Here is a 72,089-nt window from a genome sequence, read left to right on the forward strand (position 1 = left end):
CATAACCCTAGGAAGAGGTTGGCATACGACGGGGCACAGGCCGCTCCCATGGCAGTACCTTGTGTCTGTAAAAAAAACCTATCTTTAAAAATAAAAAAATTATGTGTAAGGATGAACCTTAAGAGCTCCAACACCAGACCCACCAAATCCGCATCCAAATTACTCATTCTCAAAAAGTATTGAGAAGCCTCCAAACCATCATCATGTCTGATGTTAGTGTAGAGACTTTCCACATCAGCCACCACTAAATACATGTCCGATTCCAAAATCATACCATCGAGACACTGAAGGACGTCCATAGTGTCTCTGACATAGGAGGGCAGCGTCTCCACTAAAGGATGTAGATAGTGTTCTATAAATTTACAAATTGGGTCGGATAGCCCTCCTATGCCAGAAACCAATTGCGGGGCATGAGCCAACCCGCAATTGGAGTGATCCGGATCACCTTATACTACTAAACCCTACCAGCCCTTGGAAGGGAAAGGGAACAACCCCCTCCATATTGATAGGTGACACACGGACGGTTTGTGAGCACTATGTATACCTGGCACTTGGATCTAATTATGATACTACAGTGGGTGCTCTCAACTATCTGTGTGTCATGACCTTGGTGCTGGTGGGTATTTACTTGCATATTTACGGGGTTGTCCTCCTCTGCCCGCGGTTCAATAAAGCTACGGTGGTGTACCTTTTTGTAGTTGCTTAAACGCTGTTGTCATATGTACATGCTGCCGTCCACACAAATATTCATATAGTGCTTGCCAGTGACCCTACTCCGTGGTGATTGCTGCCCTACTACTTGCACTTCGCCTTTCCCCCATCCCTTTTCCCCCCCCCCCCTCCCTTGACTGATTTTAATGTGTGAATTATTCAATATATCTAATAAAATTTATAAATTTTGGAATATGACTCAGTTTTTCTGGAATTTGTATATATACACTGTGTACACAACTATTAGGAAACTTGTTTTGATGTTTATTTTTATTTAATTTTATTATTTTCTTGTTTATTTTATGTATTATTATTTTATTATTGAACAACTACAGTGCAAACGATTAATTAACCTGAGTATTTAAGAACGTAAAAGTGAGGGTCATCTTTCTTAAAGGGAACCAATCACCAGGATTTTCGTATATAAGCTAAAGCCAGTGCTATACTGGTACTATCAGGCTAATTCTATACATACTTGTAGTGGTCAACTCGGATGTATAGGTTTTGAAATCCAAAAAAGTAAAGTTTATAAAATGAGCTGCTTGTTGAGTGACAGCAGCTGAGGATCAGATAATATATTCATAGTTATCCCCTCCCCCTGTTAGAATTAACATAAGCATTATACAAATGAATCACTTTGTCTGTCGAAGGACCTGTGTTTTGGATTATTCCTTCCCTTTTTCCAAGAGCCATATGATGGCTTGTTTTTTTCCGAGTTGTACTTTTGAATGACAACATTCATTCTATCATGCATTGTACTAGAGAGTGAGAAAAAAAACTGAAGTGTGGCAAAAATTTTCAAAAAAACCTTCAACTCCTCAATTGTTTTTTGGGTTTTTTAGTCATAACGTTCATTTTACAGTAATGATGCATCAATATGATTCTCTAGGTCAGTACGATTACAGCAATACCAAACATGCAGATTTTTTTTCACTGACAAAAAAAATCAGAAATTTGTGATTTTTTTTTTGTTTCTGTAGTTCTGTAATTTTCCAAGAGCCGTAAAAAAATTAAGATTTTCAGTCAACGCAGCTGCTGAGGGCCTCTGTTTTGTGCCCTGAGCCGGTTTTTAAGTATACAATTTTGGGATACATACTGATGTCTTCATCTCCTCTTGTATTTTTTGTGCTGTTCCTGAGGTGAAAAACGCAATTCTGGAGTTTTGATTTTTTTTCCCTCTTGTTACGCCGTTATCTGACCTTTACAAATGTGGAGATATTACATAAGTGTGATTGTTTTCATTTTTTTTTATTATTATTATTATTATTATTATATCTTTTAATATGTAAAGTGTTTGTAAACTACTTGAACAGCCCGCTCTAATTCCCTATGTGCACCCCCATAAAAATAAAATAACATACTTAACTTACACTGTTCCCGTGCCACATGACATTATGATGTACAAGTCGTATATATATATATATATATATATATATATATAAAATTATATATATAATTATATACTGTATAAACACACCTATATATGTACACATGCCATAGTGTGTTAACTTACACTGTTCCCGTGCCACATGACATGATGACGTACAAGTCATGTGTGTGTGAATACATACAGTATATATATATATATGTATATATATATATATATATACTGTATAAACACACCTATATATGTATACATGCCATATATACTATATATGTGTGTATACTGTGTATATATATATGTATATATATATATATAATTATACAGTATACCTATACCTAATATATATATATATATATATATATATATACATATATATATATATATATATATATATTAGGTATACTGTATAATTATATATATATATATTTATATACTTTATACGGTATGTATACATATATATATACACATATATACTGTATGTACTGTATATATACATACAGTGTGACAGTGTGTGTGTGTGTGTATATATATATATACTTATATACTTTATACGGTATGTATACATATATATACGCATATATACTGTATGTACTGTATATATACATACAGTGTGACAGTGTGTGTGTGTGTGTGTATATATATATACTTATATACTTTATACGGTATGTATACATATATATACGCATATATACTGTATGTACTGTATATATACATACAGTGTGACAGTGTGTGTGTGTATATATATATATATATATATATATATATATATATAGATATATATATATAGATATATACAGTATATAAATATATATTATTATTTTGGGGTTTTTTTTAACTTTTTTAGCTTTCTACTGTATTTATCAGACTGCTCGTGCTACATACAGGAATATAGCAAAAACCACGTCTCCTACGAGCTCCAGTCACGCAGCTTTCACAGGAGTGTGTTATGATGACACATATGGGGGTCCTCAGAGGACCCCCTCCCCCCCCCTTCCCCCTGCTGTTATGTAACCCCTTGGCGTATAACAATGAGCCTCTTTCATAGGCTGACCCAGTGCAGAGCTGCCGGCCACCACTAGAAACAACTGCCACGTGGTTTATGCCCACAGGTTGTCAGGCAACCAGGGACGCCACGTCGAAGGTCTGTCCGCGCACCGGAAGCGGAGTTGTTGCAGTGATGACGTTTCCCCGTGCGACTGACCCTGGCGGCCATCTTGCTTGTGGGTATCTGCTATAGGCAGCAGTGCTGGGCGCCAGTGCTGAGTTATGTGGCGGCGGAGGCGCACTGCAGGGGAGCTCCGGGAGCACGGCTGCCGATAACTCGCTGTGCCGGAGACATGGCGGCCAGTGCCAGGGTGCTGAAGCTGGGGCGGCGGTACAAATACCTGGCAGCGGCCGCCCTGGCTCTGCTCCTGTTACAAGGCCTGGTGGTGTGGAGCTTCAGCGGGCTGGACGAGGACGGAGAGATTGTAAGCGCTGCTGCCCGAGGATGGGGTGATGGTGGGCAGCGCTGGGGGCTGCATTCCCTGCGGCACAGGGCAGGGGTCGGGGTATATTGGGGCATGCAGTGAAATGTATGTTGATCATGGTGCACATGTTGGGCAGTGAGACCCATGGTTGGCACACTATCACCCATTGTAACCTGGCAGTATTGACACACGAGTGCCCGCTGACTTTTCTTCCTTTGAGCCGTTGTCGCCCGCCTTCCTGCTTTGCTGTGATGACTTTTTGTATTCCAGAATGCCCCCCAGAAGAGGAGTAGGAGCCCCGATAAGGCGGAACACTCCAAGGACCCTGACAGTTCCGCAGGGCGCAGATCTTGGAGATCGAAAATAAAGGGAGGGAGAGCGGGCAGTGAGGTAGCCAGAGTGGCAAAAGAGGCTAATACAAAGTCCAAGCTGAGCACCCGTATCCATGTCCCACAGGAAACATGGGCCAACCTGACCAGAGACGGGGACACGGGAAGCGTAGAAGGACCTCACCACAACGACCACGGCTTCACCCGCAAATGTGAAATCAAAGGAAAGGATGCCTTGTCGGCATTGGCAAGAGCGCCTACCCAAAAGTGCCAGCAGGAGATTGCCAACTTGGTGTGTTTACACCAGCAGGGACGGCTCATGCCAAAAAGCTTGCCACGTTACTGCCACATAACAGGTAACCTATCTATATGTGTATGAATCGTGTGATGTACCAACCTGCCATAGGTGCCCGTGGGTACTCCGAGAACGTCACGTCTCTGCTTCTCCAGACTCCCTTTTATTTATTACGGATGTGTATGGTGGTTGGTTCCGGGTAGGTGGCACCATGCTTTATCTTTGGTAGAGGTGTTGGCAGGACTTGAATAGTCATCAGGATGGAGGGTGATGAAGGATTTCATGGGTGGCTTTCTGAGTGAAGATGAATGTGTGCTGGTTTCCCTTCTTATGGCCTGTATGCTTCATACTCTAAAGGCCCCGTCACACACAGAGATGAATCTTTGGCAGATCTGTGGTTGCAGTGAAATCATGGACATATTGTTCCATTTGTACACAGCCACAAACCTGGCACTGATTGTCCACAATTTCACTGCAACCACAGATCTGCCTCAAAATCCTTAAGGCTATGTGCCCACGCTGCGGATTTTGCCGCGGATTTTCCGAAAATCTGCAGCAGCGGCACTTCCAAGCCATTTCAATGGCATTTTGGAAATGCTGTGTCCATGCTGCGGATTTTTCCGCGGCGGATTTGCCGCGGATTTTGATCCGGAAAAATCTGCAGCATGTCCATTATTGTTGCGGATTATGGTGCGAATTTTGGCTATAGAATTGGGAAAAAAAAAAATCCGCATCAAAATCCGCTGCAAATCCGCGGCAAAAATATGGTGCGGATTTGCCGCGAAAGTCGCGGATTTCATGCAGAAAAATGCGCAGGTACATTCTACCGTGGACACATAGCCTAAAGGGGTTGTCCACTGAGGAAACAAGTTGTGAAGGGCTTAAGTGGTTGAAATAAAAAAAAAAAAAATTAGGCCATACGTGGCCTCACCCAGCCAACCTCTCCAGATTCTGGTCCTGTCTCAACACAGAAGAAATGCCAGCTCAGACCATCCCCGGCTATGGCAGGTCACCGCTGGTTCTAGTGATGGGCTGAGTGGGCAAGGCACAAATCAGGACGTAGAGACATGGGCGATCAGCAAGGTGAATTTTGCTGCTTTATTTTTTTAAAACTCGGAGCCCCCCAAAACACCCTCCCTGGATCGAACATAAGAAAAAAAAGTATGGAGTCCGCTATTGTAAGATGTGCCGATTGTTATGGGAATGGCATCCTATGGGAAGGGGCAGGCAGGGTGAGATGACTCCTTTTTCTTTAAATATTCCTTGGGTTCTGGGTGATCTTAGATTTCTCTTTGCAGTGTCTTGGGGTATCCAGGTAAATGTTGTCCCTATGGTTGATATGATGGTGTTAGTTCTCTCTGTCCATATGTAATAAGCGTTATTCCCTGCTTGCTTCATATCGCAGGTAAACTGACATCCGGTTTGCAGTGGGAAGAGAATGATATTGAAGCTCCAGTCCAAAAGAAACCTCTGCGTCTGGTCTTCATGCTTGTTGTACATGGGAGAGCTGTACGGCAGCTAAAACGCCTTATTAAAGCTATATACCACAAAGACCACTTTTACTACATCCACGTGGATCAGGTAAGGGACAATTAATACTGCTGTTATAGGCACTGACATGACTGTCTTTATTTTTGGATGCCAAAATCATATCAGTTAAACATGGATGGCTTCTGTACAGTATCCATTTTTAATGGAGCTTCGTATACTAACTCATTTATGACCTATGACGTTCCAATACGTCGTGATTGGGAAGGGGTTCCCAACCTATGATGTATAGGTACAGCATGACAATCGTGCAAGGCACAGGAGCTGTGTCCGCGTGATGGCTGCCAGGAGCTTGGCTTACGTGACAGCCAAGACCCGGCTCTCAGAGCCAGGAGCAGAGCCTGCACTGCCCCAGCTATTAAATTCCCCCAAATGATATGATCGATGTTGGTTTCAATGTTTTGGAGGGAGGGAGCTCCCTCTTCTGTCTGATCTTCATAGGAGGGGCCCGATCGTTGTCATTACGACCTCCAGGTGAACCAACAATGGAAAGCCTGTTAGGCCATGCCAGGAGCATGGTCTAAAAGGCTTCTGAAGTCAGTGTCTCACTGCCAACTATAACATATTGAGATGCTTTTGAAAGCCCGCAAGGGCAGGGCCCTCTTCCCTCTGTACCAGTTTGTCTATTGTAACTTGTGTATGTATTCTGTATGTAACCCCCTTCTCATGTACAGCACCATGGAATCAATGGTGCTCTATAAATAATAATAATAATTGCAATACATTAAAGCGATCAGGCTAATAAAAGTTAATGTCCCATATAATAACTAAGTAAAAAAAGTAATTGTAAAAATATTTTTAATAATCATAAAATGAAGAACAAATAATTGAACATAATTTGCCAATAAATAGATATATTTATGTAAAAATAAAAAAAGTGCACATATTTGGTATTGCCGCGTCCAGAACGACCCGATCGATAAAACTGTCAGACTAGTTAACCCCTTCACTGAACACCGTAAAATAATAAAAAAACATAGCAAACAACTTTTCATCGTACAGCTGACAAAAAAGTGGAATAAAACGTAATCAAAAAGTCATATGTAAATAAAAATGGTACTGCTGAAAACATCGTCTTGAACTGCAAAATAACAGCTGCCATACAGCTCCATCAGGAAAAGATAAAAAAAAAAGCTGCCAACCTGCCATAGGTGCCCTCTAAGAATGCAGCAATGCAAAAACTGTTTTGTGTTTTTTTTTTTTTTTTGTTTTGTTTTTTTTTGGTGGAAAAGTGGCAAAAAATGTAAATGTGGTATCGTAATCGTATTGGCGCAAAGAATAAAGCTGTTTTAATTTTATGATGGTGAATGGTAACAAAAAAAAATCCTGAATTGCTGTTTTTTTTTTATTCTGCCTTAAAAAAGTGGAATAGAAGGCGATCAAAAAATATATTGTGGTCCAAAATGGTACCAATAAAAACTCCAACTCATCCCACAACTAAAAAGTCCTTGAAAAATAAACTGTAGACTTCAAAATTCGATGATGCGCAAACCCTTTATTTTGGGAAAAAAAGTTTTGTTTTTTTTAGCTTGATAATAGCCATACGCTCTCACATCGGATGTCATACGCTAGTGTGACTTTAGCGTAAGGCAAGGCTCAGTTATCCTGTGCTCTACGCTGAGCTCTTACATCAGCGATTACGCCTAATTTACGGGCTATATGTCTACAGAAGCACAAACTGGGCCTAATGTTCAAGCACTACATTGTACTGAGCACTACAAGGGCTTAGTTGCAATTTTTAAATGATTGCTTTTGACACAATGGATGTTTTCCAGAGACACAATTGACACTACACCCGCAGATAATTCCCAGAGGGGTGTAATTTCTATATTGTGGTCACTTGAGGGGGTTTCTGTTGTTCCTGCACTTAGGGGCTCTGCAAATGGGGTCCACAATATATTATAGGAAAATCTGTGCTCCAATAGTCACTGTTTTCCTCCCGAGGCCTGCCATGTGGCCAAACAGTATTGTACAGTCACGTGGGGTATTGCCACGTTCAGGAGAAAGTATGGGTCCTTTTTTACAAGTTTTCCATGTGAAAATTGGAAATCTTGTGTTAAAACAATATTTTAGTGGTGAAAATGTAATTATTTTTTCTTCACCGCGTCATAATAAATTCTGTGACACACCTATAGTGACAATATGCTCACTGCACCCTTAGATGAATTCATTGAGGGACACAGTTTGTAAAATGGGGTCACTTATGGAGGGTTTTGCTTTACTGGCACCTCAGGGGGTCTGCCAATGTGACATGGCACCTGAACACCATTCCAACTAAATCTGAACTTCAATATGGTGCTTCTTCCCTTCACTTTGACCACATATATGGGGTCTTGACGAACTCTGGAGAAATTGTGTAACAAATTGTAGTCAATTATCTCCTGTGACCCTTTTTGAAAATGAAATTTTTTGTGCCAAAGCAACATTTTAGTGGACAAATATGGTAATTCTTCTTTTCTTCGGCGCTCCATTGGGAGACCCAGACGATTGGGTGTATAGCACTGCCCTCCGGAGGCCACACAAAGCAATTACACTAAAAAGTGTAAGGCCCCTCCCCTTCTGGCTATACACCCCCAGTGGGATCACTGGCTCACCAGTTTTCTGCTTTGTGCGAAGGAGGTCAGACATCCACGCATAGCTCCACTGTTTAGTCAGCAGTAGCTGCTGACTCTATCGGATGGAAGAAAAGAGAGCCCATATAGGGCCCCCAGCATGCTCCCTTCTCACCCCACTTGCGGTTTGTAAGGTTGAGGTACCCATTGCGGGTACGGAGGCTGGAGCCCACATGCTGCTTTCCTTCCCCATCCCCCTGAGGGGCTCTGTGGAAGTGGGATCTTACCGGCCCCCGAACCCTGAGGCCGAGCTCCATCCACAGACCCAGAGACCCTGCTGGAGGAGCTGAGTACAGTCAGGGACAAGGCCCTGCAACGTTCAGGTACTCTGTGTCCCCGCACAGACAGGCTACGCACACTCCAGGCTTGCTGGGTGTGCTAGTGCGCCGGGGACACTAGCGCTGCGCGCTCGGGTTAGAGTCACTGCAGCTTAGCTGAGTGATTTTTGTCTTGGGAACTACCGCGCCGGCCGCTCCGGGAGCGGCGGCGCCGCTGGGACTTGTAGTGCGCCGGGGACTCGCGCTGCCCGCGCTTTTACGGCGGCAGCGCTCATAAATCTAGTCCCCGGCTTTTGCGGCCTAGTTACGGTTCGTTCCCGCCCCCACCCTGTCAATCAGGGAAAGGGAGAGACGCTGTGCAATAGGCAGCGCCGAGGGCTGGAGCCTTATTTACATGCTCCAGCCCTCTCACTGGGCACAGTGGGGACGCAAGTTTCCCGCTCTTGGTCTCAACACGCCCAGGGCCCGCCCCTCTCCACAGGACGCCGGCAGCCATTCCTGCATGCAGTCTGGCTGGAGAACGGACACAGGCTCTGGGGGACTCAGACAAGGGACTCTGGCGACCACACACCCGCGTTTATGCGGGCGGTAAGCTGCACATAAGTGCTGGCCCCACTAGTGCCACAGTGTTATTTGGTGCTTTTTTTCTCTGTACCATATATATTTATATTGCACTGTACAGTCGCTTCTTGGCTTATACCCTCATTGCTCTGAGGAGACAACAACATGTCATCCGCAAAACGCAAGGGTGCCAAGGCACAGGCGGTACGCACTGCTTGTGCCGCATGTGGGGCTAATCTACCGGCAGGTTCCAATGACCCCCATTGTGTGCAATGTTCAATCCCTGTGCCACTTCGTCAGCCAGAGTCTATGGTAGTAGTGGCCCAGGCAGAGACGCCTGTGAACCCTGCCCCGGTGACGGGGACAGAATTTGCAGTTTTTGCTGATAAGATGTCTGTGACTATGACAAAAATCCTGGAAACCTTGCAGTCCAGGCCAGTTTCTCAGACCATGGACACTGCTGTGTCTATGCTCCCCGGTCCCCCTCAGTTGGAACTAATCCGTACTTCAAGGGGGTCCCAGGCATCACAGGCTGAAGACTCTGACTCGGATGACAGTCCCAGGCAGCCTAAGCGGGCTCGCTGGGAAAGACCCTCGCCGTCATCACACTGGTCAGGGTCTCAGCGAGACGAGGCTCTGTATGAAGAGACAGAGGTGGGTGATCAGGAATCTACTCCTGACACCGCTCTCAATCTAGATACCCCTGATGGTGACGCTATGGTAAATGATCTTATAGCGGCCATCAATAGACTGTTGGATATTTCTCCCCCCAGCCCCTTCTGCTGAGGAGGCAGCTGCACAGCAGGAGAAGTTCCAGTTCCGGTATCCTAAGCGTAAATTGAGTACTTTTCTGGACCACTCTGACTTCAGAGAATCAGTCCAGAAACATCATGCTTATCCAGATAAGCGTTTCTCCAAACGTCTTAAGGATACACGTTATCCCTTTCCCCCTGACGTGGTCAAACGCTGGACCCAGTGTCCAAAGGTGGACCCCCCAATCTCCAGGCTTGCGGCTAGGTCCTTAGTTGCAGTGGAAGATGGGGCTTCACTTAAAGATGCCAATGACAGACAGATGGACCTTTGGTTAAAGTCTGTCTATGAAGCTATCGGCGCGTCGTTTGCTCCAGCATTCGCGGCCGTGTGGGCACTCCAAGCTATTTCAGCTGGCCTGGCACAAGTGGACTCTATCATACGTCCAGCAGTGCCGCGAGTAGCGTCCCTAACTTCGCAAATGTCTGCGTTTGCGACTTACGCTATCAACGCTGTCCTGGACTCTACGAGCCGTACCTCAATGGCGTCTGCCAACTCTGTGGTTTTGCGCAGAGCCTTGTGGTTAAAGGAATGGAAAGCAGATTCTGCTTCCAAGAAATGTTTAACCAGCTTGCCACTATCTGGAGACAGACTGTTTGGTGAGCAATTGACTGAGATCATTAAACAGTCCAAGGGTAAGGACTCCTCCTTACCCCAGCCCAGATCGAGCAAACCTCAACAGAGGAAGTGGCAGTCGAGGTTTCGGTCCTTTCGAGGCTCCAGCAAGACCCAATTCTCCTCGTCCAAAGGGACTCAGAAGGAGCAAAGGAGCTCAGATTCCTGGCGGGCTCATTCACGCCCCAAGAAAACAACCGGAGGAACCGCTTCCAAGGCGGCTGCCTCATGACTTTCGGCCTCATCCCTCCGCATCCTCGGTCGGTGGCAGGCTCTCCCGCTTTTGCGACATTTGGCTGCCACAGGTCAAAGACCGGTGGGTAGCAGACATTTTGTCTCACGGGTACAGGATAGAATTCAGTTCTCATCCTCCGCCTCGGTTCTTCAGAACCTCCCCACATCCCGACCGAGCAAATGCCCTTCTGCAGGCGGTGTGCTCACTAAGAGCAGAAGGAGTGGTGATCCCTGTTCCTCTGCAGGAACAAGGGCAAGGTTTTTACTCCAATCTCTTCGTGGTTCCAAAAAAGGACGGCTCGTTCCGTCCTGTTCTGGACCTAAAGCTGCTCAACAAGCATGTGAACGCCAGGCGGTTCCGGATGGAATCCCTCCGCTCTGTCATTGCCTCAATGTCTCAAGGAGATTTCCTTGCATCAATAGACATCAAAGATGCTTATCTCCACGTGCCGATTGCTACAGAGCACCAACGTTTCCTACGTTTCGTGATAGGAGACGACCATCTCCAGTTCGTAGCTCTGCCATTTGGTCTGGCGACAGCCCCACGGGTTTTCACCAAGGTCATGGCGGCAGTGGTAGCAGTCTTGCATTCTCAGGGACACTCGGTGATCCCTTACTTGGACGATCTACTTGTCAAAGCACCCTCTCAAGAGGCATGCCAACACAGCCTGAATGTTGCGCTGGAGACTCTCCAGACTTTCGGGTGGATCATCAACTTTTCAAAGTCAAACCTGGCACCGACTCAATCACTAACGTATCTTGGCATGGAGTTTCATACTCTCTCAGCGATAGTGAAGCTTCCGCTGGACAAGCAGCGGTCACTACAGACAGGGGTGCAGTCTCTCCTTCAGGGTCGGTCGCACCCCTTAAGGCGCCTCATGCACTTCCTAGGGAAGATGGTGGCAGCAATGGAGGCAGTCCCGTTCGCGCAGTTTCATCTGCGTCCACTTCAATGGGACATTCTCCGCCAATGGGACGGGAAGACAACTTCCCTAGACAGGAAAGTCTCCCTTTCTCAGACGGCCAAGGATTCTCTGCTATGGTGGCTTCTTCCCACCTCATTATCGCAGGGAAGATCATTCCTGCCCCCATCCTGGGCAGTGGTCACGACAGACGCGAGTCTGTCAGGGTGGGGAGCAGTTTTTCTCCACCACAGGGCTCAAGGGACGTGGACTCAGCAGGAATCCACCCTTCAGATCAATGTTCTGGAGATCAGGGCAGTGTATCTTGCCCTATTAGCCTTCCAGCAGTGGCTGGAAGGAAAACAGATCAGAATTCAGTCGGACAACTCCACAGCGGTGGCATACATCAACCACCAAGGTGGGACACGCAGTCGGCAAGCCTTCCAGGAAGTCAGACGGATTCTGATGTGGGTAGAGGAAAGAGCATCCACCATATCAGCAATTCACATCCCGGGCGTAGAAAACTGGGAAGCAGACTTCCTCAGTCGCCAGGGCATGGACGCAGGGGAATGGTCCCTTCACCCGGACGTGTTTCAGGAAATCTGCCGCCGCTGGGGTGTGCCGGACGTCGACCTAATGGCGTCTCGGCACAACAACAAGGTCCCGACCTTCATAGCGCGGTCTCGCGATCAAAGAGCTCTGGCGGCAGACGCCTGAGTGCAAGATTGGTCGCAGTTCCGGCTCCCTTATGTGTTTCCACCTCTGGCACTCTTGCCCAGAGTGTTACGCAAGATCAGATCCGATTGCGGCCGCGTCATACTCGTCGCCCCAGACTGGCCGAGGAGGTCGTGGTACCCGGATCTGTGGCATCTCACGGTCGGCCAACCGTGGGCACTACCAGACCGTCCAGACTTACTGTCCCAAGGGCCGTTTTTCCATCGGAATTCTGCGGCCCTGAACCTGACTGTGTGGCCATTGAGTCCTGGATCCTAGCGTCTTCAGGATTATCCCAAGGGGTCGTGGCCACCATGAGACAGGCTAGGAAGTCCACTTCTGCTAAGATCTACCACAGAACCTGGAAGATTTTCTTATCCTGGTGCTCTGCACAAGGAGTATCTCCCTGGCCATTCGCGTTACCTGTTTTTCTTTCCTTCCTGCAATCTGGGTTGGAAAAGGGCTTGTCGCTCGGCTCCCTTAAAGGGCAAGTCTCGGCACTATCCGTGTTTTTTCAGAAGCGTCTAGCACGACTTTCTCAGGTGCGCACGTTCCTGCAGGGGGTTTGTCATATCGTACCTCCGTACAGGCGGCCGTTAGATCCGTGGGATCTAAACAAGGTCCTTGTTGCTCTCCAGAAGCCGCCCTTCGAGCCTCTGAGGGATGTGTCACTTTCTCGACTCTCACAGAAAGTGGCCTTTCTGGTAGCGGTCACGTCTCTTCGGAGAGTGTCCGAACTAGCAGCGCTGTCATCCAAGGCTCCTTTCCTGGTGTTCCACCAGGACAAGGTAGTGCTGCGCCCCATTCAGGAGTTTCTCCCTAAGGTGGTATCCTCTTTTCATCTTAATCAGGATATCTCCTTGCCTTCCTTTTATCCGCATGCAGTTCATCGGTATGAAAAGGATTTACATTTGTTGGATCTGGTGAGAGCACTCAGAATCTACATTTCCCGCACGGCGCCACTGCGCCGCTCGGATGCACTCTTTGTCCTTGTCGCTGGTAAGCGCAAAGGGTCGCAGGCTTCCAAAGCCACCCTGGCTCGATGGATCAAAGAACCAATTCTTGAAGCCTACCGTTCTGCTGGGCTTCCGGTTCCATCAGGGCTGAAGGCCCATTCTACCAGAGCCGTGGGTGCGTCCTGGGCATTACGACACCAGGCTACGGCTCAACAGGTGTGCCAGGCAGCCACCTGGTCGAGTCTGCACACTTTCACCAAACATTATCAGGTGCATACCTATGCTTCGGCGGACGCCAGCCTAGGTAGAAGAGTCCTGCAGGCGGCAGTTGCCTCCCCGTAGGGGAGGGCTGTCTTTGCAGCTCTAACATGAGGTATTTCTTTACCCACCCAGGGACAGCTTTTGGACGTCCCAATCGTCTGGGTCTCCCAATGGAGCGCCGAAGAAGGGAATTTTGTTACTTACCGTAAATTCCTTTTCTTCTAGCTCCTATTGGGAGACCCAGCACCCGCCCTGTTGTCCTTCGGGATTTTTGGTTGTTTTTCGGGTACACATGTTGTTCATGTTGAATGGTTTTCAGTTCTCCGACGTATCTTCGGAGTGAATTTGTTTAAACCAGTTATTGGCTTTCCTCCTTCTTGCTTTTGCACTAAAACTGGTGAGCCAGTGATCCCACTGGGGGTGTATAGCCAGAAGGGGAGGGGCCTTACACTTTTTAGTGTAATTGCTTTGTGTGGCCTCCGGAGGGCAGTGCTATACACCCAATCGTCTGGGTCTCCCAATAGGAGCTAGAAGAAAAGGAATTTACGGTAAGTAACAAAATTCCCTTCTTTCACACCCAATGTTATACCATTCCGTGAATCACCAGAGGGTTAAAATTGCTCGCTACACCCAAAATGAAATCCTTGAGAGGTGTATTTTTCAGAATCAGCTGACTAGTTGGGGGAAGGGGGTTCTGCTGTTTTGTAATGGGATTATCAAGTGTGACATGGCGTCCGCAATCTATTCCAGCCAAAATGGCAGCCCTTCTGAGCCCTGCCATGTGCCCAAACGGTAGTTTTCATTACACATGGGGTATCGGTTTACTCAGGAGAAATACAGTGTATTTTCTCTTGTTTTTCCTCGTGAAAGGATTTGACGACAAAACATTTTTCCCACAAAAATGGGACTTTTTTTTTTCATTTTCATGACTCAATAGTTTAATCTTTTAAGCACCTGGGGGGTTCAAGGTGCTCACCAAACATCTACATAAATTCCTTGAGAGGTTAAGGGTACCTTCACACTTAGCGATGCAGCAGCGATCCGACCAGCGATCTGACCTGGTCAGGATCGCTGCTGCATCGCTACATGGTCGCTGGTGAGCTGTCAAACAGGCAGATCTCACCAGCGACCAGTGACCAGCCCCCAGCCAGCAGCGACGTGCAAGCGACCCTGCGCTTGCACGGAGCCGCCGTCTGGAAGCTGCGGAGACTGGTAACTAAGGTAAACATCGGGTATGGTTACCCGATGTTTACATTAGTTACCAGCGCACACCGCTTAGCTGTGTGTGCAGGGAGCCGCGCACACTCAGCGCTGGCTCCTTGCTCTCCTAGCTACAGTACACATCGGGTTAATTAACCCGATGTGTACAGCAGCTACATGTGCAGAGAGCCGGAGCCGGCAGCACAGGCAGCGTGAGAGCTGCAGAGGCTGGTAACTAAGGTAAATATCGGGTAACCACCTTGGTTACCCGATGTTTATCTTGGTTACAAGCTTACCTCAGCTGTCAGACGCCGGCTCCTGCTCCCTGCTCGCTTCATTTGTCGCTCTCTCGCTGTCACACACAGCGATCTGTGTGTCACAGTGGGAGAGCGCCTTTGAAGAAAACGAACCAGGGCTGTGTGTAACGAGCAGCGATCTCGCAGCAGGGGCCAGATCGCTGCTCAGTGTCACACACAGCGAGATCGCTAATGAGGTCACTGCTGCGTCACAAAAAGCGTGACTCAGCAGCGATCTCGGCAGCAATCTCGCTGTGTGTGAAGCACCCCTTAGTTTCCAAGTTGGGGATATTTATTGGGGAGCTCCACTGTTTAGGCACAAGGGGCCCTCCATGGCGTCTACTATCGATACCAGCCAATTTTGCGTTCCAAAAGTCAAATGGTGCTCCTTCCCTTCTGTGCCCTGTTGTGCGCCCAAACAGTAGCTTTCCACCACATACTGGGTACCGGTGTACTTAAGAGGAAAAATGGTACAAGTTGTATGGTGCATTTTCCTCTGTTACCCTTGTGAAAATGCCGATTCTGATCAGAAAAGGAGGCACAGACACATAAATATTTTGCACGTACTTGTATGACTGTAATTTGGATTTTACCATGAGCAGTCCAGGAGTCCTGCTAGAGTTGGAGGGAAAAGTTGTAAGAAAAGATTATACATCGATTCTGACATGGATTTCTTAAACATGTACACCAACATCATCAGGTCTAAGGGGTACTTCTTACATAGCGAGTTCGCTAGCGAGATCGCTGCTGAGTCACGGTTTTTGTGACGCACCAGTGACCTCATTAGCGATCTCGCTGTGTGGGACACTGAGCAGGTATCTGGCCCCTGCTGTGAAATCGCTGCTCATTACACAGTGCTGGTTCATTTTTTTTTTTTGGACGTTGCTCTCCCTCTGTGAAGCACACATCGCTTTGTTTGAGCAACGATCTGAATGAGCAGGGAGCCGGCGTCTGGCAGCCTGCGGTAAGCTGTAACCAAGCGAAGCCCTTTGCTTCGTTACCTGATATTTACCTTGGTTACTAGCGTACGCTGCCCTCAGGCTGCCAGTGCTGGCTCCCTGCACACGTAGCCGGAGTACACATCAGGTAAATAAGGAAAGTGGTTTGCTTAGTAACCCGATGTGTACTCTGGCTAGGAGTGTAGGGAGCCAGTGCTAAGCGGTGTGCGCTGGTAACCAAGGTAAATATCGGGTAACCAAGGGAAGTGCTTTGCTTGGTTACCCGATAATTACCTTAGTTACCAAGCGCAGCATCGCTTCCACGCATCGCTGGGGACTGGTCGCTGGTGAGATCTGCCTGATTGACAGCTCACCAGCGACCATGTAGCGACGCACCAGCGATCCTGACCAGGTCAGATCGCTGGAGCGTCGCTAAAGTGTGACGGTACATTAAGATCAGTTTTATGTAGTGTAAAATCTGATGATGAGAAACGAGCCCTTTTTATCATAACCGATCACCTTTCATGTTGTATGTCCTTCTTCTTGCCTTCGCAGCGTTCTAATTACTTGCATAATGAAATGGTTCAGATAGCACAACATTACAGCAATATTCGTGTCACTCCATGGCGCATGATCACAATCTGGGGTGGTGCCAGCCTGCTCACCATGTATTTACGTAGCATGCAGGATCTGCTTGAGATGAAGGACTGGCCATGGGACTTCTTTATCAACCTGAGTGCCGCTGACTACCCCACCAGGTGAATGGAGTATATTTGCTCTTGTTTTAGCAATCACCTTAGCAATCAAAGAATACAATGTATCTTTTTTGTCTTCTGTGTAGGACCAATCAGGAGCTGGTTTACTTTTTATCAAAATACAAAGATAAGAACTTTCTTAAATCTCATGGCCGTGATAACGCTAGGTAAGTATATGTGTACAGATGACGTTGTGCTGTAGCTGACATTTTGACTTTTCCCCCATTTTGTGCACCATAACATCTATAAACTCAGTTAATAGAGGAATGATTGTACATCCAATTCCCCGGCGAAGAGACCACCATATTTGGGGGCAGTTTTTTTTTGTGTCCATCAGAGATATGTGACATGTCCTGTGGATAGTGGCTAGTTTCCTGCCAGCGTTGAGAAACACGTGATGGTGTCTCCACGGTGTTGGATGTTGATCTCCCTAAGGTCAACCATCCTTGCTTATGATGTCCTGTGGATATGCCACAATTGTCCAACCCCTTTAAGCAGAATACATTGATTCCTATGATGAGTGTCCTCGTCTTGTACACATTTTTCTTTCTTATTGTAGGTTCATTAAGAAGCAAGGAATAGATCGTCTTTTCCATGAATGTGATTCCCACATGTGGCGTCTTGGCGAGCGGGAGATTCCAGAGGGTATTGTGGTTGATGGTGGCTCGGACTGGTTTGTCCTAACTCGACCATTTGTGAATTATGTGATTTACACTGAGGATGTCCTCGTGTCTGAGCTCAGGCGCTTCTACAAATACACTTTGCTCCCTGCTGAGGTAAGGGACTGTATACACACGCACCTCTGGGGCTGGGGACCTACTGTGTAATCGATGTGCACTCACTGTTGGATGTCTTCACTTTTCAGTCATTCTTTCACACTGTCTTGGAGAATAGTAAAGACTGCAATACATTCGTGGATAATAACTTGCGAGTGACAAACTGGAACCGGAAACTAGGCTGCCGTTGCCAGTATAAGCACATTGTGGACTGGTGCGGCTGCTCCCCTAATGACTTCAAACCACCAGATATTGCTCGATTAAAGGTAGTGTTCGCCTTATATTCTGTAATAATCCTAAACTGTCCAGGCATAAGAGATCCTCTAGATTAGGATCCCCAACCTGTGGTTCAGGAGCCACATATGGCTTGCAAACCTTTGATGTGTGGCTCACAGCAGTCATCTAGCTTAATGCATTAGCAACAGGTCTCTAGATGGTGACTTTTGTGAGTAGACCAACATAAAGTAAATCTAAACGGGAGTAAGGTAGGAACCCCTGGGTTTTGGTACTGTCTTGGTGTGATTTCTGTGGAAAAGCTTTTGCTGTCATTAAACCGATAATGGGGAGCTGGATGTGGCTCGCAACCCTCTCAAGGTCAGAAAGGTTGGAGACCTCTGCTCTAGATTAAAGGGAACCTGTCACCAGATTTGGTAACTAAGATGTGGCCACCACCACTAGGCTCTTATATACAGGATGTTAGAATGCTGTATATAAGAGCCCAGGCCTCTGTGTAAAACGTAAAAATCACTTTATAATACTTACCTAAACGGTTGGTTCGGTGCAGACAGGTCAAATGGGTGTCACCGTTCTCTGGGTACAACGCGTCCTCTTTCAGCCATTTTTGTACTTCTGATACCTGGGTGCATGACTCGTCCTACGTCATGCACACAGGCGGGCATTGAGGTCCTGCGCAGACGCACTTTGATCTGCCCTGAGCAGGGCAGATCAAAGTATTGTAGTGCGCCTGCGCAGGATCTCAATGCCAGCGCGTGTGCATGACGTAGGACGAGTCATGCACCCAGGCTTCAGAAGGAGGACAAAGATGACCGAAAGAGGAGGCGCCGGCACCGGAGAATGGAGCACCCATTCGACCAGTCTGCACCGCACCGACCATTTAGGTAAGTATTATAAACTTATTTTTACATTCTACACAGCGGCCTGGGCTCTTATATACAGCGTTCTAACATGCTGTATATAAGAGCCCGGAGGTGGTGGCCGCAGCTTATAGGCCCTAAATCTGGTGATAGATTCCCTTTTAAGGGCTTTTTCAAAGGACTAATACTTTTGACTGTATTTTCAACAAAGGCACTTGGGCGGGTATTTATTTATTTTTAGTCATTCTTATGCCTGCATTGTAATGTGCTGGTTTTTAGAGTCCCCATCCACCCTTTCCAATGCTGATGTTCGGCCTGATGTTATCTATTGCATTGACTTCAATAGGAATTGGGCAGTTTTGGACACTTTCGTGTGTGTCCCCAGACTAAAACTGGGGGTGCAGTTACTTTTTTCTTGAATATTTATTTATTTTTATTTGGTCTTCATGCTTTACTTGGCCCCACAGTACTAACAGACATGCTCATAATCTCCTTTCTTTTACTTAGCAAGTTTCCAGGCCAACATTCTTTGCTAGAAAGTTTGAGTCTTCTGTGAACCAAGAGGCAATGGACATTCTGGATGCTCATGTATTTGGAGAACCAGATCCGTCGACCCAAAGTCTGAAAGCATACTGGGAGAATGTCTACCACAACACGGAAGGAAAAGAGGGGGTCACTGATGTCACCCTGACTGCGTACACGTCATTTACACGGTTATCATTGCATAAACTTCAGAAACCTGAGAAAGAGAACAAAAAGTCTGTCTGCAGGTAACCAAAGACCGAACCTTTGAGTTCTACTTGCCAATTATCTCCATGTTTGGTTGTAGTTGGCATAAAGACAGATGCATCAAGACCGAGAGCGCAGAGTTCTGCATTTTGTTAATTTTATAGACCTAGGCCAGTGAGGGCTAAATCTAGAAGTGTAGGTTCCGACTTAAGAGGTCACTGGCAGATGGGTTACACAATTTGATCAGAGTATGCACTAAGAACGAGCTAACAAATCAAATAGTATTGGGATAGTAACAGAAAAGTTTAACAAGTGAAAAAACAGAATCCCTATAAATTAATTTTTAATTATAATTATTAAAATCACCCAAGTGAAAAACTGCAAACAAAGGTATATAAGGGTTAACAATGCTGGGTGAGGGGTAGATAAATATCAATATCAGTGGGCAGAGGTCCAGAAATTGGTCACATTCACCACAATAGACTATAGATAATAATGACCCTAGTAAGTCTCAAAATCTGACCCCTGCCTACCAACGGAGGGTATTTTGAATATATGATTTCTCTGAAACACCACAGCTTTTCGTAGTCAATCATATACCCAGCTGCCATTGTGTAGCCGCTGTTCAATTTGTGCTGCCTGTGTTTTACATGAGTACCAATGAGGATAGTGATGATAATAGCTGTTAGGCTATGTGCACACGTTGCTTTTTTTTCAGCGCGAAAAAAAACGCACCCTCTGGCAGAGGGGAGAATTGTAAACAATGCTTTTTGAGAAAAACGCATCAAACGCATGCGGTTTTCATGCATTTTTTTTAGGTGCGTTTTTTTTAAGACTTGTCAGTGTTAATAAAGTTGGTTGAACGCAGACCTTTGGAAAAAAAAAACCTGTGATGTCATTTCCTTCTTCTCCACATTCTGTTTGGATAAATGGGAGGGCTTGCAATGGAAGGAGCACCATTTGAATTTTGGAAAAGTTGAAATAAACCTCGCGCACCATGTCACATTAGCAGGGCCCCTTGGGTACCTATACGTCAGAAAACCCCCACAAGTGACCCCATTTTGGAATCTGCACCCCTCAAGGATTTTATTCAGGAGTATATTAAGCATTTTGAATCCACAGCTACTTCACCCAAAATGTTGCTGTAGCAACAATATTCTCACGTTTAGGCCCGTTTCACACGTCAGTGAAAAACACTGACTTTTTTCACTGGCGTGTAAAACACGCACATGTCCCTCCGTGTGCCGTGAATCACGGCACACGTGGGTTGTCTAAGTGCAATTCGGGCTCCGTTCTCCGTGGCCCGTGATTGCACTCAGTAATCATCTCACCTGCGCCCGCTCCCGCTCTCCATGGTGCTGATCGCTCCCGCGGTGCAGCATCCGGCTGGTGCTGACCCCCGCAGTAGCTGCTTCCGGGTCGGCTGTGTCGCGCATCATGAATATGCGCGACAATAATGAGCCGGCTCAGAAGCAGCAAGCTGCACGGGCTGCAGAGAGCGCCGCTGAAGCCGGGTGAGTTAAAATGATTTTTATTTTAAAAGCACGTTTTTTTTTCTGGCACGTGTTTCACGGACCACACCACTGCGTGGTCCGTGGAACATCAGTGATGCCAGAAAAAAATGGACATGTCTCCGTGCGGCAATCACGCACACGCGGGTACGCCGCACGGAGACACGTGCAGTGAAAAATCACTGACGTGTGAGCAGACCCATTCATTATATTGGGTCTGCGTATGTCAGTGATTCTGGTACGTTTAAAAAAAAGCACAAACATACCAGAATCACTGACGTGTGAAAGAGGCCTAAGGCTATGTGGCCATGATCCAGCGACACGGCGTCTAGTACACAGTGCCAGCCTTCCTGCAGCTGCCCATGCCCACGATTTGGGTTCAGGCTGCTGTGGACTTTAGCTCTATTCTACCTGCAGAGAACACTCTCGTCTCCGCAGCATAAATTGACATGCTGAGGCTCGGGAAGCCACGCCACCGGTCAGTTTATGCTGCGGAGAAAAGAAGCACAGTGGGCATGGGATCTCCAAAAATCCTTCCACTGTGCTTCTACTGCACAACGCAGTGTTATGGACGCAGGGAAAACGCTCAGCGCCCATAACGCTGCAAACCCTGATTGTGGACACACAGCCTAAAAAGCGTCAATGGATGAATGGATGTCAAATATATATAACGTCCCACCCCCGCATGCATATTCTAAGCTGGCACCTTTAGTACCTTTCATGTGGCACTAAAGGGTGCCTAGCTTAGTATTTATCCCAAAAAAAAAAACAAACAATGAAAAAAATGGCGTGGGGTCCCTCCTATTTTTGATAGCCAGTCAGGGTAAAGCAGACGGCTGTAGCCTGCAAACCACAGCTGGCAGCTTCATCTTGGCTGGTGATCAATTTGGAGGGCTCCCCAGGTTTTTTTTTTTTATTTATAAATAAAGAATTAAAAAAAAAATAACGTGGGGTCCCCCCAAATTAGATCACCAGCCAAGGTGAAGCTGACAGCTGGGGTCTGGTATTCTCAGGGTGGGAAGAACCATGGTTATTGGACTCTTCCCAGCCTAAAAATAACAGGCCGCAGCCGCCCCAGAAGTGGCGCATCCATTAGATGCGCCAATCCTGGCGCTTCGCCCCAACTCATCCCGCGCCCTGGTGCGTTGGCAAACAGGGTAATAAATGGGGTTGATACCAGATGTGTAATTTCACCTGGCATCAAGCCCAGCAATTAGTGATGTCACGGCGTCTATCAGATACCAGACATAACTAATTGACAGTAAACAAAAGCAAAAAAGAAATGACAAAAAACTTTTTATTAGAAAAAACACTCCCCAAATCATTCCCTTGTTCTCCAATTTAATCAAAAAATTTGAAAAAAAAATGGGTCCGCAGAAATCCATTTGGACGTCCCACGTCGCGTCGACCTTCTAGAATATGGGGACACGTTAAGGGAACGTATCCCCCATTTTCTAGGAGGGCAGACCCTCCATTTGAGAGTGGGTGCCAAAAATCTGTACCCACTCTCCCCGGGTCACAGCTGCAGAGTGCCGAGCAGCCAGCACAGCCAGCACTGTGTTCAGTGTGAGCTATCAGCTGCTCTGCTCATGTGACCGGCCAGCGTGCACTGTGAAGGAGGAGGGGGCCGCGGGGGATCAGCGCTGCGACCGGACAGGTAAGGGGGAATACCGGGGGAATAGGGGGTGACCTGGCAGGGCCTGGGGGGCATTTTTCTGTCGCATGTCTCAAGGCACATGCGACAGAAATCATAGGAGCAGGGCGGCCGGTGCGCTACTGTGCGCGCGGCCATGTTGGATTTTCGGGAGGGGGGTCGGGGCGGGCACTTTGGCGACACCGGGGGCTTTCCAGGACTTTGCCAGGAAGTGAGGTCAACAGGAAACCTCTTGACCTCACTTCCAGGTAAATGCCTGCGTTCTGTGTGCCAACAAAGCCCGCGGACCGCAAAAAAAAAGCAGCTCACTGCGGTGTAGCTGCGTTCTGACCCCACATCATTGATTCAATGGGAAGAGAACGCAGCCACAACGCACAAAAGAAGTGACATGCTGCTTTTCTTTCCGCACCGATTTTTCTAGCGCAGAAAGCTAAACTTTTATTTATTTCTCCCCTTAGCTTCTCTGCAGATGAGTTCCCATCAAGTGTCGAACTCTATTTTCATGATGATCGCTTCCAAGGCTATTTGGTGACCCAGAAAGTCCTTCCAAGTGAGACTCTGGAGTTCTGGATGATGCCCCGAGGCAGCCTGAGAATAATTGACAAGATTGGAGCTTTTAGTCGTGTCCAGAGTTTGGAGGTAAGTTCTGGAGCTTGGGATTATAAGGGGCAATTTCACCTCTACAGGTGTCTGCGCCGAATAAGTGTGAGCTTCAATACTGAACACAGACCACAGACAAGTCTTACACTCATTTCATAAGAAAAAGAATAAAAAGTCACTTTTCCGTTGACAAACACATTTTCATTCTTGGAATGCAAGTATGGAAAAAAGACTTACACTAAACGCCCTCCATGTGATATCTCTTTGATTTTTCTAGGTGGGCACAGAATGGGATGCCAAGGAGCGAATTTTCCGTAATTTCGGTGGTCTTATTGGGCCCATGGATGAACCTGTTGCTGTACAGAGGTGGACACATGGAGTCAATGTCTCCATTACGGTGGTCTGGATTGATCCTACCTACATAATAGCAGCTTCATATGACATTTCAGTTGATTCTGAGGCCGATTTCACGCAATACAAGCCCCCTTTAACGCATCCTCTCCGTCCTGGAGTGTGGCACGTTCGCCTGTTACACTTGTGGGAGCTGTTGGCTGAAGTAAAATTTTTAGTGATGCCACTAACCCATAGGAACAAGGAGCTACTGCAAAAAGGTAAATTCTGTGGGGTACACATGGGGCAGGTACTGAATTTCCATAACGCTAATGTTAAAGGGAACCTATCACCAGATTTGGAGCCTATAAGCTGTGGCCACCACCAGTGGGATCTTATATACAGTATTCTAACATGCTGTATATAAGAGCCCAGGCCGCTGTGTAGAACGTAAAAATCACTTTAGAATACTTAACTAACGGTCGCTGCGATGGAGTTGGGTCATATGGGCGTCTTCATCCTCCGGTGCCGGTGCCTCCTCTTTCGGCCATCTCCGTCCTACTTCTGAACCCTGTGTGTATGATGCGTCCTACGCTCGCCGGTCCCACGTAGGCGCACTACAATACTTTGATCTGCCCTGCTCAGGGCAGATCAAAGTGCGCCTGCACAGGACCTGAATGCCGGCGAGTGTGTATGCGTCATGCACCTCGGCATAAGAAGGACGACAAAGATTGCCAAAACGGAACGGAGATGCCCATATGACCCAACTCCACCGCAGCGACCGTTTAGGTGAGTATTATAAAGTGATTTTTACGTTCTACACAGCGGTCTGGGCTCTTATATACAGCATGTTAGAATGCTATATATAAGAGCCCACTGGTGGTGGCCGCAGCTTATAGGCCCCAAATCTGGTGACCGGTTCCCTTTAATGTATTGTTCCCTGTCGTCTGATATGATAGGAGTCGCACACACCGTGGTATATTTACTACAAAGAAATTGTAACATTAATTTCCTCCTTTCGGTTTTCCATTTAATGGGGGTCATTGTGTAGAAGAGTTCTGAATGTACGTAAATGTCTAATGGTCCCTGTACCCTCTTAGGTGACAGATGGTTACATGCTGGCCCATCTCATGGACAGTACATGGAGCAGGATTTTCAGGCTTTGAGTGGAATCCTAGGTCTTCCTTCACGTGTTGAGATTGAACAGGAGGCTGACAAGAAATCTGACCTGATGGGTGAGGATCTGGAAAGATGGACAGATAACAGTTTAAGTGATTTCTGGTCTGTCGGAGGAATTTGCACCAAGACTGCCTCTACGTTTTGCCCGTCACTTCAAATCTGCTCTGATACGCATTGGAGCTCGTTATCGCCTGACCCGAAATCTGAATTGGGTGTTATCAGACCTGACGGCCGCCTGAGGTAGCAGGAAATAATGGCAACTGGACTCATACCTACAACAAAAGACAGTGCCATTCTGTAGGTGGCACAGCTCTCAACCTGTGCTGTAGAGATCTGATCATCACACCTCGGAGCGAGCAGATAACTGTGTCGCTTCACATACAAGAGCGGGGCACCTTATTGAATGAGGACCCAATGATCATGACTACAATACCACTTCAACTCTGATGTAACCTATATGATCTGCAAGGTGTGCCAAGCTGGTCCAGCATTTCCCATGGGTGCCAAATCTGTTCTGGCCATGAATTTACCTGCTGCTACAAGACAAGCCCTGAAGTGACCAAATACCACATGGGTAGACACTACTATTCCTGCAGGGGCTGGTTCCTCTGGCGGATGACTGTTTCTGTGGATGAATCACGTGTACAAACTTGTTACGAATGACTTTACTAGAGATCACTGACTGCTCGGAGTTATTTCAGTAGTATGGTGATGTCTGCCACCACTGAAGTGGCTCCATTCATCAATCCCGTATGATACTGATGGCAGACATAGGGATGCCAGAATAACTGGCAAGTCTAAAATACAAAGTTTACCAAAGGTTGCCTGTGCAGTGCGGCTTCCTGCGTAAATGTGTGGGGCTGGCGCCACAGGATAGTGTACCCGCAATCATTCTTGTGACGCAATGAAGCACTTTAATAATGTGATTTTTATGGAGTGAGATCTGTCTTAATAAACGATATAATATAATCACTACATTGGTCACTATCATGTCTAAAGGCGGCGTTACACGAGACGATATATCGCCGATATGGCGTCGGGGTCACGGAATCCGTGACGCACATCAGACGTCGTTGTGTGTGACACCTATGAGCGACTCTGAACGATCGCAAATAGGATGAAAATCGTGGATCGTGGACACATCATTCATTTTTAAAAAATTGTTTGTCGTTTGGAATTCAGCCGATATATTGGTACGTTTGACACCCTCCCAATGACTAACAACATTCACTTGACCGCCTTGGTCAAACAATATATCGCTGAACGATGTAGCGTCGCTTGCAAGATTGTTATGTTTGACCGCTAATAAACGACCTATGTGCGATCTCAGCAAATCGTGACACGCCCAGATCATAGTAACGTCGCTCATGAGATCGCCCGATAAATCGCAGCGTGTAACAGGGCCTTTAGTGTATTGAACAGGTTATTTTTTTTGACCTGAACAGAAAAGATGTATTTGTACAATCTGCAACCAGGTTTGTCTAATCTACCCTACCAGACCCCAAAATGTCTGTTTCACATAAAACCTGTCATAAAGCATGGTCTGGTCTTGCTTATCCTGTAACTTGAAGACACAAATTGGATGGAAGAGTCGGGCTTAATGCTTCGCTAGAAAACCACAAAAACAGGAGAGGAGAGAAATTCCTTTCTTTATTTTTCACAGGTCAACGCGTTTCAAAGGCATCTCCACCTTCTTCATCAGGACAAAGAAAGAACCTTCTTTCTTTCTTTGTCCTGATGAAGAAGGCGGAGATGCCTTTGAAACGCGTTGACCTGTGAAAAATAAAGAGAGGAATTTCTCTCCTCTCCTGTTTTTGTGGTTTTCTAGCGAAGCATTAAGCCCGACTCTTCCATCCAATTTGTGTCTTCTATTGCTAAATCGGGGCTGCGGCTGACCACTTTATGCATTAAATTGCTTCATGCCTACATAGGAGTTGTGCCTGTCACAACCGCATTAGGTGAGTACCTGTCTCACCATTTCTACTCACCTGTCTATCAGATAAGACCCTATTTGCGCTTTTCTTCCACAGTTTCGCCTGTTATGCTGTAACTTGACATCCAGTTTTTTTTGCAGTGGGCAGATCATTTTTATTAGCATTCTACCAGCACTACAGGTGCTGAATCTTCTTTATCCTCACTTCTCAGCGTGGATTTCTCCTGCCACTGTCCTTTTGTCTATCTGTTATACCGCTACGCTGTTTTCACCTAATTGCAAAGACCCGTTTTAACTTCCTGTAATCCGTTTTGGCATCTTTACTGTTACGAGATGGATTACACTTAGGAGGCAGTGGACAGCTCAGATTTTATTATTACTAATAATAATAATATTTATTCATTTATATATCGCTATTTCTTCCACAGCGCTTTACATACATTAGCAACACTGTCCCCATTGGGGCTCACAATCTAAATTCCCTATCAGTATGTATTTGGAGTGTGGGAGGAAACCAGAGTACCCGGAGGAAACCCACGCAAACATGGGGAGAACATACAAACTCCTTGCAGATGTTGTACTTGGTGGGAATTGAACCCAGGACCCTAGTACTGCAAGACTGCAGTGCTAACCACTGAGCCACCGTGCTTTTTTGGTGCCAATTCATCAAGACTGACTTTGTTTATGACAGTTTTGATGAGAAAATGGCACTCCTGATTCAGTAAGAGGTCTGCACCCGGAGTGCATGGTGACTCAGTGGTTAGCACTGCAGTCTTGTAGCGCTTGGGTCCTGGGTTCAAATCCCACCAAGGACACCATCTGCAAGGAGTTTGTATGTTCTCCCAGTGTTTGTGTGGGTTTCCTCCGGGTTCTCCGGTTTTCTCCCACACTCCAAAGACATACAGATAGGGAATTTAGATTGTGAGCCCCAATGGGGACAGTGTTGCCAATGTATGTAAAGCGCTGTGGAATTAATAGTGCTATATAAATGAATAAAATTATTATTATAATAATAATAATAAAAAAGTCGTGTGCGCCTCGTCACAAATCTTACTCCAGTTCCTGAGTAAAGTAAGCTTGTGGCATAAGGAACCCCGCTGCTTGTCAAGAATTTGATTCTGCGCCCCCGTCTAGTGTCCACCTGTGTTGTTGGAGCTTAACGAAAATAGCATGAGAACAGTTGCAGTATTTCAGCGCAGTCTCGCGTTCCGACAACATTTTGCAACTTTTCAAAGCTTTTTGCAACAGAATTCTGGGGTGAAAGCTTTGATGAATCGGTCCAAAAAAGGTGAAATAGCTTTATAGATTATATGTCAAATGAAATCCCATTAGCTTTAAGTAATAACTATTGACGTTCAGGGAGGACCAGGGGTGTAACTTGTAACTTAAAGGTTAAATATTAAGAGGTAGGAGCTTCTTAATATTTAACCTTGAAAAGACAAACCTGAATATCTTGAAAGGGCCTCAGGACATTTATGGATTAAACAACCCTTTTGTCTCCTGAGGAATGAAGTGACTAATAATATCTTCAAAGTGTCAATTATTGGACAATGGTATGTCCTTGTGTGCGTTGTCACCAATCAAGGGAAGCTGTGATCAACCATGTAGATCATTGTTGAATGTGTAAGTGCGTCATACACAAGAAAATGTCTATTTTCTCTTGTATTGTGTGACTAAGGGGTACTTCTCACATAGTGAGATCGCTAGCAAGATCGCTGCTGAGTCACGCTTTTTGTGACGCAGCAGTGACCTCATTAGCGATCACGCTGTGTGTGACACTGAGCAGCGATCTGGCCCCTGCTGTGAAATCGCTGATCGTTACACACTGCTCTGGTTCATTTTTTGGACGCTGCTCTCCCGCTGTTAAACACACATCACTGTGTGTGACAGCGAGAGAGCAACGATCTGAACGTGCAGGGAGCAGGAGCCGGCGTCTGGAAGCTGCGGTAAGCTGTAACCAAGCGAAGTGCTTTGCTTTGTTACCCGATATTTACCTTGGTTACTAGCGTTCGCCGCTCTCAAGTTACCAGTGCCGGCTCACTGCACACGTAGCCAGAGTACACATCGGGTAAATAAGCAAAGTGGTTTGCTAATTAACCCAATGTGTACTCTGGCTAGGAGTGCAGGAAGCCAGCGCTAAGCGGTGTGCGCTGGTAACAAAGGTAAATATCTGGTAACCAAGCGCTTGGTTACCCGATATTTACCTTAGTTACCAAGCACAGCATCGCTTCTACGCATCGCTGGGGGCTGGTTGCTGGTGAGATCTGCCTGATTGACAGCTCACCAGCGACCATGTATCGACGCACCAGCGATCCTGACCAGGTCAGATCTCTGGTGGGATCGCTGGAGCGTCGCTAAAGTGTGACTGTACCCTTACTGCCTCCACAAGAATCTCCAGGAGAACAAATCTACAGTATATCTTCTGCTCTGAGGCCCCCCATACACACTGAGTAGTGTCTGCCAAACATTTCCATACCGTTCGAGGAGATGGAAGAAAAGGGTTAAGGGTACTTTACATGCTGCGACATCGCTAGCGAGCTCGTTAGCGATGTGAAATTCTAGATTGCAAGTGTGATCTTTCGAGATCACACATGCGTAAAATGACCTATGTGCGCTCTCAAAAGATCGCACTTGCGATCTAGAATTTCACATCGCTAATGAGATCGCTAGCGATGTCGCAGTGTGTAAAGTACCCTTTAATCTGTGGTGCCAGAAGAAAATCACTGAAGATCAATAGGGATTAAGACATCAGATTTTATTGTTTTACGCGTTTCGGAGCTGTATAACCCCTTCTTCAGGCACAAAAATCAATAATGTACATTTCAATACCAGCGGGTTCAGCCGACATTAGTCTGTTGTGTATGGGGGGCCTGAAGCTATATTCATATGCCCAGTAATCATTTCGGCTTACATTTTGGCATGACAAAAACTGGAAATAAAATGATCCAATGCAGGATCCATTCATTTGAATGGGGATAGAAATGTCGTAAAATGCCTTCTGTTTGATTGCAATGTGACTGTATACAGCAGTCTGCACAACTTTTTTTTTTTTTTTGGGAAACTGATCATAGCAGATGGTCATCTGTAATATCATCCATTAACAGATCCATTTTTTTTTTTTATGCTCCGAACACGTCTAGACCCACCACCTAGAAAAAGCAGAAACCAAAGTATACGTGTATTGCTCCATTTGTGACATTCAGGGTTTTTTTGTTTTGTTTTTTAATACTCTATCTGTAACAATTGAATCACAACATATGTGAGGAGAGGTGTACTCTTTTTGGATCAAAAGGTGCAATGTTCTGGAGGTATCGGCTGCAATGTATATCTACCGTGTTTCTTCGAAAAATAAGACCTACTTTGAAAGAAAAAAAAAACCTAGCGTGATTTTACAAGATTGTTTGTTTGTTTTTTGTATGTTGTATGATTGAAATATAAGCCCTACTCCAAAAATAAGCCCTAATTACAGCCAGGACTGGTGTTAGGAGGAATCATTCTTCACAATTTCTTGTCCTACTCTCTTAGGGACCTCAACAGTTGTATTCCGAGGTTCAGCTCGTTTAAAGATCTTTGATGACTTCACAGTCATGTGACTACAGGTCTCTTAGGCTGCTTTCACACTACGTTTTTTTAACATGCGTCATGAACGTTTTTTTTTTTTTAACACAAACGGATCCAGTGCAAATGCGTTTTCATTTCAATGCATTTTCAATGGATTCGCGTCAACATGCGTTCACCTGCGTTTGCGTGCGTTATAGTGAGGATCCAGCGACTTGGTTTTTTAACTTTTTTCAAAAACGCTACTTGTAGCTTTTTTGAGCTGCGTCCAAATACTGTTTTTCACTGGATCCTGACTAAACGGCATGCAAACGCATGTGAACGCAGGCATGCTGATAGACAGGATCCTGCTTGCTCTACTGAGCATGCGCAGAAACCAGCCTGGCGTGATAAGTCTCTCTCTCTCTCCCCCACCTGTCTCTCCTCTCTCTCTCCCCCGCCTGAGAGCGGCGGACGCTCGTAACCAAGGTAAATATCTGGTAACCAAGCAAAGCGCTTCGCTTAGTTACCCGATGTTTACCTTGGTTACATGAGCAGGCAGCCCGGCTTCTAGCCGCTACGAACGCTCGTAACCAAGGTAAATATCGAGTATCCAAGCAAAGCACTTTGCATAGTTACCCGATGGTTACCAGCGTCCGCAGCTGTCAGAGGCCGGCTCCCAGTCTCATGCTCAGTTCCCCTCACTCCCGATCACATGACTTCAATGCCCGCCCATAAACTTCAAGTGACAGGATCCTGCAAAATAACACGTGTTTTTCTTTGTAAAAACAGGATCCACTTTTCAAGCAAAAAAACGTTCATGACGCATGTTAAAAAAAACGTAGTGTGAAAGCAGCCTTACTTGCAGGTATCTAAAAGAACTGAAGACAGGCTGGGATGCAGGAATGGCATTAAGGAGTGGAAACTGGGAAATTTCACAGGGCCCCCCCATTCACCTAGGAGCCCCAGTGTTTATATCCTTATAACACTGCTTCAGGACCTGTGTGACATCACGTCATGTGACTAGGTTGTCACCAAAAGGTCTCCTATTTGCAGGAATCTAAAGCGGAAGAGGAGACAGGCTGGAATGGATGGATAGATGATAAGAGATATAGATGCACACAGCGTTTGGAGAGTTATGTTGATGTTCAAGAATGTAATATGACAAAATTTGAATAAACGTTGAATTTTTTTTTATATTTTTTTTGTTCAAGAATAAGTGTGTATTGGTGTTCATAAAAATGATAAAACATCCCCTGAAAATAAGCCCTAGCCCGTTTTTCGAAGCAAAAAATATCTCAAGGACAGTGACCTGATTGAATAGCTGTGTTCAGGTGTTATATGGATGGGCATATTATATAATGTATATTAGCATGTGTTGTATGAACAGGGAGGCTACAAGAATAATTTGGATGGGTATGGGCAGTTTTATCTTGTGGTTTTTTTTTTATTGACTTGTGTTTTTTTTTTAATGTTTATGATATACAGTGGAACCTCGCTTAACCCATTTAGCGAGTATTTCGCTTAACGAGCAAAGTTTGGTGTAAATTTGTAACTCAGTTTACCAGCAAGCTTTGCCGTACGAGCAAAATACTCACCGCACACACTTCTGGTTCCGTACATCCATCGCGCTCTAACCCGCTCTTGCAGTCCGCACGCACAAACACGCACCCACACACATATTATGTTCACCTTGCCTTCCGTTCCATTGCCGACCTCATTGTTCTTGTAGTTCGCCGCTAGAGGATGTGTATCGGGTAACCATCGCGACGATGGAGGAATGTCCGCTGTCAGCCATTACTCAAAGGCAGCGCACTGGCCAATCTGAGGCAAGCGGCTCCTAACTTTGACGTCACCGCTCTGGCAGCGGAAGTTCCTCTCTCGTCGCGATGGTTACCAGATACACATCTTGTACCGGCGAACTTCAAGATCCAGGAGGCCGGCGATGGAATGGAAGTTAAGGTGAGAATAATACATGTGTGTGTGTTTGTACGTGTGTGGAATGGCACAATAGGGGACCAAGATGGGACATTTAACAAGTTGTGGAAGGAATTGTCTGCGTTGTAATAATTTCCTATGGAAAATCTTGCTTTGCTGAATGAGTAACTTGGTTAACAAGCACACTCCCAGAACGGATTGTTCTCGTTTAACCAAGGTTCCACTGTATCAGCAATATATTGTGCATCACTTTTCATACTTTGTGAGCCCATCTGAAATAGTGAGTGATTCCAATCTTTTCAAAGTCTCCCAATAAGTGGCCATAAAAGACCTTTTAGGGTACTGTCACACTTTAGCGACGCTCCAGCGATCCCACCAGCGATCTGACCTGGTCAGGATCGCTGGTGCGTTGCTACATGGTTGCTGGTGAGCTGTCAATCAGGCAGATCTCACCAGCCACCAGCGACGCGTGGAAGCGATGCTGCGCTTGGTAACTAAGGTAAATATCGGGTAACCAAGCAAAGCACTTTGCTTGGTTACCCGATATTTACCTTGGTTACCAGCGCACACCGCTTAGCGCTGGCTCCCTGCACTTGTAGCCAGAGTACACATCAGGTTAATAAGCAAACCGCTTTGCTTATTTACCTGATGTGTACTCCGGCTGCGTGTGCAAGGAGCAGGGAGCCGGCACTGGCAGTGTGAGAGCAGCGGACGCTAGTAACCAAGGTAAATATCTGGTAACCAAGCAAAGCTCTTCACTTGGTTACCCGATATTTACCTTGGTTACAGCTTACCGCAGACTGCCAGAGGCCGGCTCCCTGCACATTCAGATTGTTGCTCTCTCGCTGTCAAACACAGCGATGTGTGCTTCACAGCGGGAGAGCAACGTTCAAAAAAATGAACCAGCACTGTGTGTAACGAGCAGTGATCTCACAGCAGGGGCCAGATCGCTGCTCAGTGTCACACACAGCAAGATCGCTAATGAGGTCACTGCTGCGTCACAAAAACCGTGACTCAGCAGCGATCTCGCTGTGTGAGAAATACCCCTTAGTGACAGGGGAATTTGTAGGACCCTCCGCTACAAGGTAAAATAAGCTGATCTGGGTCTCTTTGTCGCCTTTGAATAATCAAAATGTCTGTAAGTAGAGTGCTTGCCTAGCAGCATTCCAGCAAATGCCACCACCATTGTCCACGGTTCTGTGCAAACCTGGAACTGTCATGTATAGATGAGAAGGGTAGATTGTGCGCATTCATTAGTAACAATACTGCCTGAAAAGGGATTTAGCTATCGTAAAAGAATGCTACGCTTGGAGCATAAAGTCAACTAGAAATCGAGGCTCGCCTTTAAATGGCATTTGTGTGTATGACATTCCAGGTGTAAAATGTCACTCACATCTGAAGAAACTCACGCTGAAGGCTACAGTTAGAGAGACGGCATACTTGTCAGTAGTTGCCCTGTTTTGTATTAAATCTGTACCCACTTTTCCCTTATAGAGCTTACAAATTAATCAACATTTGTCTTTGGATACAAATAAATCTCCATTATCTGAATGCAAGTCACTACAAGTACTGCCATGCGTGTAATCTAATCCTGCATTACTAAATAGGAAAAAGATGGTCACTACTAATGGGATCCACTCAACACATACTGAAGATGTGACAAAGAAAACGTATGGCAAAGGCGAAGATCACTGTAAGATAAAAAAAATTGTTATTGAATTAAAACAAAGACAAACAACCAAAGAATAAAAACATTAAAAAATGGGGCATTTACACTGCAAGATAATCACGAACAAGCGTTTTTAAAGGGAACCTGTCAGGTCTAATATGCACCCAGAGCAACGAGCAGTTCTGTGTGCATATTACTAATCCCTGCCTAACTGTCCCTGTATACACTAGCATAGATAAAGAGATCTTTAGAAAAAAGTATTTCTAAAGATCATATACCGTATGCTAATGAGCGAGGGGACTAGTCCCCTGGGCATTAGTTCCCTTGGCTACTCGGCTCCATTAACATGTTAGTATGTCCCTGTGGGTGTGCAACATGCTAATGAATACGCAGCGTCAGAGGATGATCTTACTCACCTCTCCGCCGCCATTGTGTCCAATGGGGGATTTCGACTCTGTGCTTATGACTCTGAAGTTTCGGTCATGCGCACTATGAAGCTGGGTGTATGCATCCTGGCTTCAAACTGAAGTAGTGAACATGACCCAAACGGCGGCGGAGAGGTGAGTGAGATCATCCTCTGATGCTGCGTATTCTCATTAGCATGTTAGCATGCCCACAGGGGTGTGCTAACATGCTAATGGGACCAACTAGCCAGGGGAGCGAAGGCCCAGGGGACTATTTCTCGCACTCATTAGAATACGATAAAAGATCTTAAAAAGATCTTTGGAAAAAGTATTTCTAATCTATGCTAGTGTATACAGGGACGGTTAGGCAGGAATTAGCAATATACACCCAGAACTGCTCATGGTTCCGGGTGTATATTGTACCTGACAGGTTCCCTTTAAAAACACTTGTTTCCCGATAATCTTGCCTTGTAGATTGGCTTCCCAACGAACAAAACGCTCGTTCATTGGGTGAAATGATCTTTTGTGCTGCACAAAAAGATCATCATTCTCAATGGTGGATCGTCCTTTGCAAACAGGACTCTCACTCAGTCTCGGCTGATGTACCTTACACAGGCAGCAGTAAAGCCGCATTCAGACGTCTGTGCATCATGGACATCTGAATGAGGCATTATACTGAGAAAAGCTGAGTTAGTATGCAGAGCACAGCAGCTGTGAAGACTGTACTGCTGGACTCAACACAGTGTGTGAATATGTATGTGTATGTATGTATGTATGTGTATGTATAATGTATGTATATATATATATATATCACCATTTCCCCTTTCTCCCCTGATAAAAATAACATATTTGGTATCTCTGCATCCATAAAAGCCCACTGTAGAAACAATGTAAATGTCTTTAACCCATACTGTAAAATATAAACAGAAAAATAATTGAAATGCTAAAATTCTTTTTTACGTTTCCACACATAAATACAATAAAAGCTGATCAAAATGATGTGAAGAAAAACGTGACCTCACCACACAAAGAACAAGCCCTGACACATCATAGTCAACAGAAAAATGTACCATTAAGGATCTCAGAAAATGTTCGCACAAATCCATTATTTTTTCTTAACGTCAGATTTTTTTTTTTTTATCAATATTAAAGGTGTACGTTACCTAGGCCAAAAAATAGTACTGCAGCAGGATACAGCTAAGCCCCCACTAGGTGGAGACATCACAGGTGCAGGGGGAGCAAATCACACACACACTTAGGCCGGTTTCACACATCTGGCTTTTCGCCGGATTCGGCGCACGCCAGTACAGTGTATACAGTACAATGGCAGCGCTGCAACTTCCGGGTCACATGCTCCGGTCAGATGACAGCATGTGATCGGCGCTTGTCGCACTGCCATTGTACTGTATACACTGTACTGGCGTGCGCCGAATCCGGCAAAAAGCCGGATGTGTGAAACCAGCCTAAGTGGGGGCTTAGCTGTATCCTGCTGGAGTAGTCTTTTGGCCTGGGCAATATACAGCTGCAGTTCCATCTTTGCTGTAAGTAATAATATTTCTTCTTCTTTTTTGCTTTTTTATATTATATATAGAGTAGAGACCTACAAGCATGAGGTTCCCGTGACGAGGGTTGTAGGCCTCCGTCTTATGGCCGTAACACAAACAAAGAACCTCATATTTTTTGTACAGGATACAGCCAGGCCCCTTTTTGTTGGGCCTTGTATATTAGAGTTCTTTCCCTGTATGGTACACAGGTGGGGTACGGCTTGCAGCCCGCCTGATCTAATAGTATGGGCGTCACCTAATAGGCTGCGAGTTTGTGACTGTGTATCTGCATGTGTGAACAGCGCTCTATGCAAGCCATCAGTGTGCAGTGTTATCATCCAGCAATCGCCCCCTCCATGTTTGGAAGTGTGTGTATGATTAGCTCCTCATGCACCTGTGATGCTTCCACCTTGTAGGGGCTTAGGCTGCTTTCACACTACGTTTTTTTTTTAACATGCGTCATGAACGTTTTTTAACGCAAAAATGGATCCAGAGCAAATGCGTTTTCATTTCGATGCATTTGCAATGGACTCGCGTCAACATGCGTTCACCTGCGTTTGCGTGCGTTATAGTGAGGATCCAGCGACTTGCAGTTTTTTAACTTTTTTCAAAAACGCTACTTGTAGCGTTTTTGAGCTGCGTCCAAATACTATTTTTCACTGGATCCTGACTATACTGCACGCAAACGCTGGCATGCTGCTTGCTCTATTGAGCATGCCCAGAAACCAGCCTCAGGTGATCAGTCCCTCTCTCCCCCTCCCTCTCTCTGCCCCGCCTGAGAGCGGTGGACGCTCGTAACCATGGTAAATATCGGGTAACCAAGCAAAGCGCTTCACTTAGTTACCCGATGTTTACCTTGGTTACGTGTGCAGGGAGCAGGCAGCCCGGCTCCTAGCAGCTGCGGACACTCGTAACCAAGGTAAATACCGGGTATCCAAGCAAAGCACTTCGCTTAGTTACCCGATGTTTACCGTGGTTACCAGCGTCTGCAGCTGTCAGATGCCGGCTCCCAGTCTATCACGTTCAGTTCCCCTCACTCCCGATCACATGACTTCAATGCCCGCCCATAAACTTCAAGTGGCAGGATCCTGCAAAATAGCATACGTTTGCAGGCGTTTTTCTTTGTAAAAACAGGATCCACTTTTACAGCAAAAAAACGTTCATGACGGATGCTAAAAAAAACGTAGTGTGAAAGCAGCCTTAGCTGTATTCTGCAGGAGTAGTCTTTTGGCCTGGGCAATATACAGCTGCAGTTCCATCTTTGCTGTAAGTAATGATATTTATTCTTCTTTTTTGCTTTTTTTTTATATAATCAATATTAAAGAAATAAAAATTAATACAAGTATGGTAGTTCTGTAATTCTGCTGTAATCATACCTTCCCACCTTGAAAAAAAAAAATGGAGGAATTGCATTTATTTACCGCGTATTTTTATTGCACTGCAGGACAGGCGCCATTTCAATTTTCAACTTTACATTACAGCTAGAATAGGTGCTGCAAGCGGTCCTCAGTGACACTGTCCACATGTCAATATCATACTGCAGTCCCCAACAAAATGGGCCTGCAGTGTGATTCTAATCTTTACCCTTCTTTTGCAAACACACAAAAGGAGAGGGGAGGAGGGACACCAGACAGATAAGAGCAGATCCCACATTTACTGTAGTCAGAATGTGACCTCTACTTTCACACTGCGTTTTTACTTACGATCAGTGGTCCCGTCTGGGCATCCGTCCAATCCGCCCCTCCCCCGCCCCGCAAAACATGTTTCGGATGCATGCGCCGACAGGGCCATTGACTATAATGGAGCAGGCTCCGTTAGTGTGTGCTCTGTCTTGCACCATTTTTGCACGCACATATACGTTTACTGCAGGCGGACACCCAGACGTAGTCGACTACACTTCAGTGTCCGCCTGCAGAAAACGTACATGTTTGAAAATGGTGCAAGACAGAGCACACGCTAACGGAGCCTGCTCCATTATAGTCAATGGCCCTGTCGGCGCATGCATCCGAAACACGTTTTGCGGGGCGTGGGAGGGGCGGATCGGACGGATGCCCTGACGGGACCACTGATCGTAAGTAAAAACACAGTGTGAAAGGGGCCTTGTACTTTTATTGATCCATTCCTGGTTTTACACTCCACAAATACTTGCTACTCTGTGTTGACATATCCCATAAAATACATTTGTCTGTTGGTATAACAGGTTAAAAAATGTGGAAAAGGTCACCAGGTATGAATACTTTTTCAAGGCACTGTACAGTACGTGTATGTATGTTGATATCTTTGTTTTACAAAAAGTCTACTTTATTGTGTTTGTTTCCTTGTACATTAGTCATCGCTATTGTTCAGGATCAGGTGTGTGATCAGATTTCTACTATTTGCTATTTACATGGAGGAAGAAATCAGATCAATTTTGAATCACGTTATCCAGAGTAAAGTAACAAGTTATTTTGATCTGCCAGCATCTAGTTCCTTATTGCCGACAGCGCCCTAAACAAGTATTTTTTTCCCTTCCTTTTCTGTGGTGCTCTTTCAGAGTTGTGGTTCCCGGCACCAGCCAGCTATTCCTTGATTAATTGATTTACTCGCCTTTCACAGAGATATGCATGCTCTCCGCACAACTTCCATAGGTGAGCACCTTTCACCTGCTTTGTATTAAAGGGTACTTTACACGCTGCGACATCGCTAGCGATCTCATTAGCGATGTGAAATTCTAGAGCGCAAGTGCGATCTTTCGAGATCGCACATAGGTAATTTTACGCATGTGCGATTCGAACGATCGCACTTGTGATCTAGAATTTCATATCGCTAATGAAATCGCTAGTGATGACGCAGCGTGTAAAGTACCCTTAAGTCTCCTTCACATATCCGTACAAAGCACAAACGTTTTGCACAGTCCGTGGTGATGGTGCATATGTGTGTGTGTTCCGTGTGCGGTCCCTGTCCTATCCGTGTGACATCCGGATAGCACACTGACAGCATAAGCTGGTATACTTTCCTGTCTCCAGCGCTGTTGACGGCAGCACTGCTGTTGCTGCCGGGTCTATGGTAAATGCAGTGAATATGCATGAGCTTAATGAGTGGGACCCGGAAGCAACAGCCGAGACAGAGACAGCAGTGCTGAACACAGGTAAATATAAAAATTATTTATTTTATGTGACATGTGTTTTCTCCTATATGTGTCTCACAGACGGATCACATCAGAGTGCGCTCAGTGTGACACCCTCGGCAGCAGAAAACGTACATGTCACCGTGTGATGCATGTGTTCCACACAGTTTGTGAAAACACGGATGTGTGACCGAGCCCATTGATTTGAATGGGTCTACGTGAGTCTGTGTCTCCAGTATGAAAATGGACATCACACGCATCGGAAACACGAATGTGTGAAAGAGGCCTTAGACCACTACACCGTTTTCGTTGGCTACAACTAAATCTGCACTATATGAATGATGTAAAAAAAATATAAAAAAAGTAAATTAAATTTGAAATTTTGACCCACCTCCCTGAAAAAAAATGCAATAAAAAAACAATAATAATATTGCATGTGCCGCAAAATGGTATCAATAAAAACGTGACCTGACTGGACACAAAAAACAAGCCATAAAACATTGTGGTCAACAGAAAAATGTACCGTTATAGTTATGCATCTCAGAAAAAGTTGCTACAAACCCATTTTTCTTTCTTCATTTCTGATTTCTTTCTTTCTTTTTAATCAATATTAAACAAAAAATCAATACAAGTTTGTTACTGCTGTTATCATATCCAACAAAATGGGCCTGCAATGTGATCCTAAACGTTATCCTCCTTTTTCAAACAGCCAGGAGAGGAGGAGGGACATCAGACAAATAAGAGCAGATCCCACATTTAGGCCTTGTGCGCACTAGGCGTTTTTGCCGCGTTTTTAGCGGCGTTTTTTACCGCGATTTTGTGATGAAAACGCAGTGACATTGCTTTCCCAGCAATGTCTATGGGTTTTCATAAGTGCTGTCCACACACAGCGTTTTTTTGTAGCTGCGTTTTTGTGGTGACCACAAAAATGCAGCATGTCAATTATTTCTGCGTTTTTCACCCATTGAGTTCAATGAATGTTCAACAACGCAATGAAAAACGCATATAGCCGCGTTTCTATGACTAAAAACGCAGCTATAAACGCATGGGGTGGGTACTACAGTGACGTGTACAGGAAGAGGATTCCTTCTGTTGGTAAACACAGAAGCATGAATCCTCCCGGTACCGTCACCGCTGCGTCCACAATCCGCCCGGTGCCATGTCAGCTCCGTGCGGCGCCATGTCTGGGCGGGAGGTGGAGGCAGCGGCGAAAACAAAAGTGAACAGTAGAAAAAAAAATGTCATATATACTCACCTGTCTGCAGGGTCCCGGTGCCATGTCCGCTCCCAGCCCCTGTCCCGGTACCGCCACTCTGGCTGTGTGCAGTCTCCCCGGGGCAGGACCTTGCTTGCAGGACCTGGCGGTGGATCACCTGATGCAGTCACCTGACGCATCAGCTGATAGTAGTGTCGCCGGCTTTTTCGCGCCCGGCTGGCTATCAGCTGATCCTGCCGTCAGGGGACTTCATCAGCTGATTACCGGCAGCTCCTGCAGCGATCGGACGGGATCAGACTCCTGTCCAATCGATCGCTCCAGGAGCTGCCGGTAATCAGCACAGCACATAAGTGAGTTATTTTTTTTTTCTACTGATGCATCAGCTGATTGTATAACCGGCTTTTATACAATCAGCTGATGTGTGATGTGATTCAGGCACTTGATCCTGACACATCATCTGATCGCTTTGCCTTCCAGCAAACTGATCAGATGATATTGGATCCGGATTGGACGGCGCGGGACCCTGACCCAGGATTACTGCGGAGGGGGGTTCTTTATTTCAATAAAGATGGAGTCACTAATTGTGTTGTGTTTTATTTCTGATAAAAAAAAACAAAAAACACAGAAAAATATTTTTATCATTACTAGAAATTCATGGTGGCCATGTCTAATATTGGCGTGACTATGGGGAGATAAGGTATGCACACCAGTGACTATGTAAGGGGAATACATGAAATAGCAGAAGCTGCTGTGTGAATACTGACTTGAAAAATCCAATAGCTATGTGTAAGAGTGAAAATGTGAAAAATGGAATCTGCATTACTGCCATGAACATATGAATCAAGAGAAATTTAGCTACTGAATTGATCAATGCAATAGAGCCCCAACACTAAGCCGAAGTATTTCTCTATGTTGGGGTCCCTAGCTTGTGTGTGTCCTCTCATGCAGTTAAAAAACTTACCGTGTATGGGAAGCTGAGACCCAGGCTATTTATGCGTATGATATGGATTGGCAATAGGTGTGGATGGGGAGGGTTCACAAACGAAAAACTACTAACAATAAGGAATAACGTTTGGAATACCATTCTAAGTCTGAACTGGGTGCAAGAACCTAAAAAAAAAGTTTTTTAACTGCATGAGAGGACACACACAAGCTAGGGACCCCAACGTAGAGAAATACTTTGGCGTAGTGTTGGGGCTCTATTGCATTGATCAATTCAGTAGCTAAATTTCTCTTGATTCATATGTTCATGGCAGTAATGCAGATTCCATTTTTCACATTTTCACTCTTACACATAGCTATTGGATTTTTCAAGTCAGTATTCACACAGCAGCTTCTGCTATTTCATGTATTCCCCTTACATAGTCACTGGTGTGCATACCTTATCTCCCCATAGTGATGTTTTTTTAGGTTCTTGCACCCAGTTCAGACTTAGAATAATATTGGCGTGACACCATGAATTTCGGGCTTAGGGCCAGCTGATAATATACAGCTAGCCCTAACTCCATTATTACCTAGCTAGCCACCCGGCATCAGGGCAGCTGGAAGAGTTGGATACAGCGCCAGAAGATGGCGCTTCTATGAAAGCGCCATTTTCTGGGGTGGCTGCGGACTGCAATTCGCAGTGGGGGTGCCCAGAAATCTTGGGCACCCTGCACTGTGGATTCCAATCCCCAGCTGCCTAGTTGTACCCGGCTGGACTCAAAAATTAGGCGAAGCGCACGTCATTTTTTTTTTTTTTTTATAATTATTTCATGAAATTCATGAAATAATTAAAAAAAAAGGGCTTCTCTATATTTTTGGTTCCCAGCCGGGTACAAATAGGTAGCTGGGGGTTGGGGGCAGCCTGTACCTGCCTGCTGTACCCGGCTAGCATACAAAAATATGGCGAAGCCCATGTCATTTTTTTTTTCTTTTTGGGCAAAAAACTGCATACAGTCCTGGATGGAGGATGCTGAGCCTTGTAGTTCTGCAGCTGCTGTCTGCTCTCCTGCATACACTAGTGAATGGAGGATGCTGAGCCTTGTAGTTCTGCAGCTGCTGTCTGCTCTCCTGCATACACTAGTTCTGCAGCTGTCTGCTCTCCTGCATACAATGAACATTTTGAAGAAGGAAATGACATCAGACCTTTTTTTTTTTTTTCCATCAACAATCTTTAATGACATTGTGCACTGATTAAAAACGCAGTGAGCAAAAACGCAGCAAAAAACGCACCAAATCGCGGCAAAAACGCATGCGTTTTTGCCGCGTTTTTTAGCCGCGGGTGCGTTTTTTGAGACAAAAACGCACATAAAAACGTAGCGTGAAAAAAACGCCTAGTGCGCACATACCCTTAGGCTATGTGCGCACAGTGCGTTTTTTGCGGTGTTTTTGCGCGTTTTTCGGGTGCGTTTTTGGCCTCAAAACTGCAGGACTTTGCTTCCCCAGCAAAGTCTATGAGTTTTCATTTTTGCTGTCCGCACACATCTGTTTTTTTTCAGCTGCGTTTTTGTGGTGCCACAAAAACGCAGCATGTCAATTATTCCCGCGTTTTTCACTGCGCTTTTCATCCATTGAGTTCAATGGGATGTTGAAAGACGCAATGAGAAACGCAAATAGCTGCGTTTTGGTGCGTTTCTAAGACCAAAAACGCAGCTATAAACGCAGGAGGTGGGTAGTAAAGTGACGTGTACAGGAAGAGGATTCCTTCTGTCAGTAAATACAGAAGCGTGAATCCTCCCGGTACCGTCACCGCTGCTTCCACCTCCCGTCCTGTGCATGTCTGCTGCTGTGCGGCGCCATGTCTGGGCAGGAGGTGGAAGCGGCTGCGAAAACAAAAGTTAACAGTAGAAAAAAAAAAAAAAGTTATACTCACCTGTCTGCAGACTCCCGGTGCCATGCCCGCTCCCATCTCCTCTCACGGTATCGCCACCCCCGCTCCGGCTGTGTGCAGACGGCCGGGAAACCTCCGATGGATGCAGGACCTGGCGATGGATCACCTGATGCAGTCACCTGACGCATCAGGTGATCGTAAGTATCGCGGTGACGCGGGCGCCCGGCCGGTATCAGCGGATGCGTCAGGAGACTTCATCCCTGATTACCGGCAGCTGCTGCAGCGATCGGACGGGATCAGACTCCCACCCCATCGCTCCAGGAGCTGCCGGTAATCAGCACATAAGTATTATTTTTTTTAATTTTTTTTTGCACCGATGCATCTGCTGATTGTATAATCGGCTTTTATACAATCAGCTGATGTGTGATGTGATTCAGGCACTTGATCCTGACACATCATCTGATCGCTTTGCCTTCCAGCAAACCGATCAAATGATATTGGATCCGGATTGGACGGCGCGGGACCCTTGACCCAGGATTACTGCGGAGGGGGGTTCTTTATTTCAATAAAGATGGAGTCACTAATTGTGTTGTGTTTTATTTCTAATAAAAATATTTTTCTGTGTGTTGTGTTTTTTTTTATCTTTACTAGAAATTCATGGTGGCCATGTCTAATATACAGCTAGCCCTAACCCCATTATTACCCGGCTTCAGGGCAGCTGGAAGAGTTGGATACAGCGCCAGAAGGTGGCGCTTCTATGAAAGCGCCATTTTCTGGGGTGGCTGCGGGACTGCAATTCACAGCGGGGGTGCCCAGAAAGCATGGGCACCCTGCACTGTGGATTCCAATCCCCAGCTGCCTAGTTGTACCCGGCTGGACTCAAAAATTGGGCGAAGCTCACGTCATTTTTTTTTTTAAATTATTTCATGAAATTCATGAAATAATTTAAAAAAAAAAAGGGCTTCCCTATATTTTTGGTTCCCAGCCGGGTACAAATAGGCAGCTGGGGGTTGGGGGCAGCCCGTACCTGCCTGCTGTACCCGGCTAGCATACAAAAATATGGCGAAGCCCACGTCATTTTTTTTGTTTGGGGGGGGGGGGGCGCAAAGAAATCCTGCATACAGTCCTGGAAGGAGGATGCTGAGCCTTGTAGTTCGACAGCTGCTGTCTGCTCTCCTGCATACACTATTGGATGGAGGATGCTGAGCCTTGTAGGTCTGCTCCCCCTGACTCTCCCTCAAGCATACAGTCCTGGATGGAGCATGCTGAGCCTTGTAGTTCTGCAGCTGCTGTCTGCTCTCCTGCATACACTATTGGATGGAGTATGCTGAGCCTTGTAGTTCTGCAGCTGTCTGCTCTTCTGCATACACTAGTGGAGAATGAAGAACACATTGTAGAAGGAAATGACATCAGACCTTTTTTTTTTGTTCACTGATAAAAAAACGCATAAGGACGCAGTGAGCAAAAATGCAGCAAAACGCAGCAAAAAAACGCACCAAATCGCGGCAAAACGCGTGCATTTTTTGCCGCGTTTTTTCGACGCAGGTGCGTTTTTGTGCGTTTTTAGCGGCCAAAAACGCACAAAAACGCAGTGTCAAAAAAACGCAGTGTGCGCACATAGCCTTACTGTAGTTGTAATGTGAACTAACAGTTCACTAGGTTTTCATGTCAAATGTTAGCAGCTGCTCCCCCTAGTGTTTAAAAGTGGAAAATATCAAGACATTTTAAAACATTTTTTATACTTTATACCAGGCCTGCACAATATATGGCCTGTGGGCTGCATGCAGCCCACCAAAGGTACCCTTTTGGCCCCCAGAGACCGGGAGAATCTGGTTGTTATTTTCTTCTATCCAATCTATTTCCATCTTTGAGACGCGAATACATTTGAATACATGAGCGCCAGGACAGTGGCAGAGAGAAGCACTCACCCGTCCCGACGTGCAACAGCGTGATGAGATTTATTTTCCATTTATAACGGATCCGTTATATATGCAAAAATAACGGATAACTGAATAACAATACGTTAACGGATCCATTCTCGATACACTTCAATGCTAAAAATAGGCTGTATTCTGGGAAGGATTTTCAGGAAGAATAAAGGACGAGCTGGTGGGTCAAGATGTGCCATCTTCTCTGGATGACCTAGTATCACTGGCTATCCACATTGACCTTCGGTTCCAAGAATGATCCAGAGATAGTTAGGTCCAGAAATATTTGGACAGTGACACAAGTTTTGTTATTTTAGCTGTTTACAAAAACATGTTCAGAAATACAATTATATATATAATATGGGCTGAAAGTGCACACTCCCAGCTGCAATATGAGAGTTTTCACATCCAAATCGGAGAAAGGGTTTAGGAATCATAGCTCTGTAATGCATAGCCTCCTCTTTTTCAAGGGACCAAAAGTAATTGGACAAGGGACTCTAAGGGCTGCAATTAACTCTGAAGGCGTCTCCCTCGTTAACCTGTAATCAATGAAGTAGTTAAAAGGTCTGGGGTTGATTACAGGTGTGTGGTTTTGCATTTGGAAGTTGTTGCTGTGACCAGAGAACATGCGGTCTAAGGAACTCTCAATTGAGGTGAAGCAGAACATCCTGAGGCTGAAAAAAAGAAAAAATCCATCAGAGAGATAGCAGACATGCTTGGAGTAGCAAAATCAACAGTCGGGTACATTCTGAGAAAAAAGGAATTGACTGGTGAGCTTGGGAACTCAAAAAGGCCTGGGCGTCCACGGATGACAACAGTGGTGGATGATCGCCGCATACTTTCTTTGGTGAAGAAGAACCCGTTCACAACATCAACTGAAGTCCAGAACACTCTCAGTGAAGTAGGTGTATCTGTCTCTAAGTCAACAGTAAAGAGAAGACTCCATGAAAGTAAATACAAAGGGTTCACATCTAGATGCAAACCATTCATCAATTCCAAAAATAGACAGGCCAGAGTTAAATTTGCTGAAAAACACCTCATGAAGCCAGCTCAGTTCCGGAAAAGTATTCTATGGACAGATGAGACAAAGATCAACCTGTACCAGAATGATGGGAAGAAAAAAGTTTGGAGAAGAAAGGGAACGGCACATGATCCAAGGCACACCACATCCTCTGTAAAACATGGTGGAGGCAACGTGATGGCATGGGCATGCATGGCTTTCAATGGCACTGGGTCACTTGTGTTTATTGATGACATAACAGCAGACAAGAGTAGCCGGATGAATTCTGAAGTGTACCGGGATATACTTTCAGCCCAGATTCAGCCAAATGCCGCAAAGTTGATCGGACGGCGCTTCATAGTACAGATGGACAATGACCCAAGCATGCAGCCAAAGCTACCCAGGAGTTCATGAGTGCAAAAAAGTGGAACATTCTGCAATGGCCAAGTCAATCACCAGATCTTAACCCAATTAAGCATGCATTTCACTTGCTCAAATCCAGACTTAAGACGGAAAGACCAACAAACAAGCAAGACCTGAAGGCTGCGGCTGTAAAGGCCTGGCAAAGCATTAAGAAGGAGGAAACCCAGCGTTTGGTGATGTCCATGGGTTCCAGACTTAAGGCAGTGATTGCCTCCAAAGGATTCGCAACAAAATATTGAAAATAAAAATATTTTGTTTGGGTTTGGTTTATTTGTCCAATTACTTTTGACCTCCTAAAATGTGGAGTGTTTGTAAAGAAATGTGTACAATTCCTACAATTTCTATCAGATATTTTTGTTCAAACCTTCAAATTAAACGTTACAATCTGCACTTGAATTCTGTTGTAGAGGTTTCATTTCAAATCCAATGTGGTGGCATGCAGAGCCCAACTCGCGAAAATTGTGTCACTGTCCAAATATTTCTGGACCTAACTGTATGAGCCGGGAAAAGAGGTTGTTGCGCCTGACTCCTTCATTCCAGAGACCCATTATTCCTCTACCAGTAACCACTGTTGCTTCCTCCGAGCCAATGGAGGTAGATCAAGTGCATTCAGCCAGTCGCCACCGTGAAATCCGTCACGCCAGTGAGGTGTGCTCCTACTGCCGAAGTTCCACACACCTGATCCGCTTCTGTCCTAAGAAGCCGGGAAACTACCCAGCCTAGGGTCCATCTTCTTCTTCATGGAAGATGGGCTTCAACATCCATGATGGCCACTATGAGTATCGGGTAATGCCATTTGGGCTCAGCAATGCTCTTGCAGTCTTCCAGGACTTCATCAACTACATATTCCGAAATCTGCTCTACACATGTGTGGTGGTGTACCTGGACAATATTCTCATGTTCTCACCAGACCTGTCTACACACAGGAGGAATGTTTGTCAGGTGCTGCAGAGATTAAGGGAGAACCGTTTATTTGCCAAATATGAGAACTGTCTCTTTGAGCACTCCTCTCTGCCTTTCTTAGGCTACATTATCTCGGATACCGGCCTGAGGATGGATCCAGAAAAGCTGTCAGCGGTACTAAAGTGGCCTCGTCCTGATAGTCTGAAAGCGATTCAGTGGTTCCTCGGTATCGCCAATTATTTTATGCAGTTCATCCCGTGGTTATCATCCCTGAGTCTTCCAATCTCGACCTTGACCCCCAAAGTTGCGAATCCAAAAGTGTGGACCCCTGAAGCAAAAGACACCTTTCTCTCCCTCAAGCAGGCCTTCTCTTCAACTCCGAGACTGCATAGACGGGAGACTAGCAAGCAGTTTATCCTGGAGATAGATGCTTTGTCCTCTAGTGCCAGTGGGGTTCTCACGTAGAAGTCAGCTACAGGAAAGACTGTAAATTGGGTATTCTTTTCCAGGGCCTTCTCTCCGGCTGAGCGCAACTACTCAATTGGCAACCAAGAATTGCTTGCGATCAATTTGGCTTTGGAGGAGTGACAATACCTTCTGGAAGGAGCAATGCATCCAGTCATCATTTTCACTGACCAAAAAAACCTGGTGGATCGTCGGTTCTCTCACCTGCCCGGCCATCCTGAAGAGGCTGTCCCATCCTTGGTTCATGCTGCTGTCTCCCTGGGCCTGCACACACCACACAGGCCTCCTTGGAATGCCCGTAGGGCGCACACACAGCCACACCCATTTCTTAAAGGGCCAATGCACCCTGAACCAAAAGTGCCTCTTAGATCAGCTGAGAGGTTTCAGGTATTTAAGGACCTCCCCTTTTGGAAGGTGCGTGGGCAACGAGTTTGTAACGTTGCTAGTTCTCAGGTCCCATTGTGTTGCTTCTGTCTTTGTGCTGGGTTCTGTTCCGGACTCGTATCTGTGTTTCCGTGCTCTACAAGTCTGCTGCTTCTGCAACCATCTACGCTGGCCAGCTACCAAGATACCTGCTCCTGCAAGTATTTAAACCGGCCACCTACCGCAATACCCGCTGCCGCAAGTTTCCTCATTGGCCGCTGCTACTGCAACCATCCATCTATCTATACTGGCTAAATCCACGACACCGACTGCTGCTGCTGTTGCTATTGCAACTGTAAAGTAGCCATGGCACCTGCTGCCGAGGTACCGCAGATCCCTTGGGGCTGCCCTCTTCCAGCTGCTAACCAGCGTGTGTACCTCTAGTGGCAGTAGTGAACACTCAGTGGCTGGTCCAGTGCGCTCCTCGAGCCAAGTGAAAGGTACTTTCGGTCCAGTGGACCCACTAATACCGTGCTTGCTCCATGAGCATAACAGTTTGCCCAGGCCATGGATCACGCTGGTGCCAATGCTGTCCAATTGGTCGGAGTACAACAGGAGCTTGTCGGTCAACATGAGACACAGATCTGGATGCTGGCCTTTATGACACCAGTGGATTCGCACCTGAACAGTCTTCAAGCAGCCATCTCTCTGTCTCCCGTTCAGTGCCTAGTTCCAGATCCGGTGGTCAGTCACACCTTGGCCCCTAGACTCCATATTGCAGCTCCTCCTCGGTTTAGTGGAGATCCAAACTTATGCAGATGGTTCCTGAATCAATGCTCACTCCATTTTAAGCTTCTCCCTCACCACTTGGCCTCAGATCAGGCTAAAGTGGCCTTCCTCATGTCCAACCTAGAAGGAGAGGCTTTGGTCTGGATAAATCTTTTATGGGAGAAGGACGATCCAGTTACCTCCAACTTACTAGTCTTTCTGGAGAACTTTCACAAGGTGTTTAATGAGCCGGGTCGGGTATTTTCAGCAGCACCCTGACTGCTCAGACTCTACCAAGAGAGTCTTACCATAGGCCAATATGCTTTTCCGGTTCTGCACCTTGTCCTGTGAACTGGGCTGGAATGACAAAGCACAGTTGGTAATTTTCTGGGAAGGTTTGGAAGAATAAAGGACGAGCTGGCGGGTCGTGATGTGCCATCTTCTCTGGACGACCTATTATCACTGTCTATTCACATCGACCTTTGGTTCCAAGAACGATTGAGAGAGATGAAGCGAGGGACAGGATCTTTGTGCCTGTCTCCTTCATTCCAGAGGTCAATCATGCTGCTACCTGCAGCTTCCATGGCTTCCTTCGAGCCCATGGAGATAGATCAAGTGCAGCTGGCAATTTACCATTGGAAGGCTGGCACACTGCTGAGGGGTGCTTCTACTGCGGTGTCCCATGCACCGGATCCGTTGCGGTCCCAAGAAGCTGGGAAACTGCCCTGCGTAAGGTAGGTAGGAGAGGCTACCCTAGGTGAGAACAAGTCCTCTTCACCTCTATATATGACTGTGTTTGATACTAGTGGCAATACCCGGTTGTCCAAACAGCCTTACTGGACTCTGGTGCTGACGGGAATTTCAAACAGCAGGCTGTAGTAGATTGGTATCGGATTGCTGTTCGTCAACTGCAAACACCCATTAAAGTGCTGTCAGTGGATAGAAAGCCCTGGCCGAGTCGATCCAGTTTGTCACCGAGGAAGTTGACTTTTGTGTGGGAATGCTGCATACAGAGAAAATTTCCTTCCATATGGAATTTCCTTCCACTACCAGGAATGTCGCATCCACTGTTGCTGGGCCTGCCATAGCTTCGGAAGTACGATCCAGTTCTGGACTGGACATATGGAAACGTGCTAAAGTGGGGTCACTCCTGCCATGAAAGCTGTCTTGTTTCCGTGCAACCTGCTAGGCCGCCTGTGAGACCCTTTAACCTCCCGGATCTGCTGTCTGCTTACTGGGCCTATGCAGACGACTTTGACAAGAAAAAGGCCCATACTCTGCCGCCACACAGACAGTACGACTGCCCTATTGACCTACTCCCTGGGTCTACTCCTCCCCGCGGTTATATTTATCTTCTGTCTAAGGCTAAGACCTAAGCTATTTCCAAGTACATAAAGGAAAAATCTGGCAAGAGGTTTCATTTAAAAGTTTTCCTCACCGGCCGAAGTCGGTTTCTTCTTTGTCAAGAAGAAGGACGGGTCCCTTAGGCCTTGTATTGAGTACAGAGGTCTCAATCACTGTCAAGAACAAATACCCGCTACCGCTTAGCTTATACTGGAATTATACAACCAACTCCAAGGTTCCAGGATTTTCCTCCAAGCTCGACCTCCGTGGTGCGTTCAGTCTGGTCCAAATACAGTCAGATGATGAATGGAAAACAGCTTTCATCACCCGTAACTGCTACTATGAGTATCGGGTGATGCCATTCAAGTTTAGCAATGCCCCGGCGGTTTTCCAGGAATTCGTCAATGACATTTTCCGAGATCTGCTCTACACGTGTGGTGGTATACCAGGATGACATTCTCGTGTGTTCACCGTACCTTTCTACACACAGGAGGAATGTTCGTCAGGTGCTGCAGAGACCGAAGCTATGTCCAAGTACATAAAGGAAAAATCTGGCAAGAGGTTTCATTTAAAAGTTTTCCTCACCGGCCGAAGTCGGTTTCTTCTTTGTCAAGAAGAAGGACGGGTCCCTTAGGCCTTGTATTGAGTACAGAGGTCTCAATCAATCACTGTCAAGAACAAATACCCGCTACCGCTTAGCTTATACTGGAATTATACAACCAACTCCAAGGTTCCAGGATTTTCCTCCAAGCTCGACCTCCGTGGTGCGTTCAGTCTGGTCCAGATACAGTCAGATGATGAATGGAAAACAGCTTTCAACACCCGTAACTGCTAATATGAGTATCGGGTGATGCCATTCAAGTTTAGCAATGCCCCGGCGGTTTTCCAGGAATTCGTCAATGACATTTTCCGAGATCTGCTCTACACGTGTGGTGGTATACCAGGATGACATTCTCGTGTTTTCACCGTACCTTTCTACACACAGGAGGAATGTTCGTCAGGTGCTGCAGAGACATAGGGAGAACCGTTTGTAGGCCAAATATGAGAAGTTTCTTTTTCAGCAATCCTCTTTGCCTTTCTTAGGCTACATTATTTCAGATATTGGCCTGAGAATGAATCCAGACAAGCTGTCAGCGGTACTGAAGTGGCCTCATTCCAACCGTCTGAAAGCGATCGAGCGGTTCCTCGGTTTTGCCAATTATTATAGCCAGTTCATCCCGCAGTTCTTGTCCCTGGTTCTTCTCTGCATTCCTGTACTGACAGCAGTTCTGGAACTGCATTCATGTACTTATGGAAGTTCTGGGGCTGCATTCATGTACTAATGGCAGTTATGGCCCTGCATTTATGTACTCATGGTGGGTCTGATCCAGTATACATATAGGAATCCATAATGTACTTCCTGACTATGCTAAAACTGAAAAATCCTCAAAACGTAGACTTTTAAGATTAGGAAAAGATTTGCTGGGTACTGCTCCAAAAGGATTTTTTGAAGCAGAAACTCTCCAAATCCTTTTCAAATATTCAAAACTTGTTTTTGGTGTGATGTTCTGGTGATGTAGTCATGTATACATCCCTTTAAAAAAATGTGCAGCTCTTCGGATTGTCTCAGTATGACACTTGGACCAAAGAATGGTGTGTATGCCTGCTTTACACTATTTAGAAATAAAAAATACTTTAAATTTTATAAATGTTCACTTTTTTTATATGATACATTTCCTTTAAAGGGATCTGTCAGCAGGATTTAACCCTCCAAACTATTTGTATGTGCACATAGCACTTTCAACGACAGGTCCAGAAATACCTTTTAAATGGTCATTCTTTTCCTTCGTTACTGAGAAATCAGTTTGATTTGGTATGCAAATGGATACACTAGCTTTTGTTAGGCCCCCTTCACACATCCGTGAAAATCACGCATGTGTTTCACGGACGTGTCAAAGGTGCGTTTTCCCCTCCGTGTGCCGTTTTTATGGCACTACGTGTGTTCTCTGTGTGTTATCCGTGATAACACACGGAGAACGGAACTTTCTGCTCACCTGTCCCTGGCGTCGCTGTCCGTGGTGCTGATCTTCGGTCTCCAGCCCGGCCGACTCCCTGCTGCTGCCGCTTCCGGCTGCAGTGAAGTGAATATTAAATGAGCATAATGAGTGGCGGTCGGCAGCAAGTGACAGCAGCGGCAGAGACTGCAGGGCTGGAGAAGGTGAGTAAAGAATTTTTTTTTTTTTCTCTGACATGTGTGTTTCTCCGGCGCGTGTCACACGGGACCGCATCCACACCACATCCGTGTGGTACGTGTGCGGGCCGTGTGACACCCGTGCTGCCGGAGAAAAACGGACATGCATCCGTGTGGAGCACACGGGCTCATGTCTGCTACACACGGAGGCATGGGCCAATGGCTGCACACGTGCGTGCACATAAACCCATTGATTTTTTTATGGGTTTACGCGTGCCCGTGTCTCCGGTACATGCGGGCACGGACCTAGCACGTACCGGAGGCACGTGCGTGTGAAGGGGGCCTTATACCAGCTCTATTCCCCACTCATCGACACGTTCTTCTGCTTGACTGACAGCATCTATCTAAAAAAATTGTTTAAAAGAACAGAGAGTCCTCAGTGGTTGATACCTTTTAATGGCTAACTGGATCAGTTAGCCATTAAAAGGTATCAACCACTGAGGACTCTCTGTTCTTTTAAACAATTTTTTTATCTCTACTGGCTAACACGGTACAAAGATATATTTTACTAGCATCTATCTATACTCTGTGACCTCAAATAAAGGAGCCATCGTTTAACAGGAGGAGGCGGTGCTGGGCGAGGAATAGAGCTGCAGTGACAGAGGCTTCAGAAGTACCATAGCCCTTCAGCTTCATTTGCATGTCCATTCACATGCTGATTTCTCAGTAACGGAGAAATGGACTGGCCATGTAAAGGTTTTGCTGGACATTACAAGAACTACTGCATAGAAGTAGTTTGGTTGGTGAAATTCTGCTGATAGATCCCTTTGAATGCCCACCTCAAAAACTTGCAACATCATATGCAAACATATTGTCACGGGGTGTGATGGGATAACTGGGGACCAGGGCTCATAAACTGGTCCTCAGACTAGGGGGGGACCTAGCTGTCCCTGATCCCAAAGATACGTTTGATGGTGACGATTTCTGGGCCGCCTTTCTAGCCCTGCTCCTGTATAGCCCTGATCCAATACCCCCTCCCTCACACTAGGGGAGGGCCGGGACAGGAGGGGTAGAACTCACAGATATGGACAAACAGGGGAAACCCAAAACTCGTTCACTCAGCAAAGAGGTAATAGACAACAAATAATAAGGATGAAAATAAGAACAGGGAGGAAACAACAAGATGATGAGAGAACTCCACAACAACTCCACACACAACGCACTATAATCACCAGCAGGACTGGGATACAACAGCACATGGACTGGTGTAGCAAAAGTGATCGTTAGCATAGAAGACAGATTCCTCCATCTTAAAAAGGCGGGGAGTACCTGTGATAGGTTTTCCCACAACATGTGATCCCAGAGGTAAGCAGCAGGCCAGTAGAAATTAACTCCTGCCAACCTGATTACAAATGAACACGCAACTGGTTGACCTATGGCTATGATTAAGGGCAGTTCCATGCTCGAAACGTGTTAGCTACTGCTGACTTTTTAATGATGAAATAAATTTGATTTTATTGAAGAAGATTTTTGCTGGCTGCTATTTATAAGGTACATTATGCGGAAGCTGGACTCCTTTATTCTGATTGTTATCTACATCTTGGAGCCGGACCAAGAATGCCTGTGCACCGCACCTTTGGCTGAAGTACAAATATACCTTATGAACTGGTGAGCTGATATACAAACTTTATACTATTGTAACTGAAGTATCAGAGAAACCACAATGTGGAGTGTTAGAGCCTGGCATGTGAATGGCGTCTGATGCGGCCATGACACCCAGCACGTTATGAGCCAAACCCCGTGTGACACATATCAGTGAATGCAAATCTCAAAAATAAAAGAAGTAATACGTCGTGTAACAAAGTCAGGGTCCAACTGCTTGTTTTCGATTTATTGTTATTGCATGTGCTGTATTAGGTTATCTATAACAATCCCAGAATGGAACATTGTGTGCATGCTCCATCTCAACAAGGTATCTCCAGTCCTAATCTCGGATTGGTAGAGGTCCCAACCAGAGGAGTATAAAGAAATCATGGGGCCCCATAGCAGAATAATTGCTCCCCCCCAAAAACAAACAGCAACAAAACTAGGCCACCCTTACCAAGTAATTTACCTCTTATTGAAGCCCCCAGATTCCTATTTCATTGCAGCCATAAAAGTATGATGGCAATAAAAGTGCCCCACAAAACACTGTATGATACCTGACAGTAAATTCCTCTACTGTACCCTCCACACGCACAGTATTATGACCCTACTGTACCCTTCATCAATGAATGGTGGCTCCGTACGATCCCCAACTGTGTACCCCACACAGACCTCCATATATTATAATGCACTCCCCATAGTTATCAACGTATTACAATGCATTCCTCATCGTCCTTTATATCTTAAAATGCACCCCCCATAATCCTTCATATTTTATAATGCACTCCATAGTCCTTCATATAGTTTAATGCACCTCACAGTCCTCCATGTATTCTAATGCACTCCGCATAATCCTCCATGTATTATAATGCACCCCCATAGGTCTCCATATAGTATAATACACCTCATCTTCCTCCCTAAAGTATAATTCAGCCCCTTATTTCTCCATATAGTATAATGGATCCTATATTCCTCCATATAATGTAATACACCCCATATTCCTCCATATAGTATAATGCAGCCCCATATTACTCCATATAGTATTATGCAGTCCCCATATTCCTCCATAAAGTATAATGCACCCCATATTCCTCCATATAGTATAATTCAGCCCCCATATTCCTCCTTATAGTATAATGTACCCCATATTCCGCCATGTATAATCCAACCTATATTCCTCCCTATAGTATAATGCATCCTATATTGCACCATATAATATAATACAGCCCCATATTCTTCCATATATAATAATATACTCCATATTCCTCCATACTGTATATAATAATGCACCACATATTCCTCCATATATTATAATGCAGTCCCAATATTCCTCCGTATAGTATTATATAGCCCTCATATTCCTCCATATAGTAAATTGCAGTCCCCATATTCCTCCATATAGTAAAATGCAACCCCCATTGTCCTCCATATAGTATAATGCAGCCCTCATAGTCCTCCACATAGTATTATGCAGCCTGCAGAGTCCTCCATATAGTATAATACAGCCCCCATAGTCCTCCATATAGTATTATGCAGCCCCCATAGCAGGGCTGTGGAATCAGTAAGCCAAACATCTGACTCCTAAGTTTCCCTGACTATGGCTCCGACTCTCTCATACATGACTCATATTTAAAGGGAACCTGTCAGCAGAATTTTCGCAAATAAACTAAAAGAATCCCCTTCTGCAGCTCCTGGGCTGCCTTCTAGAAAGGTTCATCTGGCTACTGGCCCCCCTTTCAGACCTAAATAAACACTTTATAAAATCTTACCTTTTGGTATGCTAATGAGGTTTTCTGGCCACTGGGGCGGGCTGTTTTTCATCCATTTGGATGATGCTGGTGATGACATTCCAGCGCTGCCCATAATCTCGCGCCTGCGCAGTAACCTCACCAGCGCTCGCAATTTGCACAATGCTCAGTCCCGCGATAGTGCCACTGGGCATGCGCGAGAACTCAGGAGCACTGCGTTACATGAGGTCAACAGCCCCATGTATGTAAATGAACAATGGGGGACGGCGAACAGCGGCAGGAGGGGGAATAACTGACGAAAAACTGCCCGCCCCAGTGGCCAGAAAACCTCATTAGCATACCAAAAGGTAATATTTCATAAAGTTTTTATTTAGGTCTGAAAGGGGGTCAGTAGCCAGATGAACCTAGCCCAGGAGCTGCAGAAGGGGATTCTTTTAGTTTAATTGCGAAAATTCTGGTGACAGGTTCCCTTTAAGTGATACATTTCCTGTAGTTAAATGGAAACATCAGGTTTATAATCATCATTATGATGCAATAATTAAGCTATTAAGATAGAACATAAAATATATTTATTGGAATACAACTTTAGAACACGAAAAAACTTTAATAAATTGTAAATATGCAATACACTATGCAGTAAGTGGGGAAAAAAAAACAGTTTTCAACATAAATGTACTGAATATCATGTGTGCAGACTATGATTTTTTTCTGAGAAATAGTATCGCCTCCATGAGATTCTCCTTTATAGATTACATCAAATCTTATCTAATTATTTTAAGACTAAAGGGCTTTACACGCTACGATATCGTTAATGTTTTATCGTCGGGGTCACGTTGTTAGTGACGCACATCCAGCGTCATTAACGATATCGCAGCGTGTGACACTGACCAGCGACCTTAAGCGACCTCAAAAATGGTGAAAATCGTTCACCATGGAGAGGTCGTCCCAAACTCAAAAATCGGTAAGGGTTGTTTATCCATGTTGTTCATCGCTCCCAATGCGGAAGGAAGGAGGTGGGCGGGATGTTACGTCCTGCTCATCTCCGCCCCTCCGCTTTGATTGGCCGGCCACTTAGTGACGTGGCGGTGACGTCGCTGTGATGCCGAACGTCCCTCCCCCTTGAAGGAGGGATTGTTCGGCAGTCACAGCGACACCGCCGACCAGGTAAGTACGCATGACGCTGCCGTAGCGATAATGTTCGCTACGGCAGCGATCACAAACAATCGCATGCGCGACGGGGGCGGGTACTTACTCGCTCGATATCGCTAGAAAGTGCTAGCGATATCGCTACCGTGTAAAGCCCCCTTAACTTGGTGGCAAAGTGGTGACTACATGGGCAACATCTCTAACAATCTCAGGGAATAAAGTTATTGCCTCAGGCACATTCAGCTTTGATGAATGGTTGAACTCTTCTACTTCTATGAGAGCAAGTGAGACATTTTGGTGAAATATGATTGATCTGTTTGCTATAGGAGTGAAATCATTTTCTCTGTGGCAACACTTTGCTGCTCCATGTCTTCCAAATACTTTTCAAAATTAAACTCCTCATCTGATGAGGCTGAAGATATGAAGTAGGATCACTCAATGACCCAGCTTCTCATCCAATGAGGCTGAAGATATGGCAGCAGTAGCACTGGCAGGTGCCTCTTGCTCTTGGCCATCCTGTAACCGCTCATCCTAACTGTTACCTCAGTCAGAGCTTCTTTTCCTTTAGTAAGCTGTTGATAATCCAGCAATATACGATGACTCAGGTCCACGTAAACAGCTGCCAGAAGAATTTCATTTTCTAATAACAGTGTCTCACTCCGTTTCATTGAAGCAGCAATGCTATCTACAATTAAACCTCCTCTTTGGGACAGCAAGTTCTTCCACTACTTTATGAAAATGCCAGGAATTAGAGCCTCAGCTTGGAATTTTTAAGTCACTGTAAATGGATGATGAAGCAATTTCTTCAATTCAATCACATGTGTCCATTGACCTTCATTTACTGTTACCTGAGGGTTGGCCATGTCTACAAGAAATGGTTTCAGCTCAATCAGTAAATAAGTGCTGCCTAACCAAGTGGCTTGATCGACAATTGCCCCTTTCCCAGCACGTCTCTTCAAGATGGAATCAATTTTAGGGGTTCTAGCAGCAATAACAAATTTCATCACTTTGCCAGTCAGAGTTCCAGCATGTCCCTCTTGCAGCTTATCTCTTATTGTTGGCTGCAGTGTGTGCACAACACAGCGGATGTGATTAATGGGGGAGAGATGTGAAGCAGCTTCAACAAAATCATCTAATTTTAACGTATTATTTTGCTGTTGTTCTGTACTAATATTTGTTTGTTCCTCAGTTACAGGAAAAGGACTGCGGACTTCCATCTCACTCATACTAAATCTGAAACTATAATCTAGCTGCTGTTCACCTTCATTATTCTCATTCATCAGTTTAATTCTATTTATCATGTTTGAAGCATTGTCAGTTACAATAGCAAGAACCCATTGAACTACTGTACCCAATATATTATATATTTTATGAGTCGGAGTCGGTCCATCTTACTCAGACACCACCAAAATGGACACCGACTCCACAACTATAGCCCTTCCCAATAGTCATCCATATAGTATAATGCAGCCCCCATAGACCTCCATATAGTGTAATGCAGCCCCCATAGTCCTCCATATAGAATTATGCAGCCACTATAGCCCTCGATATAGTATAATGCACCCATTCTTATATTCCTCCATATATTGTAATTCATACCCTATATCATTTAATGTCCCATGGTCCTCTATCCACTGTGTACTCACTGATTAAATACATAAATTCATACTCACCTCTTCTCATTCTTCTGCTGCCCTGGTCGCCGTGCGAGTGCACTGCGTCCTGCACATCTCAGCACAGCGGCGCACAGTAGTGACGTCATCATGATCCACTGTGCTGAAAAGTCAGAGTGCAGATGTGCCGGCCCCGCGACAGCCAACGGGCTGCTCGGATCTGGAGTGGCTCGAGGGGTCTCCGGGCCCGAGGCGAGGTTGCGCGGCCTCTCGAAAATAAAAGGGGGATAGAAAGGGTGGATTTGGATAATGTTCGTGACGCCACCCACGGTTCGTGGTAAAAATTGGGATACCACTGCTGCTGTGTTTAGGGGAGATGGGAGCGCCCGGGAGCGATGGAATGGCAGCAATTGATCTTAACCCCTCCGTAGGCAGGGGAAGGTGTCCCGGGGCTCGGTGGTGGCAGGTTGGGGACCTCTTGGGAGCAAAGGGGCATCACATACTCACACAGTCCAGAGATGCTGACACTGACACCAGGTAAACCAAAGTATTGAAAGTCCTGCAGCCTTAGTCCAAACACGTTGGGTCCGTACCCTTTTAGCGTTGCTGGTTGGTCTGAAGCCTTGTCCCGTGGCACCGTGTTTACACTTGGTGGATCCCTTTCGCCTATAACTACTCGTGTCCCGCTCACCTGCGTGGCTAGCAGGGTGAGCTTGCTCTCAGGGTTCACGCGTGGAATTTTCTGGACAGTTTTGGGAAGTCCTATCCCTATGGTTACGTTATTACCCCGATTTTGGAGCGGGTGGAGAGCGGTTCATGAAGATTCCATTCCCGTCGGGTGAATTACTGGGCTGCATAAAGCTACTTCCCAGCCTAGGGTCCGCGTACCCTGTCGTGCCCTGGCCCCTGCCCGGTTGTAGCACAACGCCGCCGGTCTGTCCTCCGTGGCAGTACCATGCCCCCTGTCACTACCCCCTGCGAACGGGGTTCCAGGTCCTTCCAGGCCAGACCAACGTCTGGCACCTGGGACTGTTACAGGAGCCCAGCTCCGCAGCGTGACCTTTCCTGTCACCGCTCACTGGCACTTATCTCCTCTCTTCCTCTCCTCTACTCCTGACACTTCTGGCCCTCCTTCTTCCATCCCTCCATCTGGGTGGCCCTATTCCCCTCAGGCTGCCCAATGGGTGTTTGGTGGGTGTGGTGCAGAGTGTTCCTCAGGATTTGTGTATATCTGTTCTTAGCAACACCAAAGGGACAGGACCCGTAACCAAGGAGGAGCGGGTACCATGCAGAAGGGCAGATTGCACGGCCCCCTTGTGACGACCTGATAGGCCAGGGCGTCACACAGACACAGCAGGAGAATGATCAGAGATAGAGTGCTCCACTCCCTCTTTCATTATTGCTTTAATTTGTATTTGCATCTGTGATGCCGATTTAAAGGAAAGTATGATACTGGGCAGGGGGCTCTCGAGTGGGGGTGTCGTCATTGGCGGTACGCCACTGGTCCCAGTACTCAGACCCCCAGTGATCAGCATGCTATCTCCTATCCTATAGATAGTAGATAATTTGTCAAGTTGGTAATAACTAATGATGGGCGAACCCGCAGATATCCGAAATCAGAGGGTCCAACAAAACCGGTTCGGTACCCGCCGAATCCGCAGTTTCCTGCCAGAGATGCAGGTCTGGGAACTCAGTTCACCTGAGATGAGTTCAATGAGGTCACCTGAAGTCAGTTTCACTGCAGTTACAGGTGGGGTACCGTGGAAACCTCCAGCTGTGACTGCAGATAAAACGAAGGGACGTCATTGCTCACAGCTGCGACTCAGTCAGTCCCTGCTTGAAGTCACAGCATTCAGTCATGTTTTCTAATGTACCCACGTGCTGTGACTTCTGTATGAAGCAGAGGCGGGATCGTTGTGGGACCTCATGAAGATTACATCGGAGCTGTTTGTTTGGGGTTAATAAATTTGAGAAAGAGGGTGTTTTTTTGTATTTTATTTCAAACAAAAGTTTTTTCTGTGTTTTTGTTTATTTCTTTTCACTTACAGATTAGTAATGAGGGGGTCTCATAGATGCCTCCAACTACTAATCTAGGGCTTAGTGGCAGCTGTGAGCTCTCATTAGCCCCTTACATTACCCTGATTGCCACTGCATGAGGTCAATTGGGATGAGCCAGGTAAAGTGTCGGGATTGTCAAATCTAATTGTTGCATCTGTCGCGGGCGGAGAGGGGTTTCTGGGAACGCCGCTCACCTGGGGGAATCTCTGGCGCTCGGGTCTGGTGCTTCTGCTCCTCGGTGGCTCGAGCACGGGGCCCGACCCGGGCTCGAACAGCGCCTCCTCGCCCACGAGTGAAAGGGGAAGGTTTGGTGGTGGGATGTTGGTTGTGACGCCACCCACGGAGTTGTGGTGATGGTGAGCACCACCGCTGCTGGTGACGGGGGTTCCCGGGAGCGATGGCGGGGAGCAGCTGAGGTGTTGGCCCCTCAGTGGGTAGGGGCGGTTGGTCCTGGGGTTCTGGTTGGGGAGAGGTTTGGTTGGTTGGTTGTTGGTGGGTAGGGGCTAGGTGCAGGTGCCGATGCGGGGAGGCAGCGCGGAAGCGGGGCAGCGATACGGTGCAGCGCTGTGCCGGATGGCACTGGTGTACTCACTCAGGTAGTCAATAACAGAGTCTCTGCTAAACCAAACGGCTGGATGGACGGGGCCCGCAGTCGGCTGCGGCGTCTTCACTCTCCCTGGAGGGGTTGATGGCAGCTGTCTTTCCCTGCACCTGTGTGTAAGTGTGTGACCCCTATGGATTCCCATGGGTGGTCCGCTCCCCAGCTTGTACGTGTCAGGAGAGCCCGTTTTGCCTGCAGGCGCTGGCCCTTGGCTCTCTGGCTCTTGGCGGTGGCTCTTATCTGGACGGGTTGGGCTGTTGCCTTCTGACGGGACTTGGGTGGGAATGAACCCCTGAGGTCCAGACCGCAATCAGAGAATTTGACAGTTACGGAGGCTTCCGAGCCTAGTCGGGGTCTGAGTACCCTGCCTTCGTGCTTAGCTTCACTCCGCTCCCCGGTTCGGTACCGGCGGGCCACCGCCCGACCCCGGTCCTACGGTTCCGCAGACGTCCACTAACTCCTGCAGACGGCCTCCACCGTCTGCCGACCTTGCTGACTATGCCTGGGCTCCGACCCAGACACACACAGTCTCTCCACTTCAACCTCCGACACTCTACTTCAACTCCAACTCAACTTCAACTGCAACTAACTGGCTTTTCCCGCCTCCAGGCCTGTGAACTCCTTGGTGGGTGGGGCCAACCACCTGGCCCCGCCCCACCTGGTGTGGACATCAGACCCTGGAGGAGGCAACAAGGGTTTTGTTGACAGGTGTTCCCTACCAGGGAAGGGGGTGTGTGTGTGTGTGATGTTATTCTGTGACCCCTGGGGTCCAGGGCGTCACACATCTAATGGATGCAACAATTTGGGCAGCTTCAGGCTGCTATTTTTAGGCTGTGGAGCCCAATAACCATGGGTTTCTCCACCCTGAAAATACCAGCCCCAGCTGTCGGCTTTATCATGGCTGGGTATCAAAATTGGCGGCAACCACATGCCATTTTTATAAATTATTTAAATAATTTTAACAAAGCCGTATGGGGTCCCTCTTATTTTGATACACAGCCAAAATAAACACACAGATGGGGACTGCAGTCTGTAGCCATATGCTTTATCTGTGCTGGGTATCATAATATGGGGGACCCTGTCACACAGGGTGGGGGCATGGTCTGACTGCAACCAATCACAGATGCTGGGACTGCTGGGGAGGTGGGGGAAGCAGTGAATATGTATGAGGGTAATGAGCGGCCCAGGAGGTAGTTTGACAGCCGCACGGTAGGCTCGGTAAGTATAAAGCTTTTTCTTATCTCTATTTTCTTTTTTTTAATTATCTGGATAGTTACATGGAGTTCCCTGAGAACTCTGTGCCCAGATACTAGGTATCCCGCACACAATTTTACAGTCGCCCATCACTAGTAATAACCCTTTAATTTAAATATAAAGAGATTAATTTATTTATGTATTTATAGATGTATGTGTATGTATGTTTATATAACCTATACAATTGATTTTTTTTCCTTCCTTTTTTGTGGTGCATTTTCGGAGTTGTGGTTCCCGGCACCAGCCAGCTATTTTTTTGATTAATTGATAATTCGCCTTTCACAGAGGCCTGCTCTCAGCACAATTTCTATAGGCGAGCGCTTTTCACCTGTTTTATGTCTACACACTAACTATGATCATACACCATGTTGTGCTCGCTCTTTTACTTTCCAGAGTATGAATATATGAATTCTATGAATATACAATTACTTAACAGTATTCTGATACTATGTAACCCTCAATATGTAAGTACATTGCAAGCTAGTATGAAATGTCACACTTCCGGAACATTGTGCAAAGACTCAATTTAGGAGATCATTTTTCATATTAAGGGGAACCTGTCATAGAAAACATCCTGATCTCACAGTATCATGATGATACAGAGAAAGGGGAGCTGAGCATTGATGTATAACTTCTATTTTATTCACAAAGTGGTGCGTGAACCCTTTAGAATTTTCCTTATCTGTACATAATATAAATTTGATCTAAAACTACATCAAATTTTCACACGAGTCCTAAAAGTAGATAAGAAAACCAAATCAAGAAAACCAAATCAAGCAAATGAGTCAAAAATATTAGATTGTCAGAAAAGGTGTTGATGCTCATCAGGCTGGGAAAGGTTACAAAACCATCTCTACAGTTTGGACTCCAGCAATCCACAGTAAGGCAGAGTATGGAGAAATAACGTAGTGTCTTGAGAAAACTAAGGAAGAGATTCGGATTCAGCAATCACTTCTAAGGTGTTACTGGATTCCCATAAGAGGTTGTATTTATTTATTCATTTATATAGCGCTATTAATTCCACAGTGCTTTACATTCACTGGTAACACTGTCCCCATTGGGGCTCACAATCTAAGTTTCCTATCAGTATGTCTTTGGAGTGAGGGAGGAAACCGGAGTACCCGGAGGAAACCCACGCAAACACGGGGAGAACATAGAAACTCCTTGCAGATGTTGTCCTTGGTGAGAATTAAACCCAGGACCCCAGCGCTGCAAGGCTAACCACTGATCCACTGTGTACTAGCTAAAGGAAAATATCAGGACACCTGTCCATGAGCTGAGGCTCAAGAGAACATGGGTAATGCAGCATAAAAATTGTTAAAGAAGAATTAAAGGAAATGTTTTAGAATAGCCAAGTCAAAGTTCTATCCTTTATCTTATGGCAATGTTGTACAAGGACCTGATCTGACGAGTTTATGGGAGAAAACCCACCCACATAACAGAGTTGAAGCTGTTTTGTAGGGAGGACTGGGCTAAAATTCCTCTGTGCAGGACTAACCATCAATTACGTTTTAATGCAGTTATTGCTACAGAAGAGGATCACACAAGTGAAAGCAAGGGTTCACCTAGTTTTGCCATAACAGACATGTGAAATTGGGTAATTTTCCTAATTAAAAAAAAAAAGACAAAGTCTAATGTTTTTAATTAATTTGTTAGAGTCGCGTCTCTACTTTTATGATTTGTATGAAATTCTAATGTAGTTTTAGTTCAAATTTATGCAGAAATATGGAACATTTTGAAGGGTTGATAAACTTCCAACCAGCACTGTAAATCCCTACTCTTTATCGGCTCAGAGGTCCACTGAACAGTCTCATAATCCTTTACTGTATTCCTAAAGAGCTAGCTGTCAGTCCCTAGTTAGGACAACCTACTGGACCTCTGAGCTAAGTACCAGCAGGGCTTTCCAGGAATAAGTCATGATTGAGAATGTAAAGCGGTTTTCCCTTAGTGCCGACCATAGCACAACATTTTTTCATTGACATCAATACATTATATGCGATGGAGCCCTGTACTACGAATAGAATAAGGAAAAACAGATTTATATTCAAAATCATAATTATCCTTATGTCCCTCTCAGCAGCACAACATATAGGAGATATAGCAAGAAGATCCCTTAATGAGGGATACTATCTGTTGTCCTCAAAATGAATCGCCCAAAGGCCCTCTTGTCTGAGGATTCTGGTAGTAGATAGCGCGTGGTTCTAGCAGTAAGATAAATGCGACATCTGCCATATTCACACATTTAAAGGAAGAGAGAATTTCATACACAGCAATACCAGACTCAAAATAATCTTCAGTACAATGAATTTATGCAAACATTTAGCCTCATAAGCTGGGGCAATATATCCACACCTCAATATACAATCAACACTTCTACCGATAGGGCGATCAATTTGGAATCACCTTTGATACCTCAGATGGTACAATAGTGCATTTTATTCACTTGGTAATAGACAAATCCACTTTTGGAGGAGCAGGTCAAACTAATCTCTCCAACTCCTTGAGGCCTTGTCTGGGTTCTTCCATTCATAAGAAATAAACATTTAGAGGGATTCCTCTACTTTGAAGGCCCCATTGAGGTGTATAATTGATCCTGTTCTCTCCCTGAATGGGTGCCTAGTCCACAGATCGGATAGCACTGATGAGTTTAGGAGTCTTCTCCATATCAAAATAGGTCAGACACTTAGAAGATGAGTGAACCATAAAATAACCATAAGATCTCTCTCATAAGAGTGTCTACGCATGCTTGCCCATGAAGGGCTAAGATCGCAAGAACTGTTGTTCTTTTGAACTTGTCCTTCATTTCTTAGATTGTCGAGCGGACATGGTCTTTCACTCATAAGACTACAGCCCTGATGTCAGAAGGGATGTTAGCATGTTTTTTTGGTATATAATCCAATCCCTAAAAAGTAGGAAGCATTGCTTGTCTGTAAAAGGAGAAATGTATCCCCTAGACACCAGAAACTGTCAAAAGGAGAAGGAAGCAGCATGGACAGAGAGAGTACAAACATGGACGGGTCTAGTTCCCCTTTCAAGATGGAGCAATGCACTACAGACTGCTCTCAATAATACATAGAGGTGAGAAAATACAAAAGCCGCAACCTGGATAAAGATACACAAGTGAACACATTACAGCCATGTATCACAGAGAAAAAAATGTGGTTCTTAAAGCTACAGTACACTTGAAAAGATAATTCTCCTTTTTAATACAAAGACAATGATCTTGACTACTGCCATTACTGCCATGTACAACCGGGACACAGTAGCATAGCTACTGGGAAGGGGGGGGGGGGCAGAGAGTGTGGTCACCCCGGGTTCCGAATTCAGAGGGGGCCCACCAATAGCTATGCTACGGTCAACTACATCGGCGTGTGCAATGCGCAAATATAGTTAATCTCTGCGGTAGTGCCGGGACACGCTCTCCCTTCACTGCCGCTGATGACAGTGTACAAGTAGAACATCAGAGTGGTGACGTCATTGAAAAGTGTCGGGACTATAATGTTTTGTGCGCACGATGACCTGCCCGCGCTGCATCCATCAAGACTTGCTGGATTAGGAGAGTATATGATTTTTTGTTTTTGTTCTTTTTTTAATGCAGAACAAGGGACATTAATACCAGGCTGGTGGACATGTATAGCAGGATGGGGCCCAAGCTGGAGGACATATATATAGCAGGATAGGACCCAGGCTGGGGAACATATATAGCAGGATTGGACCCAGGCTGGGGGTCTTATATACCTGGATGGGACCCAGGCTGGGATACATACCAGGATGGAGCCCAGGCTGAAAGACATTTATACCAGGATGGGGCCCAGACTGGGGGACATTTATATTAGGATGAGACCCAAGCTGGGAGGCATATATACCAGGATGGGCAACATATATACCAGGATGGGCCCAGACTCGGGGACATATATACCAGGATGGGGCCCAGGCTGGAGGACATATATACCAGGATGGGGCCCAGGCTGGAGGACATATATACCAGGCTGGGAGACATATATACCAGAATGGGGCCCAGGCTAGGACACATACCAGGATGGGGCCCAGGCTGGGAAACATATATACCAGGATGGGGCCCAGGCTGTGAGACATTATTGTCATAAGGGCACTCAGGGTATTGTGACCATCACAGGCACACTTGGGGCATTATTAATTTCTAGGAGCTAAATGTGGGCACTTTTCTATGGCACTTTTCTAGGGCACTTGCACAGGGCATTATTATTTTCTAGGGTGCAATTTTACCATCTAGAGGGCACAAAGGAGGCATTATTACCATCTAAGGGACACAGAGGTGGCATTACAATGTGGGGCAGTAGGAGGAGTCGGTTTGTGCCACACAGCAGGTGCAGTTACAGGGGCACCTACGGCAGCAGTATTGGGGTGTCGGCAGGATGAGGAGTTTGTGCAGGTTGGGAACAGATGAGGACGAAGCTGGAGATATGAGAAGTCAAATTTCTCTTTGTTGTAATCTCTGGAGACAAGTCGTGGCTGGAAGAAGTTGTCATGTCGGTCTGGGCCAGATGGAAAAGCTGGGAAAAGTGAACAACTCCATCAGAAAGAACGTCAGCAGTAAGTCACCATCTTTAACTGCACTGTAATTTCTTGTATGTTCTGCAGGACTCATATCTACCGCTATATATTCCCCATATAGCAGTAATGTCTTTGTCATGTGCTGAGGTTCCCCTATACCCATGATTAGTCTGCGCCACCATAGTTATCATGGTTACCTGGTTAGGGGTCCACTCAGATATTTCGCTACCCCAAAGCTGAACCCCTAGCCACGCCTCTGACAGTGACGAACTAGAAATTGTAAGGAATTTCAACTTACTCGAAATCGATGACCACTCATATTATAGCCACGACACTGGAAGCCAATAGGAAAATAGCTGTGGGCAAATCAAGTCACGGGACAAGGTCCTAAAATCAAGGAATATTTCACTGGTGACAAAAACATGACTTGTACATAATCTGATCTTTTCTGTAGTAACATGTGAATGCAAAACCTAGATGATAAAGAAACAAGACAGAAGAACATCAGTGCCTTTGAATTTTGGTGCTGGAGAAGGACATCATGGTCAGAAAGATAGATGGAACAAGGTGTAAAGGAAGACCTGCAACCCGATGGCGGACCTATCTAGGCTTGCACAAGATTGATTTTCCTACAGAGAGTTCATCCATCAAGTTACCATGGTTCAAGATCGAACTGAAGGCCTTTTTATAATAATAAAAAAAAAGTCCAGTGGAACGCATACTATGCATTAAAGGAGGCTTGCTGATCGGTGGCTGCGGGTAAATGGCAAATGCAGGGGATGTGTCCCAAGCTGGAACGCATGCAACTGGAAAGCAGATTTATGTGCTCCAGCATAGAACTCACAAGGTGACTGTGGGCAGGTCGCATGTAAAATTGAAGCGTTTCAGGCAGCAGATGCATGTTGCGTTGGAGCGAAGCTATGTGTTGCAGTTTGGGATGCACACAGATACAGTCATCCCAGGCTGAGATGAAATCCGCGATGGGGCCGAACTATGTGTACTAGAACGGGATGCATACAGAAACAATAGGAATAACTGCTAAAAAAAAAAAAAGTCAGAAAAATGTGGTTTTGGGGCACAAAAGGGGGAATTGGCTATTACTGTATATGGGCTAGAATAGAACCTGCAAAAGGAAAATTAAAAACATCTGAAATAACTGGGAGGAGTGTGCAGACAAAGGATATGACTCCATAATACAAACTAGAAAAAAAAGTTGCCGGTACTTCCTAATCTCATAGTCTGAACTGGTGCATACTGAAGTGCCGGCAATTTTTTTCTAGTTTGTATTATGGAGTCATGTCCTTTGTCTGCGCACTCCTCCCAGTTATTTCAGGTGTTTTAATTTTCATTTTGCAGCTTCTACTTTAGCCCACATAATCATTCAGTTTGGACAAGAGAGTCATAGCATTTAGAGTAGGACCCAGATGAGAGTAAAGGGTGCTTCACACGCGACATTGCTAGCGATCTCGTTAGCGATGTGACACGCCAGATCGCAGATTTGCAGAGATCGGACATAGGTCATTTTTGTAGCGCTGGTCACACGTGCGGTCTTGGCAAATCGTATGTGCGATCTGGCGTGTTACATCGCTAACGAGATCGCTAGCGATGTCGCAGCGTGTAAAGCACCCTTTACACCTTGACGTTGGTATCTAGGCACAAGTAAATTTGACCACCTTTATTTGGTAACTCATTTTTCAAATACATGTTTTCATGTTTTCTTAGCAGTAATGTGTATTCACATTCCAATATTCATCATCTAAATTCTTGTTTTTTCTCCTTCCCTTTGCTTGAGTGCAACTGCTATTTTCGAATTTCGTTTCAAAATAGACGTATGAGTGCTGCCCGCATTTCTGCAGAGGTTAAAGGATGGGGGGGGGGGGGGGAAGAGGTCAGCCTGTCAGTGCTCAGACCAAACGCCACACACTGTATCAAATTGGTCTACAAGTGTGTCTTGCCTACCTACAGTCAAGCATAGTGGTGGGAGTGTCCTGGTTTGGGGCTGCATGAGTGGGAATGCGAGGAGCTACAGTTCATTGAGGGAACCATGAATGCCTACATGTACTGTGATATACTGAAACAGACCATGATCCCCTCCCTTCAGAAACTGGGCCCCGCCATATTCCAACATAATGACCCGAAACACACCTCCAAGACTACCACTGCCTTACATAAAGAAACTGAGGGTACAGGTGCTGGACTGGCCAAGCATGTCTCCAGACCTAACCCTTGTTGAGCATCTGTGGGGCCTCCTTAAACGGAAGGTGGAGGAGTGCAAGGTCTGTAACATCCACCAGCTCTGTAATATCGTCACGGAGGAATGGAAGAGGATTCCAGTGGCTCCGTTGAAGCTCTAGTGAACTCCCTGCCCAAGAGTTAAGGCAGTCATTGAAAATAATGGTGGCCAAAATATAGACATTTTGAGCACAATTTGACCATATTCACTTAGGGGTGTACTAACTTTTTTTGCCAGCGGTTAAGACATTATTGGCTGTGTTGAGTTATTTAGTGGGCACCAAATTTACAGTTATACCAGCTGTACACTGACTATTTTACATTGTATCATAGAATCATATATTCAGCGTTGTTCCATGAAAAGATAAAATATTTACAAAAATGTGAGAGTGGTGAACTCACTTTTGTGGTATGCTGTATATTGATGGCCTTTATTTTCATGACGCCACTTGCTTTTATGCTATCTAGGCATGATATGAAATGTTATGTGATGGCACGTGTGCATATTTCATGTAATTTGTATATTTATGCATAATACTGTGATACATTTTACACTTAGAAATATTTATATAACAGTAAATAGTTGATAAGATGCAGTTGATAAATAACTAATATGGAACGATACCTCCTTTGGACACCTTTATTGTGAACTCTCATCTGTATACTGTCGCCACCTATATTTTAATATATATGTTTAACTTTATATCAATAAAATGATACTTTTAATATTTATTATGTGTCTAATCAATTTTTGTGGTGCATATCAGAATTACAGGTTATAACCATAGATCACAATGATTTGTTTTTTTTTATGGACACATTGTAAAACCATAAGTGACTTTTTGATAAGTGAAGTTGGCAACTCTGCATATGTTGTGCTGCTAAGGGACAATACAAGTTATACTGGATACAGTACTAGGGAAATGTTTAAGGCTAGGACCCCACTTTGCGTTTCAATTCTGCAGCGAAAAAAAGTCACTGCGTGTGCGTCTCAGAACGCAGCTTAAAAAAAAAAAAAAAAAAAAAAAAAAAGGAGTGCGGCCATTCCTGGAGAGAATTCATGCATTCTGGATGCTTTCTCTGCCATAGACAGAGTGGGAAAAGCATCCAGAACGCACATTTTTCACACAACGCACCCACGCGGCTCTGCAGCATCGCCATAGACTTGCAGCAGAGCCGCGTGGGACCACACTGTCACTATCATGGCTGGCTGCGGGACAGTGTCGCGCGATCAGAATGAACTTCACCCTACTTCATTGTGATGGCGCGGCTCTGTGCATGTGCCGCAGCTTGATTTGCGGTCACATGTGAAGGACTCACCTGTGATCGCAAATCCCCTGAGTGACTGCAGTGAGCCGGGCGATCAGCTGCGCTTTCACTCAGGTTACTCGCGGCCACAGCTGCAGTCCTCCACCGGAGAGCGGTGGCTGCGAGTAACCTCAGTGACAGCACAGCTGATCGCGTGACTCACTTCAGTTGCTGCATGGAGCACACAGGAGCGGTGGTGTTCTACTGCCGCTCCTGTCAGCTTCCGATGTAGCAGAGCTGGAAGCGTCGGGGGACCTTGCGTGGATTACATCGGACCTGGAGGTGTTTTTGAGGGATTAAAGAGGGTGTTTTTTTGTCATTCATTACAAATAAATGATTTTTCGGATGTGTGTTTATTTACTTTAACTTACAGGTTCATCATGGAAGGTATCTCGGGGAGACGCCTGCCATGATTAACCTAGAACTTAGTGGCAGCTATGGGCTGCTGCCATTATCTCCTTATTACCCAGTTTGCCACCGCACCAGGGCAATTCGGGATGAGCCGGTAAAGTCCCGGGACTGTCGCATCTAATGCATGCGGCAATTCCGGGCGGCTGCTGGCTGATATTGGTAGGCTGGGGAGCTCCCCATAACGTGGAGCTTCCCATCCTGAGAATACCAGCCTCCAGCCGTCTGGCTTTACCCTGGCTGGTATCCAAATGGGGGGGACCACACGTCATTTTTTTCATTTATTTATTTTTTTTACTGCTTGATATAGACATGCCCACGGGCGGCTGTGATTGGTTGCAGTGAAACAGCGGTCACTCAGCGTGGGGGCGTGTGACTGCAACCAATCATAGGCGCCGGTGGGCGGGGAAAGCAGGGAATACGTGATGGATTAATGAGCGGCCGGCTTTTTCAAAAGAGAAGCCGCCACAGTGAGAACGCCGTGCAGCGCCGCACCGGTGATCGTGGATCGGTGAGTATGAGAGAGGGGGTGGGAGGGAGAGACTGACATGGACAGAGAGAGAGATAGAGACATAGAGAGAGAGACCGACCGACAGACCGACCGACCGACCGACCGAGAAAGACCTGCCTTTGTTATGTTAAAAAAAAACATGTTGATCATAATAATGCAATGCAAGCGCACTGCTTCACATTTTGGCAGCGATTTTCTACAACTCATTGATTTCAATGGGTGTAGAACGCAGCCAAAATGGCAAAAACAACTGACATGCTGCTTCTTTGAACGCATGGTTTTTGCCACAAAATATGCAAATTAAACGCAGCGTTTAGAAAAGCAAAGTGCGGAAAAGAAATTCACATTTTCCATAGACTTTGCTGGAAAATCAAAACGCATGCCTTTTGGCATGAAAAAGGTGCTTCTCAAAACGGACCTAAAAAGCAGCTGAAACGCAGGTGGAAACGGAAAGTGCGGACATAGCCTTAGGGAAGCGTGGAAAGAATACCGAAAAGAAAGCTGTCACAAAGAAGTATTCAGTTCGCATTTTGTTAATTGATGAAAAATAAAGCAAATGAACAAAAAAGAAATCTAAAAATCACATTAACATTTGGTGTGACCACCTTTTAAATACAGAACAGCACCAGTCCAAAGTACACTTGGTCCATTTGAACCTGATCTACAAGTCCGGAAACCGTTTCTGGAATATTGGCATATTTGTAGGGTAGAGATCATCAATGGATTCCGGTAGGCCATGTATGCGCAAGTTTTCTCTTTGGGCTCTATT

The 72,089-nt window shown here is 45.7% G+C and overlaps 1 protein-coding gene across 2 annotated transcripts; it reads left to right on the forward strand.

Annotated features, from left to right (window-relative positions):
• Positions 1-3,306: 3,306 nt before the first annotated feature.
• XYLT2 (xylosyltransferase 2) lies at positions 3,307-25,716 on the forward strand. Of its 2 annotated transcripts, none has more exons than XM_075349666.1 (11): positions 3,307-3,564; positions 3,835-4,249; positions 5,594-5,769; positions 16,669-16,871; positions 16,955-17,035; positions 17,428-17,644; positions 17,734-17,910; positions 19,246-19,508; positions 23,091-23,271; positions 23,510-23,843; positions 24,663-25,716. In XM_075349666.1, exons 1-11 carry the CDS (start codon positions 3,433-3,435, stop codon positions 24,983-24,985), a joined length of 2,502 nt encoding a protein of 833 aa, XP_075205781.1. In that variant the 5' UTR covers positions 3,307-3,432; the 3' UTR covers positions 24,986-25,716. The 2 variants fall into 2 exon arrangements, with proteins under 2 accessions (XP_075205781.1, XP_075205782.1); XM_075349667.1 differs by having other exon boundaries at positions 4,021-4,249.
• The last annotated feature ends 46,373 nt before the right edge of the window (positions 25,717-72,089 follow it).

This window comes from Anomaloglossus baeobatrachus, chromosome 5 (assembly GCF_048569485.1).
Source record: "Anomaloglossus baeobatrachus isolate aAnoBae1 chromosome 5, aAnoBae1.hap1, whole genome shotgun sequence".
Taxonomy (NCBI): Eukaryota; Metazoa; Chordata; class Amphibia; order Anura; family Aromobatidae; genus Anomaloglossus; species Anomaloglossus baeobatrachus.

What these genes read in the sequence shown, in the direction of transcription:
- XYLT2 (XM_075349666.1), top strand. Translation starts at nt 3,433, where the DNA reads ATGGCGGCCAGTGCCAGGGTGCTGAAGCTGGGGCGGCGGTACAAATAC. An exon ending in TGGACGAGGACGGAGAGATT is followed by an intron (nt 3,565 to 3,834) that starts GTAAGCGCTGCT and finishes TTTGTATTCCAG; the next exon opens with AATGCCCCCCAGAAGAGGAG. An exon ending in GCCGCTGACTACCCCACCAG is followed by an intron (nt 16,872 to 16,954) that starts GTGAATGGAGTA and finishes TCTTCTGTGTAG; the next exon opens with GACCAATCAGGAGCTGGTTT.